At 38.5% G+C, this 61,209-nt stretch overlaps 3 protein-coding genes across 3 annotated transcripts; all 3 read left to right on the forward strand.

Moving 5' to 3' along the window:
- Positions 1-14,163: 14,163 nt before the first annotated feature.
- On the forward strand, positions 14,164-14,697 carry LOC308423260 (ADP-ribosylation factor-like protein 5A; the record flags this gene model as incomplete). Its single annotated transcript, XM_080919971.1, has 1 exon — positions 14,164-14,697. The coding sequence occupies one exon, from the start codon at positions 14,164-14,166 to the stop codon at positions 14,695-14,697; it is 534 nt and encodes a 177-aa protein (XP_080776097.1).
- A 4,947-nt stretch (positions 14,698-19,644) lies between these two features.
- On the forward strand, positions 19,645-20,685 carry LOC308423225 (protein SET-like; the record flags this gene model as incomplete). The annotated part of the gene is made up of 1 exon (XM_080919883.1): positions 19,645-20,685. One exon carries the CDS (start codon positions 19,645-19,647, stop codon positions 20,512-20,514), a length of 870 nt encoding a protein of 289 aa, XP_080776009.1. The 3' UTR covers positions 20,515-20,685.
- Positions 20,686-23,788: 3,103 nt separating this feature from the next.
- Positions 23,789-54,863, forward strand: MAP3K2 (mitogen-activated protein kinase kinase kinase 2). Its single transcript, XM_080919749.1, has 16 exons — positions 23,789-23,838; positions 27,370-27,488; positions 28,597-28,637; positions 29,826-29,925; positions 32,442-32,555; positions 33,241-33,328; positions 35,909-36,039; positions 37,323-37,402; positions 38,393-38,460; positions 38,596-38,688; positions 40,513-40,719; positions 45,556-45,704; positions 46,574-46,705; positions 48,483-48,612; positions 52,769-52,946; positions 54,258-54,863. The coding sequence occupies exons 1-16, from the start codon at positions 23,835-23,837 to the stop codon at positions 54,481-54,483; spliced, it is 1,860 nt and encodes a 619-aa protein (XP_080775875.1). The 5' UTR covers positions 23,789-23,834; the 3' UTR covers positions 54,484-54,863.
- Positions 54,864-61,209: the final 6,346 nt, after the last annotated feature.

The following is a 61,209-nucleotide window of genomic DNA, read 5'->3' on the forward strand; positions in this document are numbered from 1 at the left end:
ATCCCAACCCCTATTTGTCTGTTTTGTATACCTTGTTGTTTAGAATGCTTGGGTGTAAAGGGCTGAATAGAAAAGGTTCAAGAAGCTCTGATATAAATTATGTTTTTGTTTAGATTGAAACAGGAGACACTAGTTTCATTTTCTTATTAGATTAAAACAGCGAATAAAATGTTCTCTTTTATCTTAATGGTCACAGGCTAGGCAGGTGTTGTGTAACTTGACTTTTCATGGGGAGATGTCTTCTACTCACCTAAGATAGGGAGCCTATGACAGGCCAAAGTATGGATACTACCAAAGTCCAACTTGGTGAATCCGTAAGTTTTATTGGGTTACTTACAGGAATATGGGTGAGGGGTTATTTAAAGGAGAAGAAATGACTCAAAGACAGCTGCATCACCTAAGCCCACTCCAGCAAGTGCAACAGCTCACAAAATCTGGAAACCTTGAGCACACTGCACACACAGCCTGCAGGCAGCCCCACAAGTCGCAGTGTTCTTTCTAAGTGGCTTAGTTGGTCTAAACTTTTCGTAGGGCTTGTCTCAAAAGTCTTTTCTGCAGCATAGCTTTGGCTAAGAGTAACTCTTTAGCAGTGTGGTGCTTATTGGCAAAGAGAGGGCCTGTGAATCTGGTAAGTTTTAGGGACTTCCTGAGCTATTTTGAGTTGTTTACATTCTGTCTGAAGCTTCCTGGAGGTGAAATGTTTCAGTCCATTCGAAAATTGCAGTATAACTGCAGATGGTAAACCTGCTTGCAGCCTTAAATTTGCTGTTTATTAGAAACACACTGAGACAGAATGCTTTTCAACACAAGGGAACCAGACCCAGGCCTTGCTCTGCTTAATGCTTTACCACAGAGCTGCTTTACCCAGCCCTGACCTTAGGATTTATTAAAGTACATTTGCCTAGATGTCTTGTATGAAAGACCTGTCTAGCATATGATTATGAGACCCACAGCTTAAAAGAGGAGAGGTTGTTTGTTTTCTTTCTTGTGAAGTTGTTGAACACAATAGTAGTATGAGGTAGATTAGTTTTAGGACAGTTCTCGGAAACAGGATAAATAGCTTTATTTAATGCAATTCATTGACCTGAATTAAGTTTTTTAAGCTCATTATATACCCAGATGGCTTAGTAGTGCAAGTTTTCAGTGGATACTTGAAAGAATAAGCTGGAAGTCCTTGTCAGTTGTGAGGCAACCTGGAAGTACTGGGTCCTGGAAAATCACACAGAAGAAGTGAATTATTTTCATTTTATGACTGGAGAAACTGAACTAGTGAAATCTATTCCTGGGAATACTTTAGCCAGAGTGATCTTTTAGGGAAAGAAAAGAATATTGGACAATTATATGCAATCTTTTATGCTTCATAGAAACTTAAAATTTTAGGAGGGTACTTTATACTTTACAAAATTTAGGGAGATCCTTTACATTGCTATATAACATTACTACATAAAAAAGTGACTTTTTTTGGAAAGGCAAGACAAAGTTTTACTTTTAAATGATTACAAGCACACCAAATAACATGTAACAAGTTGAGTCCTAGTATCTAGTGATTTGGGTTAGGATACACTGACAGCAGCCTGAAGTATATTCACTGTCCTAAATTATCCAGAATAGAGTACTTTAAGCTGGTTGCTTCTTCATAGCAGTTACACATAGCTACTTACTACGTTTTCATACATAGATAATGCCCTTGACCTTTAAGGAAGTAGAAGGGAACAATTTACTTCCTTTCTTAAAAGAATTTTTCTACTAGACTAATAAAAAAGAAAAGTCAACTTTGATACCTGTAACTTGCACGAATACACAAGAAAACAGGTGACATATACTCCTTAAAGACACACAAGGTAAGAAGATGAAACTTCAGCTACATAATAAATCTGTACAAAAAGCTTTATTTGATACTCTCAAAAAGTGAAGGGTCCTACAACAGCATAGAGAAATAGTTTAATGCCTTCCAGAGCAGAACTCAAGCTCTGTGGAGGTTTCCTATTCTATGGGGGCAGATCCCATCCAACCCACAGAGCAGACACTTACAGCCCCATCCGTTTCTGCGGCCAGAAATCTATGAATTTCTGGCCAGTGTCACACACCAAGGCCAAAAGGTTATCCAGAACTTCATCCCTGTTCTGCTTGAAGTACTTCTGGAAGATGGTCATCTCCTGTGTCTCCTTTCCCACCTACAACTGCCATGGGGCCCAAGCTTCCGTGGCCCTGAATTTCTTCTCCCTCTGCATGTGGTACTGTTCAATTTCAGCCTGGGCTTCTTTGGCCTGCTTTAGCTTCCAGTACTTTCCCTTGCACGCCTCAGACAACTCAGCCTCCTGCATCTTGGCCTGCAGTAGCTGCTGGATGAACTGTGACTGACTCACCATTGCTGTGGAGATTTTCGGCCGGGAGAATGGCCTAAGTCACTAGTAGAAGCCCCTCGGGTCACCTCAAAAACAGTGACTTCTGAGACAGTTATCTATCAACTTTTTTCTTAGGATTTTTGTATTTCTTTTCTGTCTTTCTATCTTTAACCAAGATGCAAAAGTTCCCTTAAGTGAATTTTTCCTTTATTGCTAATCTTGCCTCGTTGACAGTTGTTAATCTGGTAGCTACTCTAACTGGTATTCTCACCACTAAATCCTGCCTCCCCCCTTTTTAATATGAGCAGAAAGTAGGGAGAAGTGGCTCCTTTGGAAGCAAAAATAGGTAATGCAGAAGCGATTTGACTGGAGGCTGGGAGAAGACCAAGCAACCTAAATTTAGTATGAAAAGTCTGTGAAGGGAAAATTGCAAGCAGTTCTTGGTGAGTTGATTGGGAGGAGAATTTGTGCTTGTGCCATGTGAGAGTTTTATCAAGAAACAGCTGTATGTAGACTAAGGGATTTCAGGAAGGAGTAAGAACAGATGTGGTGGGAGAGACTCAGAAGCAGATATGAGAAAAGCCGCTTAGCAACTGAAACAAGCACAGATGATAGGAGAGCTTGCGGGGCCACAGGGTGGAGCTGGTAGGACGTCCTCGAGATGACGTTTCTATCTGCACAGCCACCTCTTCATTTGCTCTGTGAAGCTTTCAGTAGTGAACCTGGACTTGGAAGAACAGCCATATGTGAGGGAGGGAGACCAGAGATAAGGTGGAATCTGTTTACAGCTCTCAATCTCTCTCTAGTCATGTTCTTTTGGCTAACAGGGATAGGATATTGGGAAATGTGGTTTGAATTAATCAAACTGGCGGAGTACCACTACCCTAACAGTCAAGGAGGGTGAAAAACTCCACAAAGGAAGATATTGAAGTTGTGGGAGTTTGCAGTCTGTGCACACACTAATCTGGTAATGCCAATTGCTTAACCTTTCCACGCCTTTTTTTTTTTTTTTTTTTTTTTAAATCTACTTTATATTGCTGTGAAAAGTGTTTAGCAGTGTCAGCATTGTGTTACAGCTCTGAGGGGAAAGTTTCCCCAAAGAAGTGTTGCAGGTCTGAAGAGAAGGTTATCTTGCCACTTTGGAGCCAAGGATTACCACAAAGTCACACTGCACACCAAACCTCTTACAAGAGATTCGTTGGGAAAGACTCAGAGGGTGGCTGCCTGTGCTCAGGTGAGAAGCAGTAGAGAACTGAGTGGGAGGCAGGCTTTATAAGGGTTTCTTGTGGGATGGAGATTTCCAGGGTAGGTATTGGTGGGATTTCAAGTCCTGTGCTTGGGGTGAGTTCAAGGACTGGTGGGTGGAAGTGAACTTGGACTTTTTACCTATAGGCCATGGTAGAGTAAGTGCCATAGCTTCATTACCAGTAGTTATCACAGTAGTCATGGCAACAAAGAGAACTAGGACACTTTTTGAAGGGAGAGGTGGAGAGAAGAGACATGAGTGGAGATGAGAATATGAAGTCCATATATTTGAGGATCTTCAGTCTAGCCTGTGAGAACACATGGAAAGATGGACAAGAGAGATAGCAAGTCATTGAGAGTGGTTAGTGTTGAGAGATGCTGCGTGAAGTTTCCAGACAACTGTCGTTTATAGAGACGGTCAAATATAGACATCATTTCTAGATACCTTGTGCATGTTGTGGCACACTGATAGAGAAATGGTTAAAGAATTATCCTTATATAACAAAAATAAACTGGAATAGCCATGAGTAAACTGGAACATATGATTTCCCTGCATGTGCAGAAATGAATGTGATGCAATGAAGTGTTTACAGTGTGTCATGGGAATCTTTAAAACATATTCTAAACGCTCACAGCAAAAAAGGTAAGCATTGAAGTACAATTAGGATGTCAGAAATAGTATTTATTTTAGGAATGAAGTATACTTAAATGTCAACATCACCTAATGGAAATGATATAAATACATAAGGACCTCAATAAAAATCAGTTCCATACTGGAAGAGCATGCTCCAGCATGAGATGCAAAAAGTGGCAGTGAGGTTGATTGAAAACTTTTTTCCTTTCTTGGGGTGGTAATAGTGTTTCATTCACAGTTTTATTCATCCATAAAGACAATTACATCGTTTGCAGTAAATGGACTGAACTGGAGACCATTGTGAAAGTGAAATAAGCTTGACTTAGACAAATAAGTAGGTTTTCTCACATGCAGAGAACCATTTCCTGTGCGTATTGTCATGTGTTTAGAAGCAGGCTTACTAAAGGAGCTGGACAGGGGCACTTGGGATGGTAGAAAGGTAGGCCCAGGAAGTTGGACCTAGCAAGTCTTTGGAAAAAGCAGGTAGTATGTTGGTAGTGAGTCACAGGTTTTTGTTGGAGATTGAGGTTTTGGTAATGGTCTTCTGAGTTTTGATGGAACAGTACAGCCGTTGGTATTATTTGGGACTTATATAAGGAGCAGAGCAGGGGTTGGACTGGTTAGGGCACATTGTTTTTGCAGAGGACCTGGGTTTGGTTCTCAGCACCTATATGATTGCTCACAATCATCATAACCTGAGTGCCAGAGCATCTGGTGACTTCAGATCTCTCAGGGTACCAGGCATACATTCAGTGCACATACATACATGCAGGCAAAGCACGTAAGATAAATATATTTAAAAAATAAATGACAGAAAGTATTAAACTTCTATTAGGCCAGTGTTAAGGTGTAAATATTATTATTGGTTTTTATTGTTTTTTTTTTTTTTTTTTTTTTTTTTTTTTTTTTGAGACAGGGTTTTCTTTTTGTAGTCTTAGATTTTCTGGACTTCACTCCAGAGGCTGTCCTTGAACTCACAGAGATCTTCCTGCCCCTGACTCCTGAGTTCTAGGATTAAAGGTGAACTCACCACTGCCTGGTGTAAATATTATTTTAAAAAGGATTTGTTAGGTTATTATTGTGTGTTGCAGTAAATATTAAGTATGGAATTACTTATCTCTTTATCGGCCCCCGAGGTCTCACTCCATGGACTCTGCTCTAACGTGGAGCTGAGCACACGGACTCTGTCACCCAGTTTACGAGCTGCATTCTCCACGGGGTTCTCTTACTAGGCTCTTCACTCCGCCCGCCCTGGTGCTTCTGCCCCGGTGTGTTCTTTACCCCACCACCCAGCACAAACATGCCTCTAAGGCCCGATACCTTTTCATACATGTTTGTATAATAAAATCTCAATCCACAAACCCTCTATACCATAAGACTACATCAAATGGACAAAGATACAAACTGTCCTTTTATAAGAGATAAAAGACCTATAGAATCCCTTAAAAATATTCAATTCTGGGGCTGGAGAGATGGCTCAGTAGTTAAGAGCACTGACTGCTCTTCCAGAGGTCCTGAGTTCAAATCCCAGCAACCACATGGTGGCTCACAACCATCTGTAATGGGATCTGATGCCCTCTGCTGGTGTCTGAAGACAGCTACAGTGTGCTCATATATAATAAATAAATCTTAAAAAAAAAAAATTCAATTCTACCTAATGCCAATTACTGCCACCAGGATCCAGGTCTGCTTCCTCTGGCTCCATCTTGATCTCTTTTTCTCAATCTCGGTTCCTGTTTTGTTTTTCTACCTTTTCTCCATCTACCTCTCTACTGTTCAATCATGTGTCAACTTAACATAAATCTACAGTTGTGTATATGTATGATGTGTCTGGAAGTGCACGTGCCATAGTGCATGTGGAGGTCCGGACAGCTGTATGGAGTTAGTTCTCTCCTTCTACCTTTATGTGGGTTATAGGGATTGAATAGAGGTCTTAAGGTAACTCTAACTACTTAGCCATCTTACTGGCCTTGTAAATACTACTTTTACATTTTGGAAATATTTTGGAAATTTTTTAGTTAAAAATGTGCTTTATAGTATGTTTGTATGTATGTGTATATGTATGTATGTATATGTGTTGGTATGTGTACTCCATGGCTTTCTCAGTGTGTGTGTACATGCTTGTGTGTATGTAGGTCAGAGGATAGATGTGGGGATTGGTTCTCTCCTTCTACCATTTGGATTCCAGAGATTGAACTCAGGTCTTAAGGCTTGGTGGTAAGCACCTCTAACTACTGAGCCATCATGCTGGCCCGGTTTTAAAAAGATTAATTTTATAATTAAAAATGTAATTAAAATTTGTAATTTAGTTTTTTAATATTTAAAATTTTTATTAGCTTTTGTTGTTTTTCTTTGGGGGCAGTTGTTTAAGACAGGGTTTCTCTATAGCCCTGGTTGTCCTAGAACTAACTCCCTCTGTGGACCAGGCTGGCCTCAAACTCAGAGATCTGCCTTCTGCCCCGAGTGCTGAGATTAAAACACCACCCAGCACTGTTAGTTTTTTTTTGGAGACAGATCTTACTATGTACCCCTGGCTGGTCTGAAACGCACTGTGCAAACCAGACTGGTCTTCAGTTCACAGAGATCCTCCAGCCTCAGTCTCCCAAGTGCTGGGATTAAAAGTGCGTGCCACCATGCCTGGCTTTATTTTTCATTTTTAAATATGGGAGAGTACTGACGGCAGTATTATGGCGCAGCAAAGACATGTATTAAATACTGTTAGAACAACTGAATGAGTAAAAGGTGATAACGTAGTGCAAGTGAGTGGGCTCTGAGAAGGATTAGATCCAAATGCTGACATAATAACTCAGGTTTTATATATGCATTATGATTTGGTATTTTAAATATTTTCTTTAATTCTTAAAACAGTCATGAAGTGGATACAATTCCTACCCTCATTTTCCATATGGGGGACACTGAGAGCCATTATTTTAATTACTGTTAGTGAACACTGGTAAAACATTTATGAATTAGTCCTTTTCTTAAAATGCCCTGAAACAATAGTCAGGGTTTATGAGTCTTTACATACGTTCAAAGTAATCGAGAGTGGTATAGCTGGGTCTTGAGGCAGCTTCCAAGGAACCACCACAGTGATTTCTGTAGTGACCGTACAAGTTTGCACTGCCACCAGCAATGGATGAGTGTTCCTCTTATTCTACATCCTTGACAGTCTGAGCTGCCATTTTTTTTTTTATTTTTTTTTTGAAATTGATCTTGGCCATTCTGACTGGTATAAAATGAAATCTCAAAGTAGTTTTGATTTATATTTCCCTGATGACTAAGGATGTTGAAAATTTCAAGTTCTTATCCATTTGTGTTTCGTCTCTGTTTAGCTCTGTACCCTACTTTTAAATTGGTTTATTTGTTTTTTATGTTCAGTTTTTTTGAGTTCTTTGCCTATTTTATATATTAGCCTTCTATTGGATGTGTAGTTGGTAAAAATCTTTTCCCATCTTGTGGCCTGCCACTATTTCTAAATGTGCAAATGTATGGAAAATACCCTTTTCTGTTCAGAAGCTTTTGGTTTCCTTATTAATTGTTGGTTTGGTGGCTGCACTATCCATGTCTGTTCAGGAAGCCCCTTTCCTGTGCCAACAGGTTCTTCCCCACTTCTTTTATTAGGTTAAGTGTATTTCATTTTATATATTTTCCCTTATGAGACCAATGATCCATTTGGCCCTTGATCCATTTGGAATTGATTTTTGTGCAGGGTAGTAAGTTTGGATCTATTTGCATACTTCTGTATGTAGCCGTCCTGTTAGACCAGCACCACTTGTTGAAAATGCTGGCTGTGTGCTGGTCTAATGTGCAGGTGGATGGCTTTTTATAATATGTATTACTAGCTTCTTACAAAACAAAACAGAACGAAACAAACAAACAGGCCAACCAGGCGTCTGTAGGTGTGTGCACTTAGGCTTGGGTCTTCAGTTTGATTACGTTGGTAAGTTTGTCTGTTTTAAAGCCAATACCGGGCCATTCTTTGTTGCCTTTGTAGCTCAGTTTGAGATCAGAGATAGTGATACCTCCAGCAGTTTTATTTATTTATTTATTTATTCAGGATTGTTTAAGCTATCCTTAGTATTTTGTGTTTCTATATGAAGCTGAAAATTGTCATTTGGAGATCTGTGAAGAATTATGTTGGAACTTTCATGGGGATTATACATTGAATCTGTAGTTTCCTTCTGGTAAGGTGGCCATTTTCACTAAATCTTACTGAACCATGGGTTTGGGAGATCTTTCTGTTTTCTGGTATCTTCTTTAATTTCTTTGTTCAATGTCTTAAAGTTTCTGTCATACTAGTCTTTGACTTGTTTGGTTAGTGTTACACCAAGATATTTTGTTTTTTGAGCCACTATGAAGGTGTCATTTCTCTGATTTCTTTCTCAGTCTGTTTTGACATTTATATGTAGCAGTGGCTCTCAACCTGTGGTTCAGGACTCACAGGGGGAGTCAAACAGCCCTTTTAGAGGTGCAGCCTAAGACTGTCTTGCACCTCAGGTGTTTTATTACAATTCATAACAGTAGCAAAATTAGTTATGAAGTAGCAATGAAAATAATTATTATGGTTGGGGGTCGCCACGGCATGAGAAGCTGTATTAAGGGGTTGAAGTATTAGGAAGGTTGAGAGCTACTGATGTATATAGTAAGGCTACTGATTTTCGTGTATTAATTTTGTATTCTGCTACTTTGATGAAATATTTATCAGCTGTAGGATTTTCCTGGTGGAGCTTTTAGGGGTCACTTCAGTATTCTGTCATATCACCTGCAAATAAGGATACTTTGATTTCCTCCCTATATATATTTCCTTGATCTTCTTCAGTTGTCTTATTGCTCTAGCTAAGACTTCAAGTACTATTTTGAATAGGCATGGAGCGAATAACCTTGTCTTGTTCCTGATTTCAATGGAATCGTTTTGAGTTTTTCCATTTATGTTGATGCCATTTATAACTTTGCTGCCAGTCACTTATGGTAAGATATGTTCTTTGTATTCCTAATCTCTTCAGGACTTTTATCATGAGGGGGTGTTGGATTTTTGTCAAAGACCTTTTCTGCATCCAGAAGATGATCATGTGGTTTTTATCTTTCAGTTTGTTTATGTAGTAGATTACATTTATGGATTTATATATGTTGAACCACATCTGGGATGAAGCTTACTTGATCATGGTGGGTGGTCTTTTGTTGTGTTCTTGGACTTGGTTTTTAGGTATTTTAGTGAGATTTTAGCACCTATGGTCAAAAGGGAAATTGGTTTGTAATTCTCTTTACATATTGGGTCTTTATACGGTTTAGGTATAAGAGTAAACGTGACCTTGATACTTTATTACTTGTGTTTTCTTGGGTTTGGTTAACTTCTTCAGGTTGAAGTTTTCCTAGAGGCTTCTGTAGGGCTGGGTTTGTAAATGGACAGAACTGCTTCAAGTTGGTTTTATTGTGGAGTACTTCTCTTTCTCCACCTACTGTAATAGAAAGTTTCCCTGGATATCGTAGCCTTTTTAGTGTAGTTTCCTGGCTTCTGTGGTCCTTTAGAGTTTGTTGGACACCTGCCTAGACCCTTCTGACTTTTAGGGTCTGTGTTGAGAACTCAGGTGTTGCTTTAATAGGTTTTCCATTATATGTTATTTGGTCTTTTTCTTTTCCAGTTTTAATGTTCTTTCTTTTTTTCTATACATTTAGTGTTTGATTATTATGTATAATGGGGATTTTTTTTTTCTGGTCCAGTCTGCTTGGTGCTCTATATGTTTCTTGTATCTTGACTGACACCTTAAGTCAGAGAAATTTTCTTCTATAATTTTGTTGAGAATAATTTCTATGCCTTTAACCAGTGTTTCTCTTCTTCTATTGCCATTATACTTACATTTCTGTCTTTCAGGGTGTGCCAGATTTTCTGGATGTTTTGTGCCTGGATTTTTTTATTTATAAAAATAATTTCTCTAACCAAGTTTTTCATTTCTGGTATTTTGTCTAAGGTTCTCTTTTACCTTTATTTTGTTGGTTACACTGAATTCCATCCAGACATCAGAAGTAAATTTGGGATTGTCAGTTAGCTTGTAGTTAACAAGGTACTGGTTGTTATTATAGGAAAGGGTGTTGCTCCTCAAAGAAGTCCGGTAGGATGAAAAGAGCAGTTGCATAAAATGGAACTTCAGATGGCATGAGGGTTTTAGAGCAATGCAGAACAGATTTTGTAGCAGACCAGGACAAGCTGTGGAGAGTGGAGCAATGCTGTTCATGTGCTAATGGATATTCTGTTTTCTGTTACTAATATCTAAACAGCATCTCTTTTTTATGTCTGAGCACTTGAACTTAGTTTTTATAAGCTGGTGAATACTGATAAATTATTTCTCTCACAGAACTATAATCATACTCCCATGAAGTGTAAATATGTGGTTGAAAAACACACAGCACTATTTTATTGATTATATAATAAAACAAGTTATCAAGTACAGTTACTAAGTTACATAGCTATTAGATGTGTGCTTATTTTATCTGTAGAACCAACTCACTCCCTCCGCCCTCTGTCCCTCCCTCTCTCCCTCCTTCCTTTCCTTTTTAAGAGAAGTTGGGGAAAGAAGGGGGAAAATTGTAATTAAAACACATAAGTTGAAAAAGCAACTTCTGATAGTATGGAAACATTTATAAGGATTTCAAATTTTTTGATTAAGAATTGTTTAGCTATAGATGCCTGTGAATCATAAAAATGACCAGCATGGTCTGATAGCCCTAAGGATGCAATAGTGGCACACATACCTTGGTGGTAACTAACAGCTCTCTAATTGGACTTAAGACCAACTCAGCAAGAGGCAACTCATGTCTAGTATTGGGACTACTACTCAATGCTAGTGAAATTCTAGATCTTGGAGGAGAACCTAAACTGCCACTCAGTTAAACCAGCACAATTCCTAACTACTTTCCAAACATTTGCCCTTATATTCACAGATAAACGTAGTCCTCAGTCTTCATCAAGGAAACTTCTCTTTTCAACGAATGGAGACGATGCTTACAGAATACCACAACCAATCAGCATGCAGAGGTGTGGAGCCCCAGTGCCAATGGGCACATCTAAAAACGAACTCCTGTACCTAAGGCTTGGAACATTGCACAGTGGAAGATCAGGGCCGAAATATTGTAAGAGCCTGAGGAACAGAGAGTTTGTACCTCCTAGAAATGCCAGAAGATACATGTGAAAGGTCTCAGCAAATAGTGGCTCAAACACCACACTAATAGACATGCTAACATGTTTAAGGGGGGATTTAGAAGGCCTTAACTTTACACAAAGAACAGGCAACTAAGGAATGCTGAGAGTAAAAGAAATAGTCTTTCTCAGGGAAGAATACAGGAATTGGTTTTCTGACATGGACCAGCAGTGGCTCTTTAGTGACCGATCCTAAACGGGATAGCCACGAGATGAGAAGATGAAGAAGATAGGAAAGCTGGGATGGAAGGATTTGCACAAACTGTGTCTTATACAAGTTTATTAAGAACTACAGCACCTTATATTTTGCAAAGGAAAATAGTCTTAGGACTGATACCACAGCCCATTAGGAAGAGGCAGGTCCCCAGAACCACAACCTTGACTCCTTTGAGGCACTGCCTCCAGCCCCAGACTGGCCTTGCCACCTTCACTCCTGGACAGGGATTCAGAGCTAACGTTCCCTTTATTCTTTCATCAGGGCTTCTGAGGAACTCTTGGGTCAGTCTCAGTCCCAATAGCTACCCAATACCAAACAGTCAGGTTGTTTTTAAGAACACACACACACACACACACACACACACACACACACACACAATTTTAGAAGGGCATGAATTTGAAAAGGTGTGTGGTATGGGTACACAGGAAGGTTTGGAGAGGGGAAAGGGAAGAGGTAAATGATGTGATTATCATCTTAAAAAATAAAATTAATTATTTAGCTGTAAATTATTTAGCTGCATTTAATTTGTACCTTTAAAGTATTTGCTAAGTTGAATATATTCTATATGATGTAACAAAAATTTCAGAATGGAGGTTTCATATGACAGCACAGAATAAGGCATAGAAAGTCATTAAATAATCATCATAGGACTTTACCTGATATGTATGTGTATGAGGATGGGGGATGTAAAGACAGTGATAGCGAGGAAAGGCCTACAGTGTTAGAAACACCACAGAAACTCTAGGGTGTTCTCAATTCCTGAAACTTGGTTCTGTATGATTCTAAAAATATACAAGCATTGTGCTGAGTATTTTGGTACCTAATCATTCTAAATTTCAGATGGATTGTTGGGGTTCTGGCACAGTAGTACACTTAAAGACATAACTCACTAGTGTATGCCTTCAGGAAAGGCCAGTTGATTAAGTAACAAGTGCATTTTAAATGTTGAACAGCAGATACCTTCTTGCTAAGTGTCCAAACAGGTGGATCATAACCTAAACATAGAGGTTGCAGTTCTGTCACATCTGTGACTGGTAGAGCTGGATCTTTGCATTCTTGTAAAAGCCTCAATGGACTTATTCACTGGGCTTACACATTGGCTAATTGTGTATAACAAATTAGGTACCTTCTGAAGTTCTACGTCAGTGCACTGGCACCTGACCCCCCAGGTTTATTGAAATAATAGCTGTTTCAGTGACCTCTGGAATCTCTGAAACAGAGCCACATTTTAGGACACTGCTTCTCCAGCTACAAAACATTGCTTGTTATTAAAACCTTCACATAGCTTTTTATGAGTCGTACTTATGAATTATATTTGTATCTACATCTTTCACTCCACCTGCAGTAAATGCTAGGCCCAAAAGCAGTGGAGCTCTCCCAAGGCCTGCAACATAATGGGCAGCACCACACCATTCAGCCTTTCACAGACCACCATCAATAAGCTTGTTGGATGGGAGTGTACTATCATCCAAAGGCCAACATGAACACGGTTGCTTTTTCTCTTCAAGAGTAGTATCGTAAATTGTTCTACATACTCTTCAATATTGTAGTGATACCATGTGTATGTCTGTGTTTGTGTGGGTGTGTGTGTATATTTATATATGTGAAATTGTTGTTTGCTTGTTTTTTGAAACAGGGTCTCTTACTATATAGCCCTGACAGTCCTGGTACTTGCTGTGTAGACTAGACTTTGAACTTGAACTCAGAGCTCTTCCTGCTTCTACCCTCCATGCTGGGACTAATGGTATGGGTTGCCATACCTCGCTTTTTTAATTTTGAAAAAGATGCTTTCATTGCTGTTTAGAAAATGAATTATATGTTGGCATATAATCCAACAGGTTAGCTAGATAAAAAGTATCTAGGTAATTCACACGTGTCTTGGAATCAAGTGATGGTAGTAAAAGACATATTTTTAAGGAAAAGCTGGCAGGATTTGCTGATGAAATGGAATGGAAGATGAAGGAATCAGAGGAATGAAAGATACTATAAAATTTTAACTTTGTGTGATTGGAAGAACAGGGAGTTTTTGATGAAATGGAGACTCTGTTGTAAAATATTTCCCCTTTAAAAAATATTAAAATTTTATTTATTATTGTTTAGGTGGCCCAGGCTGGACTTGAACTCTTGGTTTTACTGTTACCCCTCCTAAATGTTAGGATTATATGTGTTCATCACCATTCTTGGCCTTGACCCTTTGATTTGTTGATAGAACCACTGAATGACATTGATAGTGAATTATTACAATTGATAATTTCCAACTGGCGTCATGTTGATTGTATTACATTTATTGATTTTTTTAACTTGATTTTATGCTGTAAGAAAAAGCTTTGAGACAACGCGGCTTTGAGACAACGCGGCGGCGATGTCCGCGAGCCAGGCAAGCGCCACGGCGATAGCGGCGGGGCCTCGCTCGTGGCTAGGGCTGCGGCCTCCTCTCTGGTCCCTGGAAGCTGGCTCTAGGCAGAGGCGGAGGCCCCTGCACGTCCTTCTGCCCCGCAGCCTGAGCCCTGGAGGGCTCCGCTGCCCGAGAATGGGAATTCTCTTCACCCAGATCTGGAGACTGTTCAATGACCAGGAGCACCAAGTTTTTGGGCTGGACAACGCTGGGAAGACTATCATCCTTTACCAGTTTTCCACGAATGAAGTTGTACATACATCTCCTACAATAGGAAGCAATGTGGAAGAGATTGTGGTTAATAATACACGTTTCCTGATGTGGGACATTGGTGGCCAAGAATCCCTTCGTTCTTCCTGGAACACTTACTATACTAACACAGAGTTTGTAATAGTTGTTGTGGGCGGCACAGACAGAGAAAGAATTTCTGTAACTAGAGAAGAGCTCTACAAAATGCTAGCCCACGAGGACCTAAGAAAAGCTGGGCTGCTGATTTTTGCTAATAAACAAGATGTTAAAGAATGCATGACAGTAGCAGAAATCTCCCAGTTTTTGAAGCTCACTTCTCTAAAAGACCACCAATGGCATATCCAAGCATGCTGTGCTCTTACTGGCGAGGGGTTATACCAAGGACTTGAATGGATGATGTCACGGCTGAAGATCAGATGATCTCTTCTGACCCTTCTCATGGACTCTGTATAAACAAAGTGCTGGACTTTATCTGAAAGCTGTAAAAAATGGTTTAGATATATTTATAATAAACTGACTTAAGAGTTTTCTATAAGAAGAAAATTAAGACCACTTATTTGAAAACAAAGATGAAATGTCGCCACCTGGTTTACTCTCATTCCTCCCAAGCCTGTGACTGGTATTTTCTCATGGTGAATCCTCTCAGGACGTGGTAGAGCTCTGGCAAATACAAAGAGAGAGGAAGACATTTGAACTTTGGAGCTTTATTTCAGTGTGACTCTCCCACCCCTCCCCAAGTTGAATGTTCCCTTTTAATTACATTGAATCAAATACAAATCAGCACAGATACTGTTTCCAGTTTTAAAAAATGTAATATTATGGAAAGTGTTTTGCTTAAAGTTGAATATGTATTGTGTATATACCTCAAGTTCAGGTTAATGGCTTTGATTTGTGTTCTAAAGGAAAGCAAATGACACAAGTTAATGATGACTTGTTACTCTCCTGATGTCACCGGGTGCCACCTTTGGTGTTAAGTGTCACTGTTTAGTTTACCCTCTGTTCTCTGTGTTGTCCTAACAAGCCAGCCCCAACCCAGAACCGTTAAGCTGCTCCTTAAAAATGAACGGGGGTGGGGTGGGTGGGGAGGGAGCTTGACATTATATAACTATTTTTGTTGTTCAGTAATACAGATGGAAATCCGTAAAGCAAGTGGGTAGAGAATCTGCTAGACTCCTGGCTGTGGCTGGGCAGAATTACACAGTAATTTACTTTACTTTCCCTTCTATTGGTCCTGACGCCAATTCAGCTACTAATCGGTCATTCATAAATCGTGATTAAAACGATCAGGTAATTTTTAATTGAAAATCATGGTGTGAGATGTATCTACCCAAAGAGGTAACATCCTATAAACAGCAGTGATTAATTTAACTGCAGCCTTTTTAGGTATTAAATTATATGATAAACAGTTAAAATGAATTTAAGAGTAAACATAAGGCATAGTTTTCAGTGAACATTAATAATTTCTCAATTTGCAGATTAGTACCTGCAAAGGTATCTTCTTTCATTCCATAAAATGCCTTGTTTAATAGTTAACAAAGCAAATATTCTGGATGACTGCAAAAATTTGATTGAAATTTTGAGATATTACATTATTTGTAATAAGGGTTTTTTTGTGTTGCCTTGGCTGTCCTGGAACTCCTTCTGTAGACCAAGCTGGTCTTGAACTCAGCAGAGATCTACCTACTTTTGCTTCCTGAGCACTAAAGGTGTGTGCCAATGTTCAGCCTGTTTGATTTTTTTGTTTCATATTTTAATGTTTAGAAAATTCTCCTGCTTATTATTTATTTCTAGATTGAGCGAGTTATAGTCAGAACATACTTTCTGGTGATCTTAGTTCTTTTAAATATACTGAGTTTTATTTTAAGACCCATATTTATCTTGGTGTATGTTATTCTGTGGGTGTAGTATGTGTTAGGTAGAATGTCTTTTGTGTATCAAATTTGTGTGTGTGCATGTGCACTTTTTTTTCTATTTTGAGATGAGATCTCTTCCTGGTTTAGAGCTTGTCCCTTTGGTAGACTGACTAGCCAGCGAGTATCAGACCTTCTTGTCTCTGCCTCCCCAGTACTGGGGTTACAAGTGCTTGCCAGTCCTCATGCTTACAAAGTACCTTACCCCACCCTACAATTGTATGTTTTAAAGTAATTTATGGAAAAACCTGTTTTGATAGTCTTTCAGCTTACTCTTAGGTTTTCAGTGTTCCTCATCTCTGACTGATTGGACTTATTGTTTGAGTTCCTTTTTTTCCTCAGCTGGAAGAACATCTCTTCTACTTCTTTTCTTTCTTTTTATTAAGGGGTTTTTTTTTTTTCTATATATGTTTCTGTCTGTATACATCTACATACAGTTAACCATAGAAGCCAGCAGAGACTGGAGTTATGTCTTTTGGAGCTGGAGTTACAGATAGTTCTTAGCCATCATGTTGGTATTGGGGATTGAACCCAGGTCCTTGGAAAGAGCAGCCAGAGCTCTTAACCTGAGCAGTCTCTCTATCCTGTGGCTATTTCTTTTCTTACAAGGCATTCTTGCAGTGAGTTCTATTGATCTTTATGTATCTTGAAATGCCATAATTTTATTTTCATTTTGAAGAATAGTCTTGCTAACTATATAATTCTTTCTGGGCACTGAATTGTTTGCTTTATTTTTGCCATATTCTATGTCATCTCACTGCCTATATCTTTTAGTCTTTGTGATAAAAACATGTTATAGTGTTTCCCCTACAAGACCTGCTTTCAAGTTTTGTCTCTTTGAAGAGGTGTGTATGTGTGTGTGTGTGTGTGTGTGTGTGTGTGTGTGTGTGTGAGTGTGTGGTGTGTGTGTGTGTGTGTGTGTGTGTGTGTGTGTACACATTATCTTTATTGCTCTTCATCTTACTCCTTGAGACAAATACTCTCACTGAGTTTGAATCTCACCTGATTGTCTAGAGTGGCTGACTTGGCAGGAAGCCCCCAAGAACGATCTGCCTGTTTAGTCTTCCCTACAGCGCTATTATAGATGCTGTAGTGTGGTGGTCCTCAGTTTCCCTAATGCTGTTTCCCTTTAGTACCGTTCCCCTTGTCATGTCCTCTGTTATCAACTATAATATAAATATCTGACATGCAGGACATCTGTCTGCAACTCCTGTTGCAGGGCCATTCAGTCTCTAAAGGAGTTTCCACTCTGCCGTATTTGCCTACGGGTGATGGGGATCGGAACTCAGGTCCTTGATACTTGTGTGGCAAGCATTTTGTGATCCGAGCCATCTTCCCTGGTCCCTAAAATATTTAAAAAACTTACATGTGTATGTGTTTAAGTGAGTATATGTGTTTGTGTGCACATGTGTGGAAAATAGAGATCAACCTTGGATGTTCTTCCTCCTCTGTCCACTTTGATGTTGTTTCTTTCCTTTCCCCCCTCCCCCACACCACTTTCTTTCTTTGGAGACTGTTTCTCACTTGGACTTGGGCTCTTAGATTAGGCTAGGCTGGCTGGTCAGCAAACCCTAGATACCTGCTTTTCTCAGCCTCCTTAGCACCAGGTTTACAAGTGCACGGCACCATGTCTGGCTTTTCTGTGAGTTGTTGGGATTGAACTCAGGTTCTCATGCTTGTGTGGCAAGGACTATATTGATTGGACTGTCTCCCTAGCCGAGTCAACAGGCTGTTGTGTGGTTCTGCTCTCAAGTCTTTGTAAATATGTGTAAAAATGGAGTTGGTGGTTTTCTATTGTTCACATTTTCAGACTACTTGCCACTGTCTTTTTGTTTATATTTGTTCTGCTGAAGTGAAGTGGTTGGCCCTGAGGTGCTGGTATACAGTCCCCAGCTCAACTTATGACCTTGAGCATTATCCTAAATGGGGCCGCCCTTGTGTATCCTCTTTGGAAGAAGTCTCTACTGAAACCCTTTGCCCATCCTGTAATTGGATTGTCTTACTGTTGAGTTCTAATAATTTTTATATATTCTAGTCAGAAGACCATTATCAGATATGTAATTTGTATTTTCTCCCATTTTTGGAGTTATATTTCATGTCCTTCACTGTACAGCATTAAAAAACTTTGATGACAGGCAATTGTGCTAAAAACTGCATGGTCCTGGTACAGAGACAGGCACGTGGATCAATGGAATAGAATAGAAGATCCAGAAATGAGCCCTCATGTATATGGTCACCTGATTTTTGACAAAGGAGCTGTAAACATTCAATGGAAAAAGGAGAGCCTCTTCAACAAATGGTGTTGGTCCAACTGGCACTCAGCATGCAGAAGAATGAAAATAGACCCTTTCTTATCTCCTTGAACATAACTCAAGTGCAAGTGGGTCAAAGATCTCCACATTAAACCAGGTACACTGAAATTATTAGAAGAGAAAGTAGGGAAAACCTTAGAACACTTAGGCAAAGGAGAAAATTTCCTGAACAGGTCACCAGTGGCTTGTGCTCTAAGGTCAAATATTGACAAATGGGACTTAATGAGATTGCAAAGCTTCTGTAAGGCTAAGGACACTGTCAAGAAAACAAAACAGCAGCCAATGGATTGGGAAAAGATCTTTACCAACCCCACATCTGATAGAGGCCTAATATGCAAGGTATATAAAGAACTCAAGAAGTTAGACACCAGAGAATCAAACAACCCTATTAGAAAATGGGGTACAGAGCTAAACAGAAAGTTCTCAATTGAGGAATATTGAATGGCTGAGAAGCATCTAAGAAGTGCTCGACATCATTAGCCATCAGGGAAATGCAAATCAAAACAACCCCAAGATTCCACCTGACACCAACCAGAATGGCTAAGGTCAAAAATTCAGATGACAGCAGATGCTGGCGAGGATGCAGAGAAAGAGGAACACTTCTCCACTGTTGGTAGGCTTGTAAACTGGTACAACCACTCTGGAAATCAGTCTGGCGATTCCTCAGAAAATTAGACATAGTACTACCTGAAGACCCAGTTATTCCACTTCTGGGCATATACCCCAGAGAAGCTCCAACATACAACAAAGATACATGCACCACAATGTTCATAGCAGCCCTATTTATAATAACCAGAAGCTGGAAAGAACCCAGATGTTCTTCAGTAGATGAATAGATACAAAAATTGTGGTATATTTACACAATGGAATACTACTCAGCTATCAGAAACAAAGACTTTATGAAATTCTTAAGAAAATGGGTGCAACTAGAGAGTATCATCTGAGTGAGGTAACCCAGTTACAAAAGAACAGATATAATATGCAGTCACTGATAATTGGATACTAACCCCTGAAAGCTCTGAACACCCCAGAAACAACTGACAGAATATATGAAGTTCAAGAAGAACAAAGGCCGTCCTGCGACTTTCTTCCTGCTGTGAACATCGTGACTCTGGCCTCGGTCTCCCGGCCACATCCCTAACGCCATGGCCCCGAAGCGGCAATCTGCGATCCTGCCTCAGTCCAAGAAACCCAGACCCGCTGCTGCCCCGAAGCTGGAGGACAAGTCGGCCTCTCCAGGCCTGCCGAAGGGAGAAAAAGAACAGCAAGAAGCAATTGAACATATTGATGAAGTACAAAATGAAATAGACAGACTTAATGAACAAGCCAGTGAGGAAATTTTGAAAGTAGAACAAAAATATAACAAACTCCGCCAACCGTTTTTTCAGAAGAGGTCAGAATTGATCGCCAAAATCCCAAATTTTTGGGTAACAACATTTGTCAACCATCCACAAGTGTCTGCACTGCTTGGGGAGGAAGATGAGGAGGCCCTGCATTATTTGACCAGAGTCGAAGTGACAGAATTTGAAGACATTAAATCAGGTTACAGAATAGATTTTTATTTTGATGAAAATCCTTACTTCGAAAATAAGGTTCTTTCCAAAGAATTTCATCTGAATGAGAGTGGTGACCCGTCTTCAAAGTCCACCGAGATCAAATGGAAATCTGGAAAGGATCTGACAAAACGCTGGAGTCAAACGCAGAATAAAGCGAGCAGGAAGAGGCAGCACGAGGAGCCAGAGAGCTTCTTCACCTGGTTCACCGACCACTCCGACGCGGGGGCTGACGAGTTAGGGGAGGTCATCAAAGACGACATTTGGCCAAATCCCTTGCAGTACTATTTGGTTCCGGATATGGATGATGAAGAAGGAGAGGCAGAGGATGATGATGATGACGATGAAGAGGAAGAAGGGTTGGAAGATATTGATGAAGAAGGAGATGAGGATGAAGGTGAAGAAGATGATGATGAGGATGAAGGGGAGGAAGGAGAGGAGAATGAAGGCGAGGATGACTAGCACAGAAGACTGATGGATCCAACCTTCTTTTTTATTTTCTTTTTATTTTTTAAATTTCTCCAGTCCCTGGGAGCAAGTTGGCAGTCCTTTCCTCCCTGTCCCTCTGTGCTCGGTCGCCCTGTTTGTGAGGTCTCAACATCAGGGTTCTCGACTAATTTGGGGGAAAATATCTTGAGCAAAATACAACAGGAAAAGGAAAAAAAAAAAAAAAAAAAAAAAAAGAAAGAAAAACCATTATGCTTAATCTTTACACATCAAGAAAACTTTGACTATTTCCAGGTTACATTTTGTTTTACATGTAGTTTATGCTCATTGTAACTGGTAAGATTTTAATGCATACCATCAAACCTTTAAAAAAAATCAAGTACTGACAAAAATGTATTCATATACTTTTATGCAAAAATGCTTAAAATCTGTACTTTTATCTTTGTTTTTTAAAATAAAGTTGTTCAATTTAAAAAAGAAAAAGAAACAAAAGAGTTGCTGTGGTCATGGTGTCTCTTCACAACAGTAAAACTCAAAACAATGTCAAATACAATATAAAAAATATGCAATGTATTTTAAGGTTTCCTGTACTCCAGATTAAATTTAAAATCTAACTACTCAATAATATGACTGTTTTAGTAAATTTTGGGACCTTCATTAAACTAATAAGTTGACTTAAAAAAAAACTTTGATGACATATAATTTATTTTTCTTTTATTGCTTATCATTATGATATTGTATGATATTAATGATTTGTGATTATGGTATGGTATGAAACTTAAGAAACTGGCTTAATCTAAGGTTAGAAAGAAACATATGCTCACTTGTAAGATTATATTAAATCAGCTCATACATTGAATTGTATGACATCTCTGCCAAAATTCAGTGACCCTAGGTGTTGGTTTATTTTTGGACTCAATCCTACTCCACTTACTTTTATCCTGTGCTGCTTCTCTATTTTGATTACAGTAATAAGTTTTAAAGATAGCAAGTGTAAGTCCCCTACTTTTCTTCTTCATTAAATTGTTAAATTTGGCCCATTGAGAGTGCCTTATAAAGTTCAGAACCAGCGTTTCCATTTTTAGAAAAAGATTATTAGGATTTTGCTAGAGATTGCATTGAATCTATAGATGACTTTTTTGCTTGTTTGATTTGGTTTTTCAAGACAGGGTTTCTCTACGTAGTCCTGTCTGTCTTGAAACTCACTCTGTAGATCAGGCTGGATTTGAACTCAGAGATCTGGCTGCCTCTGCCTCCCAGTGCTAGAATTAGAGGTGTGTGCTCTTGACCTTAATTCACTCAGCAGTGTTTTGTAGTTTTTACTATATAAGCTTTGAGTTTATTAAGTCTATTCCTAAGCACTTTTCTTTTTATCTTATTTTAACAGTAGAATTGATTTCTTTTCCATAATGTTTATTTGTTAATGTATACAGATAGAATGGATTAAAAATGAGTTAAAACTGAAACAAAACAAAAAGCAGCCAGTGTTGATATTTTGTGCTGGAGGGGTTGAATTTGAGACCTTCATGTGATGTGAATTTTATTTTTTACTTCATTAATGGAGTCTGTTGTATTGTGTGTTGAGCCAATCCTTGTTTATATTGGATATATCTCGTGTATTTGTGGTATGAAATCTTTTAAACATTTAAAAAATATTTATTTCATATATGAGAGATGTTTTCCTGAATGTAGGTATTATGTATGTATGTGTGTATATATTATATGTACCATATATATGCCTGGTCCCTAGGGAGGTCATAAGAAGGTGACAGACCCTCTGGATCTAGAGTTATGGATGGTTATGAGCCATCATATGGCTGTTGGGAATTGAACCTGGGTTCTTCTCAAGAAAAGGAAATATTCTTCACCATTAATCCATCTGTATAGCTCCACTGCTGCTGCTGCTTTCCTCTTCTTCTTTCTTCTTTCTTCTTTCTTCTTTCTTCTTCTTCTTCTTCTTCTTCTTCTTCTTCTTCTTCTTCTTCTTCTTCTTCTTCTTCTTCTTCTTCTTCTTCTTCTTCTTCTTTCTCTTCCTCTTCCTCTTCCTCTTCATTCCCTTCCTCTTCTTCTTCATTCTCTTCCTCTTCTTCTTGTTCTTTATCCTCTTCCTTTTCCTCTCCTCTTCCTCTTCTTCTTGTTCTTGTTCTTCTTTCTCCTCCCCTTCCTCTTCTTTTCTTCTTCTTCCTCTTCCTCCTCTTCCTCTTCTCCTTCCTCTTCTTTTTCCTTTCTCTTCCTCTTCCTTCTCCTCTTCCTCCTCCTCCTCCTCTTCCTCCTCCTCTTCTTCTCCCCTCCTCCTTCTTCATTAATGTTATGGGTTAGGTTTGCTAGGATTTTATTAAAATTATTTTTTATTTTGTAGCCTTGGCTGGCCTGCCTTTGATTTTAAAGTTTGTCTCTTTACAAGTTAGAGCACGTTTTTAATTTGTTCTGGTAATCTTTGCCTTTAACTGGTTTTTATTCCATTTATATTTAGTATAATTTACATAGGCATATCTATCTACTATTTTGTTTTCTGTGTATCACATTGTTCCCTCACTTTCTCCATTATTACCTTTTGTGTGTGTTTTTTAGTGTGCTGTTTTAAGTTTTTGACTTCTTTGCTCTGTTTTAGATTTACTTTTTAGTGGTTCATCTGGGGATTATAGTGAATATCTTTATAACTCAAAACACTCTAGTTGGGTTTATAGCAACATAATAACAGGAGTATACACACTTACATACTTACATACAAATCTTTCTTCCTTCCTTACATTTATATAAATTAAATATATTTTGTGCCAAGCAACAGTTGTAGTTATTCCTGTTTTTGATCCACTCCTGCGTATTGGTATTTAGGTGATGCCTCACCAGCACCCAGTGTTAGTTATTTTTCATGTACTTTTTAAAACAATGTATTATTTTCCTTTTTGTTTTCATAGAAAAAAATTAATATGGCAAAAAGACTGTGTATTGTTAGAAAGACCTGATTACAAAATGGCATCCAGGAGCTGAGTTTTAAGGATGGCTGTGATAAGGGCTCAATTTGTCTAAGCTGTTTATAGAAACAGTATGTTTGTTGCTGATTACTTGCTTTTCTTTTTGGATATTGAGACTTTAGTGTGTTAGGGAAGAATACCTACATGCACAGCTCCTAATATTAAGTATTCTGAAAAATTTATAAATTATTTTTAGTGTACACACACATACACATATCCCTCATTTGTGTTACTTATGCCATTAATTTTCTTTTTGTGGTTGCCTAATTAATGTGTTTGTCTTCTTACCTTTTAGTGCAATAAAGAATGTTGATGGGAGAACTGCTTTCCTAATTTTCAATTATTGAGCTGGTCGCCATAATGGGTAAGTTGAAGCTAAAAGCATTTTTAAAAAAGTTATAATTAAAGAATAGGATGAAGAATAAAATACTTATCTTACAATAAACTTTACATATAGAAATTTATGATACACTTATGTCATATGTGATACAGATTTAGCTAACATTTTACTTAATGGACTTGAAGCTTTAGGTGGTAGTAGAATGCTTGAATAGTTAAGCATCTGTGAGACCTTGGGTTTAGTAACAGCTATACTCAGAACTAACACTAAACAAAGTGGTTTTGAATTGAAGTACTTTTTACATTGTTCCAGTTTTAGAATGAGCATTTACTGCGGTACCCAGTAGAGAACTTCAAAGTAAGTGCTCAGGTGTTTGTGATTTGTTTAGAAGGTAAGGTGGGAAGGGAAAAAAGTCATCAGATTTTATAATTGAGTAAATAAGCCATTGATGTGCAGAGACAATTTCTTTTATAATATTCTGTGGCATTGTAAGTTTAATTTAGAAGCAGTCTGCCCTATAGGGATGAATTTCAGCTTATATACCCATCACCTTTTCTTCTTTTTTGCCTCCTTTTCTCCTTAATATTGAGGGTTCTATCCCGAGGCAGCAATTGTACAGACACTAGAAAGAAGCAGAGCAAATGGCCTCCCTGACCCTAAAGTGAGGTACAGGGACAAAATAATTAGTTGTATGCTGTTTTTAAACTGAGATTGATCGTGATAACTCTGATATTCACTTGACAAAGTTTGTCTCACTTTTTATCCAACTGTTTAAGAAATCTCTCTCTCTCTCTCTCTCTCTCTCTCTCTCTCTCTCTCTCTCTCTCACACACACACACACACACACACACACACACACTGTAGATGGTAGAGTTAAGAAGACATTTAAATGAGTCTTGTTTTGGAAGGCTTAGCACACACTCTCACTGACTCCTGTTTGCCTCCCACCTTTCTTTTTCACTTGTGCTTCGACTTATATAGTAAGTTAATTTTTAACCATTACAGATGGCTGTGAGCCACCATGTGATTGCTGGGATTTAAACTCAGGACCTCTGGAAGAGGAGCCAGTGCTCTTAATCACTGAGCCATCTCTCCAGTCCCAAAGGACCCTAACATTTTTAAAGAGTGTCATATCAAGTGATTTTACTCTATTTGAGATCAGTCTCAGTTTACATAGGTTGAGACAATTTTTATCAACAATGGACAGTCTGGTGTGGTCATTTTTATGGTATATTATTGTGATTACATTGTAACCCAGTTGGTAACTATTTGACTAAGAAAACACCATGAAACATATTATTTTATAAAGGATGCTTTAAAGAAGGTTATAAATATTTTCTCTAAGGGCTGAAAAGATGGCTAAAGAGTACCTATTGATCTTGAAGAGGACCCAGGTTCAGTTTTCAGCATCACATCAGGCAGTTCATAGATACCTGTGTCTTCAGTTTGAGGTGATCCAAAGCCTTCTGGTTTCTGTGGTCACCTGCACACATGTGGCACACACAAACTCAGGCAGGTACACACATAATAAATAAATAAAAAAACTTCAATTGTTTTTCTTATGCAGTCTGTGAGATAGCTTTGCGGGTAAAGGTACTTGAAACTGTCTGACAAATCTGAATTTGATTCTTTGGACTCTTATGGGGAAAGGAAAGAGCCAACTCCTATAAGCACATAAAGCACTATGGTGCACACACTCACACAGATAAGTAATAAATGTACTAACCTAACCTAACCTAGAATGTATTAATAAAGGCATTACAATTTTACCTTAATTTTTAGAATACAAATACTTTGACTTGTAGACTATATTGAATATAAAAAAAATCAACGAAGTATATATTTTAGCTATTTATATACTCAAATGACTTTTGGGACAATTATTCTTTTAATGTTTTCTTTTACAGAACATTTTTTGTTATTACTCCACAAAGATAAAATATTGCCCAACATAATGGCTACATTTAAAAATGTTAATTGTAAAGACCCTTGATTCTTTTATTTATCTGTTTTTAATAGTCATTAGTAGATTGATTAACTAGCAAAAATCAGTTGTCTCATAGTCTTCCAGATAGTTTGTAATTGGCATTACATAGGGGTACATGTTTATGATTTTAAAGGAAATTTATTTGGACGACATTAAAAGTTCATGTTTTATAGTCCTCCTAGTTTTCTGGATTCTGTTTCCTATGAATGCATTTTCTTGTATTTTTACTTTTAATTAAATTTTTTTGTGTGTCAGTGGCTGTTTTGCCTGCCTGTACATCTGTGCACCACATCTGTGTCTGGTGCCTGAAGTGGATAATAGAGGCTATGGGTTCTCTGAAACTGGAGTCACCACATGGGTGCTAGGAATGGAATCCTGGTCCTCTGCAAGAAGAGCCAGTAGATTGCTATTGGCCTTTTTGAGAAATACTTTTATTTGTTTTTTAATGGTTTATTTATTTTGTATGCATTGGTGTTTTGCCTGCATGTATATACATCTGCACGGGAGTATCAGATTCCCCAGAATTGGAGTCAGACAGTTGTAAGCTGCTGTGTGGTTGCTGGCAATTGAACTCAGCATCCTTTGGAAGATCAGCCTGTGTTCTCTGGAAGAACAGCCAGTGCTCTTAACTGATCCATCTTTTCAGCCCGATAAACACATTTTTATGTCTGTAGTCTTGGGGAAGAAGTTTATTTTTTTTCTCTTTTATTTATTTTTTTATTAAGGTATTTGATATCTGGTTTGTGTTTTGTTTAGGAGTCATAGAAAAGAATTTGTTCTAGCAGGGCTATTTTAAACAGGGTGTTAAGTCACTAAATGAATTAGAATGACTTTACCTCCCTTATAAATGGGGTTGGAGGGAGAGCTCAGCTGTGAGGAGCACACAGTGCTCTTTTAGAGGCTCTAAGTTCTATCCCCAGCACCCACATTAGGTGACTCAAACCACCTTTCAGCTCCAGGGGATTTTACACCTGGCCTTCATGGGCACCTGAACATACACAGAGTTAAAAATAATATAGAAAATAAGTAGGATATTTAAGACAAAAATGTCTCATGTATACATGCCTAGTTTATGTGGAGCTTGCGTCTTAAGCAGTTTTGATGTTATTCTCAGAGATGTTGTGTGTGTGTGTGTGTGTGTGTGTGTGTGTTTTGTAACACAATTAACGTTTTGTTTGGTAAAAAGAGGCAGGTAGATTCCTAAAAAGTTCAAAGCCAGCCTGATGTACATAGTTTCAGGACTACACAGAGACCCTGTTTTTAACAGCAAAAGGTGTATTTTATCTATGAGTGTGTGTCACATGTGTGTGTGTTGCCCACAGAAGCTAGAAGAGGGTGCAGGATTCCCTGTGATTGGCATCACAGATGGTTCTAAGTTGCTCAGTGAGAATGCTAGGAACCAAACTTGGATTCTCTGAAAGCAGCAGGCACCCTTAACTGCTGAGCTATCTCTCCAGTCCAGTCAAATTCCATTATAAGTTCTGCTTGATGACTATGATAAATATGTTGACATTAGAGTTCTTTTTAAAAATGTATGTGTATGTATGTCTCTTTAAACTAATACCCAGATGATCAGCAAGCCTTGAATTCAATCATGCAAGATTTGGCTGTCCTTCATAAAGCCAGTCGGCCAGCACTATCTTTACAAGAAGCTAGAAAAGCAAAACCTTCGTCACCAAAAAAACAGGTATTTGTTTCAGTAATACTTAAAAGATTTCATTTTTATTATTTTTAAACTACCTGAATGTGTTTCTGTGTGAGTTTGTGCATGAAATTGTGGGTGCCCATGGAAACCAGCAGTACCGGATCCCATTGGAGCTGGATTTACAGGTGCTTGTGAGACACCTGACATGGGCGTTGGGAACTGAACTTTGGTCCCATTTTAATAAGTGTATTTTGTTGTTCACTTTCATTTCATAGACTTTTAGACTTTGAGTCAGATGTTGTGTTTATTAGCACATTATCAGATGAGTGCACTTTAGATTTTGTATTTATATTTAATATGCAATATGATATAAATGTTATGTGTAAGTACAGCATTGAAGAAATACATTTTTAAAGCTATACGGTAATTGCTTGCTAGAGTCACTATTTCATCCATTCTTTATGCACCAAAGACAAACCATTTCTTTTGTTTGTTTTCCCTAGAAGTATCTTCTGGGTACTCAGAGCTGGGGTGATTTGATCCTGTTAACAGGACTAGCATGAGCCGGAAGCATAGAAAGTAGGAATACTTGAGTTCCCTCTTCCCGTAGTTCTATTGTTCACAGTCCGCTTAGGTCAGAACATAACAGATGCAGTGCTGAAGTCATCACTTCATGAAGCCTCACATTGTCCTGCTTTACTCTAGGGCGTGGCTTATGCCTCTGTTTCGTATCATGCTGTATATTTAGAAGCTCTCTAAGTCATGAGCTTGACTACTGAGATAGGACAGTAAAGTAACGAGAGCGTGGATGTGCAGAAAAGCAGCTTTAAAGCACGTCGTTAGAGCTGAACAAGGAAGACAAGCAAACCAGCAAGCATGTGTTCAGAGGTCTTGAAACACATAGAAGAGGAAGGACTACAGGATAGCATTCTACATTTCCTTAGCTCAGGCCATTGGTGCTGGTTCCCGCTGTCAGATCTGACAATGTTAATTCTCAACTCAGCCTTCTGGCAAACGTTAAGTGATTGGAATTGCACCTTGAAAATGAAACCCCTTCTCTTCTGTGTTAAATTAGTAGGCTAAGGAAAAATGACTTCAAAATTTATCTGGTCTCTGCATGATTATCACTGATATCTTTATTTTATTATAGAATGATGTCCGAGTCAAATTTGAACATAGAGGAGAAAAAAGGTAAGAAGGAAATATTACACATTAATTAAATCATATAATAAAATGTATATTCAGTTAAGCTATTAGGATTCTTTACAGGTTTGAATAAAGTTTTGTGGTTTTGAAATTGAAAATGAAATAGTCTTTGGTACTGAGTAACATGCACTTAGACTGGCAAGACTGTGTTTGCTTTGCAAAATTAGGAAGTAAGTAAGATCACTTCATAACACACACTTTAAAATTTACGATTTACTTTTATGCTTACTAAGTAAAAATTTTGACTATCCTCAAGAGGCTTCAATACTGCGAAGTGAGTTGGAATGGTTGCTGCAGGTACTTTCAGCAGGAATGTAAGCTCAGCTGTCTGTGCCTGGTGTCCCCTGCTATGTCTGCCTCGGTGAAAGTGCAGTTGGTGAGAGCTGACAGAAAGACCTCATAGGAGTGCAGAAGATAATGTCTTTATTATTACTGTCTCATAGTATTAATAAAAGGCCTGTTCATCTTAAGGAATTTAAAATTCCTCACAAGTCCTGTAACTTTATATGTGACATGTTTCACTAGATATACTGAAAAAAGAAAGAAAAAAGAGTATGCCTTACATATCAATAAACTTTTGTCTAATCTGTTCCTTATTTGTGATTATTTTCTGGGTGTTTGCTAGTTTTTCTATTCCTTCAGCTCTGTACTTAATGTGATTTATAGTTAGCGCAGGAGTGACTTCATCCCTGTGACGCTAATCATCCAATGTGGTTATCTCTAGACTTAGTGCATGCTCCCTGTGCTGAAGCAAATCCCACCATTTTCTTTCACTTCAATACCTTCATGCTGTCTTAGAGATGCTTACATAACATATAGGCTAAGGTTTGGATTGATAAGGATGCAGAAATGGAAATCTTATTAGAGTTTCATTGCATTCTATTACACATATACTGCATAGTTAATTAACTCTAAGCACTTTCCTAAGTAGCACTTTATATTGAGCTTTAATATTTATGTGATTGTGAATTAAAAACTTGGAGAATTGTCTTTTTAAAATTATAATTAGAATAAAACAAATTTTAATTATAAATTTTATTGAAAATTTTTGTATTTGATCAAAATATGTTAAAATTTTTATTTAATTTGTTTTTTATCTAACAAAGTGGAACTGTTTTAAGTATATTGTTTCTGACAAACAAAATAAAATATTTAAAAATTATTTTTGTGTAGAATCCTGCAGGTTACTAGACCAGTTAAACTAGAAGATCTGAGGTCTAAGTCTAAAATTGCCTTTGGGCAGTCTATGGATCTGCACTACACCAACAATGAGGTAAACATACACCTTTTTGTGTCCTAGTGCCCTTATTTTAGAAAGTTAGTGTGTTCATGGAAGAGGCTGTGTTTTTATTTGGTGATTAGTTAGAAAGCAGTACATCAGAGGAGATTTTACTGTTCAGTGGGGGTGCTGTGCAGACAGCTGAGACTCTGTAGTGGGAAGAATAGACACCACCTTGCTGTTCCTGCTTCCCCTTTCCTCTTACTGGGTAGCCAGTGAACTTACTTTCCTGGGATATTAGAATCATTGTGCTGTTAGTTAGGATGCTTTGGATTCTTGTATTGCTCTTTGGTTTGGGTGAGTACGTGTGACCTTGAGGCATTTTCAGGAAGCCTGTTTTAATCTTGAGTAGAATTTGATTAGATGGTAACTGAAGTTTCTTACTCTTAGTGGGATTTTAAAATTTTTAGTTAATTTTTTAATTTAATCTTCAGAAAAATTTTACTGGCCTAATGTTAGGATTTATGAGTTGCAGCCTTTTATGGTGAAAGTGTTACAGGTTTATAGAAGAAGCAGATAGCAGAGGAGTTGAAGGTCTTTGAGGGAAATGCATAAAGTCTTGGGATAATGAATAAAAATCGAAGATGGGGATGGTGGTACATGCTGTAATCCCAGCTCTGGGGAGGTGGGGGCGGGGCGAGGGCAGGCATAGTGAGTCTCAAGACAGCCAAGGTTACATGGAGAGACCCTGTCTAAAAAAAAAAAAGTCACCGAGTGTCTTCTTTATGTTACTAAGGAGAAGCTAGGAACTGAAGCAGTACTCAGACTGAGACTGTGAAAAGGCAGGCTTACCAGGAGTGTCAGGGAAGAATGGAAGATGGAACAGCTAGAGAACAGGATTAATAGAAAGGCTACCAGTGGGGATATAGTGATAAGGGAAGTCAGTAAAACTTGATCTAAGAAAATGTACAAACCCCCTTGCACAAATAAAATACTCGAAAATAACACAGAGATGCAAATGCTCTTTTGAACGTGGAAGACACTTTTAACTCATCACCATAAATAGCAAAGCCTGATTGCTTACCTACAACATGAAGTACTTCTGCCAGCTCTCTGGAGAGCGGGCTTTTCATGGCCATCTTCCCCTTGACTGATTAGCTATCATAATTTTCAGGGACAAAGCTACCCTTCCTTCCAATTCTTTTATCTACCCTTTTCACTGTCCTCTTCCCTCCCAGGGTATTTTATCAGCAATAGGAAATGGGGCAAAGATGATGTGTAATAGCACAAAATTAGCTACAAATAGAAATTGGAAATAAACTTTTAAGTACAGGGTAGACAAATGTTAGCAGAGTATAAGACAATTCAAATTAATCCTGGTTTGTATTTACAGTTAGCAGCTTTTCATTTTTCTGTTTTCATTAATGTATTATATATTTTGGATTGCCATGTAACCTTGGCTGGACTTGAACTTTTGTTAGTCTTTAGGAAAAAAGACATTGCTTTCATACAGCACCACAGAGTGTGATTACATAGCACAGGCTCCTGGGTCTAGTGCTCACCCTGAGCTATGTACGGAACAGCATTTGCCAAGGCCTGCTCTTCACCGTGCTCTGCTGGAGAGGGTCTCATCTCCAGGCAGTGCTGCAGAGGACTCCTAGCCAAGTAGACTGCACATTTAAACGTTTCACATGCTTAGAGGGAGTTAAGTGTGGCCTGTGTTCATTTGTTTTTACTCTGTTTCTGTTCCAATGAAATGATGCATACTTTTCTATCACTGACAGTCTCCTTAAGCTGCAAGATTTTTTATTTAAAAAAGAAAAGATTTTGATTTTCATAAATTCATGGGAGTCATACTTTTTTCATAGACCTCTTGGTTGCTTTTGTCCTTTATAACATCTTAGCCACGAAGGGAGGACTAATGACAGTAGATTTCACAGTGAGAGTTTTCTGAGATGGTTACTCACTTAGCGTACTTGTTCTAGAGCGTAGTGGTCTAGACTACCAGGACCAGCGGTGATACAGGTGAACTGTAGGGTGCAGATGTGTGGCTGATGACACCTGCCCATGGCAGCTGTCACTGATACCCAAGGTCTGTTTCATTGTAAACACTCCAGGCAGAGTGTAAACCTGTGGTTACTACTAAAAAAAGAATTAAGAATTTTATTTGTGCAGATGAAAAGTAGTGGCTTATTTTATACAGTTTGTGAGTGTGTGCCCTTTAATGTTCTTAGGCATGAATATACTTTATCTTAATTTAACAGCACTTACTATATCTTAATTTACCAATATTACAGAAATATAGAAAATTAATTTTTAGATATATTTACTAGAAGAATGTAGTGATTAATAAGGCAAACATTTTAATTCTTTATTCATTCTGAGATTTTAGTGGTGCTGAAAGAGAAAGCAGGATGCTGGAATAGAGATTAGAGATGTGTAAGCTCCTTAGACTTTCATTGTAGTAATAAAATACAAGGTGTGATGTATAATCCCCTAGTATTGGAGTTGCTCACCGAAGAATGTGACCTGGTGTGATGTCTGCATGATTCTTGTCTCTTTCTGTTCAGCTGGTAATTCCGTTAACTACCCAAGATGACTTGGACAAGGCTGTGGAGTTGCTGGATCGCAGTATTCACATGAAGAGTCTCAAGATATTACTTGTATTAAATGGGAGTACACAGGTATCAACTGGAGCTTTATTTCCCACTGAAGATTATAAGACCACAATCAGGGTCATATTTATATTTTAGTTTATGAAATGTAAATTTATAAATTTTTATTGCTGTAGCTTAATATCTTTGCTCCTCAAAACTATAGTTAGAATTACAAATAATGTATTATACATGTGAAACTAATAGAAACTGGCAATTTGAGAAGAATTATATTAGAATTGAAATGTCTATACTGTTTTTATTTTTTACACTAATTCTGTGTAGATGAGGTGGCATATGCACATGCCACAGGCACATATATGAAGATGAGTTTTCTCATTCTCACGTTGGATTCAGGGTGTGAACTTGGGTCTCCGGGGTTGACAGCAACCACATCCCCCATGTGCTGCCACCTTACTGGTTTTGAAATGTTCATCTCCTCCCCGTTTCAGACCAACCTCCCTCCCTCCCTCCCTCCCTCCCTCCCTCCCTCCCTCCCTCCCTCCCTTTCTTCTTATTCCTGGACTCAAGTGATCTTCCATGTAGCTGGGCTGGCAGGCTTGTGCCACTCTTCTGGTAGAATAAAATTTGTAAGAGTAGATTTTAAAATGCCCAGTAAAAATAGAGAACAGCTAGGCTGTATTTCAGTAAGAGGATGGTTCTGTTGAAAGCCTCAAGTGGGAGGAATAGCATTAATTGCCCTTTTCTCTTCTAGGCTACTAATTTAGAACCATCACCGTCACCAGAAGATTTGAATAGTACACCAGTTGGTGCAGAGAGGAAAAAGCGGCTGTCTGTAGTAGGTGAGAAAGGCAGGGTTCTCATCTCTTACTGTGTGCTCACATGAAATAGATCCCTGAAACTAGCACCTTGTTTCTACGGTCTCTGCAGCTCTGTACTTTAACCACTTTGTCCTATCCGATGTTCCTGAGAAATTAGTGTCACATATTGTAGGACGAGCAATAACCAATTTAAAGTTGTTGTTTCTACACAGAATATTTTAATATTCAGGAATTCAAGTACAATCTTGAAGAGGTTTTAGTCATTTTAACAGAGGGAGGAAGTAACTATAGGACAGAGAAGCAAGTAGACTAGACCCTTAAGTATGGTGTGAATAGAGAGGATAACTGCAGGACAGTAAAGTGGGTAGACTGCACTCCTGCTCCGAACTTCTCTAGGGTCTTAGGTGTTTCCAGGATATACTATCAATATAAAATATCCAGACTATGTTTTATTATTTTTTTCTCAGTATCCCGTTGTACTTATTATCGATAATGAATTCCTTATACCTAAGCTTCTGATACAATGAAATAAAGATCCTGTGTATTATATTGTGAGGTGGCCTTGTTGAGCCTGTGCTAGGCAGAGGTGGCTTGAACCCTTCATGCTCGTTGCTATAAAAACATTGATGAGCTGAAGAGATGTGGTTAAGAGTGTTTTCTTTTTGCAAAGGACCAAAGTTTGGGTTCTAGAATCAGTGTCAGGTGGCTCACAACCGCCTGTGACTCTTAGTCTAGGGGACCCAACACTATCTTGTGGAGATAGAAGGGGACTCGGGACTGTGGTCTAGTGTAACAGTCTGTCAGTGATCCTTGGGGCAAGGTGATGTGCCACACCAGGCACATATCAAATGGGGTGGGGTTATTAGCAAGTCTCTCTTTCTGTCTGTCTTAGTCAGGGTTTCTATTTCTGCACAAACATCATGACCAAGAAGCAAGTTGGGGAGGAAAAGGTTTATTCAGCTTATACTTCCACATTGCTGTTCATCACCAGAGGAAGTCAGGACTGGAACTCAAGCAGGTCAGGAAGCAGGAGCTGATGCAGAGGCCATGGAGGATGTTACTTACTGGCTTGCTTCCCCTGGCTTGCTCAGCTTGCTTTCTTATAGAACCCAGGTCTACCAGCCCAGGGATGGCTCCACCCACAATGGACTGGGCCCTTACCCCTTGATCACTAGTTGAGAAAATGCTTGACAGCTGGATCTCATGGAGGCCTTTCCTCAACTGAGGCTCCTTTCTCTGTGAGAACTCTAGCTCGTGTCAAGTTGACACAAAACCAGCCAGTACACATGCCTATTAAATGGATATTAAGAAATATGAGTTGTCAAGTAGTTGGGTGAAGAAATTTTTATAGCTTCCTTTCTCAGTTTTCTTTTAGTTGAGTATATTGTTCTCTAATTAAAAAAAGAGTATGCAGAAAGATGAAAATATCAGGGATGCAGGACTGACTGGTTATAGGTATTACAAAACCTACATGAGCCCCCCTCAAAGCTTAGCCCACACCTCTTTGCAGACAACAGATGAAGTCTCTGCACCTCCTTGATAGGCGTTCTCTTACTCTTTCTCCCTCCTTAACAGACGACTCCTTTACATGCGCTTCTTTCTTTTCTTTTTTCTTTTTCTTTTTGATTTAAACTTAAATAGAACAACACTTATATGTTTGTTTACTTTAAAAATACTGCAAGGAAAGCAAACAACTTGGTTAATAAAGTATCATTGCTTGTGAATCCGTTAATTAAATGACTGCCAGGCTCTCCACTACTTTTTCTTAAAATACGAAGATTCTAGGGATTTATAGTATTTCTTACTATATAGGCCTAGCTAATCTGGGACTATCTATAGAGCAGATCAGCCAACCTTTGCCTCCTTGGTGCTGGATTAAGGATGTGTGCTACTACATCTGGAAAATTATGAAGAAATTTAAATGCAAAGAATGTAGCTTATCAGAAAAGCCTAGTTTTAAGTAATAAAAAACAAGATCTAGGATACTAAATAAAAAAATACAAAAATCAGCTGAATGACTAAGAAGCAGTCTTAATTCAGGTGTCCAAAGATTAAAGATTTTAATGGAAAGAATATCACGGAGCTCAATATACATAACATGCTTATGGTGAATGGTTTTACCATTAGAGCATTCTTACCAAGAAGTGATGTAGTACTGTGTTCATTGATGTGGCAACAGACCGTTGCCAAGACACTAAGATGGTAACCTGCACTGGGATTTAAACTATGCCCTGATTGCAGAGCCCTTACTCCTTTCCTATGTGGAACGAACAGTCACAGATCATGTTACGTATAGGCAGGTACAAGTTGTCTTGGAAATTAAAAACCTGTGGCATAAGCAGTGTGTCATCAGCCCATGATGTGGTTGTCAACAGTCAGAAAAACTTGAGTGTGAATTAGCACTTTCTAATGAGGTTGTAGAGTTTGAATTTAGAACGGTTTGAAAAAGATCTGAACCTGAATATTCTGATTAACTTTTGTTAACACTAGATTTTATTTGCTAAAGTTATTTTTTAATGTAGTTAGAAATGAGACCTATTTAATTGAAACAATTAATTTTCATATGGATAAGGATAAAACTTGATAATTTTTCTTTTTGAGGTCCCCCTAATAGGGATAGAAGTTCCCCTCCCCCAGGATACATTCCAGATGAACTACACCAGATTGCCAGGAATGGGTCATTCACTAGCATCAACAGTGAAGGAGAGTTCATTCCAGAAAGCATGGACCAAGTAAGCCAGAACTGGATGCTGTCTTTTTAATATATCTTAAGATATGTTATGCTCAGGTGACCAGTGTGATTTTGCAGCTACCTAGGTTGGTGTGTGTGTGTGTGTGTGTGTGTGTGTATATGTATGTATGTATGCATGTACATTTTCTCTATCTTAAGTCAAAAGGTTATTATGAACTTTTTTTGTATTGGTATATCAAAAAGTACTAGAGCAAGCTTTTTAAAAAAAATTATCATCTATGATGCATTTGGCTTATTATAATATTAAATTAACTAACTCAGATTTCTTAATAAACATTCCCTCCCTCCCTCCTCCCTTCCCCTTCCCCTTCCCTTCTCCCTCCCCTTCCCTTCCCCCTCCCCTTCCCCTTCCCTTCTCCCTCCCCTCCCTTCCCCTTCCCTTCCTTCCCCATCCCCTCCCCTCCCTTCCCCTTCCCCTTTCCCCTTTCCTTCCCCCTTCCCTTCCCCTTCCCTTCCCTTTCTTTTTTTCTTTCTTCTTGAGTTATTTAAGACAGGATTTCTCTGTGTAGCACTGACTGTCCAGGAGCTCACTTTATAGCTCAGGTTGGCCCTGAACTCTAGAGTAACCACCACTGCCAGTTTAACGAATACTTCAAAGATAGAGTAAAACTATCAATGCTTTATGAAGTGCGGTTTGTGGACTGTCTTTAATACTTGAAAGTGCTTTTGCTTTGTAGTGCTCAGTTGTTTTTGTGGAGTCACCATTAGGTCCTTCCATTGTCCTGAGTGCCCACAGTACTGTGGCATTTTCCATCTCTGTAGCACTAGTCACTGGATTGTTTGTGTCCATTGAACAGGGCCATTGCTCAGCTTTCAGTAAGCCAAATTACTTTAGCTTTGATGACTTGACTATAGAAAAGTCAATTTTTCTCTCGTGAGATTTCTGTATTCACAGCTTCTTTATATAGGATGTTTAAAAATGAGTAATTCTGGCTGGTAACTGCTATTGAAGAGTCTAAAATAATTCTAAAATTGTGGGGAAAGTTGTACACATTTCTTGATATGCTAGAAACCTTTGAATTATATACTTTAAATGTATGAAGTTTTTATATATTTATGTCTCAAACAGTTTTTTGTTTCTTTTTTGTTTTTTGTTTTTTAAATAAAGGAGAACATTTAATTGGGGCTGTTTACAGGTTCAGAGGTTCAATCCATTATCATCAAGGTGGGAACATGGCAGCATCCAGGCAGGCATGGTGCAGGAGCAGCTGAGACTTCTGGTTATTATCAGGAGGAGTCATGGTGGACTCTTTGTTTTTCTAGATGCTGGATCCATTGTCTTTAAGCAGCCCTGAAAATTCTGGCTCTGGAAGCTGCCCATCACTTGATAGTCCTTTGGATGGGTAATGATGACTGTAGTTCTGCTTTTTAGTACATGTTGGTAAAGATGCATACACATAGACTGTGGAGTTATCAATAATTCTCTTATTCTGCATTCTGAAGAGTGTCGTTAACTGATAATTGTTTACACTGACAGCAAGTCAAGTTTTCTATATTTTGAATAAATCTTTTAACATCATGGGTTCAGTATCTTTTACTTGTTTCATTATGTCTTTTCCCCTTATTTCTGCTTGTCCGAAATGTGTTTGAAGCAAGTGTAAACAGAATTTACATATGTTTATTTTATGACAGCTCTTGAAATTGTTATAAAACTTCTCATGATTGGTTTTGGCAGTTTCATTTAAAAAAATACTGTTTATTCTGTGCCTAGTGTGCATTTGTCAGAGCACCCTCTGCTGGTGTTAGAAGGACATTGCTGTTCGCAGTCTTCCTGTAGCGCAGAATTAGTATTAAATGCTTGTCTCCTCTGGGATTTTTTTTTTTTATGAAAAGAGATACACATTTAGAAATTCATGTACACGTTCCTCTTATCCACACCTGTCAGTTAGTGCCTTGGAAAATCTGCTCTGCTCCACCTCTACCAAAAAAAAGAAAAAAAAAAAAAAAGGGAAAATTTTTAGTGAACTGTCCTTAATATTTGATAAGTTAAAATTCTATGTCTTTAGTAGGGATTCAGAAACAGTTTCAGAAAAAACAATGATTTTTCCAACATTGAACTTAAGTCAGGAGTTTCAAACCTCCATGCTTCTGAATATGTCATTCTTACCCTGTACTTAATGACTAATTTAAAAGTGAGGCTTTTGTCTTTGTGTGCCAAATGAGTGTTTCAAAAGAGGTTTTTTGTTTTTTTAAGTTTATGTTAGTATTTAAGTGAACTCCTTTACACACGCACACATGCTTATGAACACATGTAAAAATATAGATTTAATTAAAATTTTTTTTGTTTTATTGTAAACCCTCCTTCAATTTAATTTTACATTTTCTATTTATAGAGAAAGCTACCCAAAATCACGGATGCCCAGGGCACAGAGCTACCCAGATAATCATCAGGAGTTTTCAGGTTAGATTATAAATTCTACATGCTTGAATGTCTTTTCCAGGAGGGGAAATTTTTTTGAAAAAAAATAAAAATGAGTATGCTTTTCATTATTAAATAGATTTGACTTGTAATGATAGAATTTTTATGACTTAACAGACTACGATAACCCCATTTTTGAGAAATTTGGAAAAGGAGGAACATATCCAAGAAGGTTTCACGTTTCACACCATCATCAAGAGTATAGTGATGGTAAGTTTTGTACTTAGAACAGGACTGTGAGAACAGATTAACATTGAGCAAACATTACAAACATGAGCATACATTTTTAAAAGATTCATTATTTATGATAACCAAATAATTTGTAAAATTAATTAACCAAATAATTTTTTAAAAAAAGAAGAAAAATCTTCTCCAGGAATGGTAGGGAGTGCACACCTTTAGTCTTAGTCCTCAGAGCCAGCCTGGTCTACAGAGTGAGTACCAAACAGCCAGCTATAAGGGTTCATACAAAACAAAAAATAAGACAACAAACCCTTTTTCTGGTAACTGACTGGTAACTCAGTTAGTAAAGTGTATGCTTTAGTGTGTGAACCTGAAGTCAGATCCTCAGAACCCACATAAAAGCTGGGCACAGCAGTGTACACCCCTTACCTGAACTTGGAGAAGAGGATGTGGAACAAGTAGATCCGTGAGGTTTCACCAGTGTAGCTGAATCAGTGAACCTCAGGTTCAGTGAGATTGTATGCCAAAAAATAAAGATAGCAGCTGGGCATGGCCCATGCCTTCAATCCTTGCACTTGGGAGGCTACTCAGGTTCACATAATGGGTTCTAGGCCAATCAGAATTACATAGTTATACCCTGTCTTAAATAAACAAATTAAAAAAATAAATAATTATGCCATAGATAGATAGATAATAAGGGTAGAGAGTGATTGAAGAAGAGACCTAGTGTTGACCTTGAACTCCACATAAATGTACATATACCAGACATATCTTAGTCAATGTTCTGTTGTTGTGAAGAGACCATGATCATGGCAACTCTCTTAAAGGAAACATTTAATTGGGGCTGACATGGCGTTTCAGAGGTTCAGTTCATTATGGTCATGGTGGGAGCATAGCAGACATGGTGCTGGAGAGATAGCTAAGAGTTCTACATTTGGATCAGAGGGCAGCAGGAAAGAGAGACACTGGGCCTGATTTGAACATTTGAGACCTCAAAGCCCATCTCCAGTGACACACTCCCTACCACAAGGCCACACCTCCTCATACTTCCCTAATGTGCATCAACCAGGGTCCAAGCTTTCAGGTATGTAAGCCTATTATGGCCATTCTTATTCAAACCGTCACAGTATTTCATTATTCATTATTTTGCTGGATGTCTAGACTGTTTCCATTTCTTTGCTGTTGTGGATAAATGTAGATGTGCCAGTGTCTTAGTTTTCTCTCTGCTACTGTGATAAACATCATGACCAAACCCAACTTGGGGATGGAAGGGCTTATTCCACCTAGCAAGTTACAGTTCGTCATGGAGAGAAGTTAAGGTAGGAACTGAAGCATACGCCATGGAAAAATGCTGCTTACTGGCTTGCTGTCATGGCCTGCTCAGCCTGCTTTCGTACACAACTCAGGATCATCTGCCCAGGGGTCGCACCACCCACAGTAATGAAAAATGTGTTCCACAGACTTGCATACAAGCCAGTCTGATGACGGTCGTTCCTCTTCCCAGATGACTTTAGCTTGTGTCAAGTTGACAAGACAATAATGACCAGAACAGGGACTATGTCTCTGCAACCTGTAACTTTCTATTTGGTTTTATGTTTATTTTAAAGCTATTATTGGAAATGAATTTTTTTTCTATGAAAGTAAAGGGTTTTTTTTTTTTTTCTGACTTTTTCATGTGCACATGAGTGTATGTGTACTTTCCTATAACAGAGTACTTGAATTTGTATTCACTACCACCTTCACGTATATTTGCAGGTCAGAGTCATATTTCATATACTATAGATATTTAAGTATCTTAAAAGTGTAGTACATGAATAAGAGGAATAGGTTAATTCTGTTTTCGCTTTGTAGGTCGGAAAACTTTTCCAAGAGCTAGAAGGACCCAGGGCACCAGTTTCCGGTCTCCTGTGAGTTTCAGCCCTACTGACCACTCCTTAAGCACTAGTAGTGGAAGCAGTATCTTTACCCCAGAGTATGATGACAGTCGGATAAGAAGACGGGGTAGTGACATAGACAATCCTACTTTGACTGTCACAGACATCAGCCCACCCAGCCGTTGTAAGTAATAGAAATGCGCAGCAGAAACTTTGCATAGCTCTGTGTAGACAGGAATAAATGGTAAGTCAGAACTCAGGGAAAACCAAGCTCTTCATGAGAGACAGTGATGTGTCTATTGAAGGTGGCTATGCGGTCAAATGAGTGTATTACTGCTAACTAGCTTAGCTAATTGCTCTTCACTTTTTAAAGGAGAACTACTAATTGTTGTCATTCATTCTACTCTACATGTCTGCTAAGCACTGAGACTTTGTATGAGATGTGTAAGAGCTAGCCTAATGAAGAGAAGAGAAGGTTTGTGTAGAAATTACAGTATAGCATTTAATCTAGATCATAAATATGTGTAGAGATTTACTGGTTGTGTGTGTTCATTACTGATTCAATATCTTTCCAAAACAACGTAAAGCAAAGATTTATTTTGGCTCAAGGGTCTGTGCTGAGGCAGAGTAGTATGGTTCTGGAAGCACTGGTAGAGGAGACATGGTAGAACATAGAGAGGACATACATACCTCATAGGAAATGACAAACAGGACTAGCGCTGTGAAACTCGGTTTCCAGATGGCTTTGGCTTTGGCTTAGGCTTAGGTGTAGGGAGTGAGGTATAACCTTCAGAGGCACCCTCCTACCCAATGATAAACTTTCCCTAGCAAGGCTCCACCTACTCAAGTTTTCAGAACTTTCCAAAATAGTTCCATCTGCACCGAGTTGCCATCTCTAGCCCTATTCTTATCTTTGAGTATATCAGTTTGTATGTATAAGTGTGTGTGTATGTATGTGCCTGTCTGTATATGCATGTGTGTGTGTGTGTGCATGTGTGGCTTGAAGGAGTTAGTGTTACACCAGTGATACTTGTTCAGGATATGCATTAGTTTGTTCTTGTTTCTGTGACAAAATACTTAAGAGTTTGACTGATGAGTTGTGGGGATAGGGTCCATCATAGAAGGAAAGGTGTGGTAGTAGAGCATAAAGAGGCTGCTCATGCTTAGTCTGCAGTCAGGAAGCATGATGGCCTTGGGTTCATTTTATTTATTTTTTATTCTTTTTGGGATTCCCAGCCCAAGGGAGAATGGCCCCGTGTTCAGGTTGGGTCTTTCCTTTTCACATAATTCTCTCTAGAAACATTCCTGTTTTTACTGATGTGAGGTGATTTTATTGAAGTAGTGGAAATAGGACTGTCTTGGTAAATAAGATCAGAGTGCAGAGTATTTGGATTTTATCACCAGCATCTTCATGCTCCAGCTTGAAGATAGATATTGTAACAAAATTAGCATGATGTGAATCCTTTTTGGTTAGTGTTGTTATTCTTTACTTTTACATCTATTACCCCATACTAACTGGCATGTACTTTATTCTTGGCCGATATCTTTAATGAGACTGAAAATAAAGAGAGAAGGTCTGGAAAGTTGGCTCAGCAGTTAGAACACTGGCTGCTTTTCCAGAGGACCTGGACTCAGTTCCCAGCTCACAAGAGTTCCAGAGGATCCAGTGCCTTCTTCTAGGCTCCGAGGGCAGTAGGCAAACATATGGTGCACAGATACACATGCAAGCAAAACATCCATACACATAAATTTTAAAAAAGGAAAGAAAATCTCTTATATGTCCTTTGTATTCAGTTTGTCTATTTCTGTAGATCTATGTTTAGAGTCAAGATTCAGTCAGGTATAACATTCATGCTTGAAGAATTGAATTTAACCTTTTTTTGTAATACAAGCCTATTGGTAATACATTCATTTAAATTTATTTGTTTGAAAGGTATTTTTTTTCTTTCATTTTTTTGAAAGATATTTTTCTGCATATACATTTTCTAAAAAAATAAAAAATAAAACCAATGCTTTCAAATTATCCCTTATTTTCTGGCCTATATATTTTTCAAAGAGGAATTGACTTTTAATCTTTGTCTTCTTCAGCAAGTAGTGTGCTTGTTCCTCTCTGGATGCTTTTCAGGCTTCCTTCCGTCCTGTGCTCTTTGCTGCTACAGCACACCTAGTCCCTCGTCTGTTCTCTCACTCTTGTTCTCCTTTGAGAAGTCCCTCTTTTGTTTTCTGAGGCAGAATCTTGACATGCACTTAGACTGGCATTAGATTCCATGGGTATTGGAAAGTGACCAAAATGACCTTGAACTGTTGATCCCCCTGTTTCTACCTCCCTAGTGCAGGGACTTGAGGATTTATTTACCTGTGTGTGTGATCTTATTGAAGGAACATATTCATTCCAGCAGTTTCACTTGACTGTACATCTGCTCTTGCATGTTGTCTGTCCAGACCTTTAATATGTTAATCATTTTTAAAATTATTTTAATTTTAGGGGTGTGCATGTGTGAGTGTGTGTGTGGTGGGTTGGGGTGGTGTGGAGCAGACAGAGAGAGAGACTGGACCACATATACACTAATTTAGTGTCAGTGAAGACCAAAAGAGAGCATCAAATTCCTTGGAGCCATGCAATGCGTGTCCTCTGTGGGAGTAGCAAGCACTCTCACTTGCTGAACCAACTCTTCAGCCACCATATATTTTGTGTTTTAACTTTAATTTTAAATTACTGTTGTGTGTGGCTGTGGAGATTAAACCTGGTGAAAGCCAGGCACTGTTGACATATGCCTTAAATCCCCACATTCAGGAAGCAGAGGCAAGTAGATCTCTGAGTTCAAGGCCAGCCTCGTCTACTGAGTGAGTTCCAGGACAGCCATGGTTATGCATAGAAACCCTGTCTCAAAAAAAAATCAACCAGCCAACCAGCCAACCAACCAACCAGATGCTCTCAGAAAACATTGTTTTGTACATTGTTCTGTTAAGCCATATCCTCAGCCTATTGAAAATTATTTTAAATTTCATGAATTATCTTGAGTCTGGTTATGTTGATTGCTTTCTTTTGTGATGTTCCTCCTCCTAGACAGGTTTTCTCTATGTGGCCTTGGATGTCCTGGAACTCCTGTAGATCTGGCTGGTCTTGAACTCATAGAGATCCTCCTGCCTCTGCCTCCTGAATGCTGGGATAAATGGTGTGCTCCACTGTGTCTGGTATGTGTGTGTTGTTTGTTTGCATTTGTGTGTGTGTGTGTGTGTGTGTGTGTGTGTTTGTTCCTTTGTGTTTAAGTTTGTTTTTTTATGTGTCTTACAGTTTTACATGGAGTGCCAGACATCATTTATAGGCTCACGAACACTGAGATAAATAAAATTCATGCCCAGGCATCTGCACAACTCTTCTGCCTTGTATTTTCGTGAGGGTTTGAGCAATCATTTTACTGGGTTGGTTATTTTGTTCTTTCCTGTACCTGTGCACCTTGGACTTCAAATTCTCCTAGAGCTTTGCAGAGATGATTTTCTAGATGGTAGTGTTCTAGTCCCAGCGTTTGGTCCTTTTGTTGTGCTTCTCACAGAAGGAAGCTCTGTCCCCCTCCTGCTCTCTCAGCAGTATAAGGCCGACAGTGTCTGCCTTCATTCCTGAGCAGACCCTATTTCTTCAGTTCCTGAGATGGGCTTTATCACAGATTCTGCCCACTTTTCTGGGGTGGAGAAACTCTTGGTGGCCAGGGCCATAGGTTTTCAGCCCTTAATCCAAGAAGTTGTTGGTTTTGTTTTATTTCCTTTTTCCACTGCTCTAACATGGTGGTAATAGGTTTTTTACTCTTCTTCAAGTAGTTTAAGACAGTTTTTGTTTTTGGGTACAGCTCTCACTTTATAGACCTGGTGCCCTGAAACTGTTATGGGAGATCCACCTGCCTCTGCCTTCTTAGTTATAGGACTAAAGGTATGTGTCACCATGGCCAGCTATTATGGGACCATTCTATTCTCTAACCTTGACCACCAAGTGAGGTTCTTGTGATCTCTGGCTTCTATGAGTCCAGGGCAGAGATTCACAGCAGAGGTATTGGGCAAGTAGAACCCGTGTGTGTGTGTGTGTGTGTGTGTGTGTGTGTGTGTGTGTGTGTGTGTGGCTTTTCCTGGGGCTCAGTGCTGTCATGGTGGTCGCACATGTTCTTGTAGAGCTTAGCTTTCCTCACTTGCTGGAATGGGCTTTTCTTTGTGCTTCCCCATTTCTCTTCCATCTTTGTTTAGAGTGCCTCCTTTTCCTTCCATTTTAGGTTATTTTGGTATTCTGTACTCTGTGATCCAAAATGATTATTTCCAGGCAGAACAGTACACATGTATAGTTTCAGTACTTGGGAGCAGGCACACCAGAAGTTCAAGGCCAACCTGAACTACACAACAAGTTACAAGGCAGTCAGGGCTGCATAATGAGACCCTGTATCAAAAAACAAACAAACAAACAAACACCCCCCCCTTAAAAAAGTTGTAGGGGCTGGAGAGATGGTTCAGTGGTTAAAAGTACTAGCTACTTTTCCAGAGGACCTAGGGTTGATTCTTGGCACTCAAGAGGCGGCTTATCTGTAATTCCAGTTCTGGGTGAGACCGTGCCTTTTCTGGCTTCAATATACACACCTGCAGGGAAAGTAGTCATATACGTAAAATAAAATTGTAATTTTATTGATTGCCTGGATTCCCCTTTAGAGAGGGGAAATGATACTTTTTCCAGATTTCTGTGTCACAGATGGGTCTGAAAAGACTATTTACAAATATTTGCAATTTGCTGTAGTAAAAACTGGAAAATAGGGTATCATAGAGTTGATGTAACTTAGATTGAGTGAAAGATAGCTGTCACATTTGCATTTGGTAAAAATGAGTCATGAGATACAAACTTCGAGTTAGAATATTTAGAATATGAGAACGTTTTGAAAGATTCGGATGGTCATCATTTTTCCTTGTATCTAGAATGGTGTTATGTTCAGGGATGTCACTGCATTGCATCTGACTGACTATGTCATTTTAATATGTTCTTTTTCAGCACCTCGAGCTCCAACCAACTGGAGATTGGGCAAACTGCTTGGCCAAGGAGCTTTTGGTAGGGTCTACCTCTGTTATGATGTTGATACCGGAAGAGAACTGGCCGTTAAACAAGTTCAGTTTAACCCTGACAGCCCAGAGACCAGCAAGGTAAAAAGTCATCATGAAGATAATTTGGCCACCGTAAAAGTTTTTTTTTTCCTTGGAGGGGAAACAAAAACAAAAGCAGGGCGAATCAGATATCTCCAAGCCTAGAGATGTCATTCATTCCCCAGAACCCACATGGCAGAAGAAGAGAGCCAACGTGTACATGTTCTCTGACGCCACAGTTGTGCTGTGGGATGTGTGCGTGCCCCTCCCCAAGACAGACTAAGTGTGTATACAAAGTTTTAAAATGCAATATAACAACATACGGTGGAATTTGGGACTTATTTCTAGGCTGACTTGCTGTTACCTTAGTGTGCAACCACGGAAGGCATTGAGGTCTAGAAATGTGGCTTGCAGTTGAGAGCATTGGCTGTTCTTAGAAAGGACCCAGGCTCAGTTTGCAGTACCACACGGAGGCTCACAACTGTCTGTAACTCTATATCTCAGGATGGTCGAGCACCCTCTTCTGACCTCTGAAGGCACTGTCCACTTGTGGTCCAGACAAACCAACGCAAATTCACATATATTAAAAAAGTAAAATTTATGTGTGTGTGTGTGTGTGTGTGTGTGTGTGTGTATTTTTGCTAGAGGCCAGAATGAACAGTGAACATTTCATAATGAGGTAACCATGATAGTCCATGAGCAGGTAAAGGTGCTTGCCGTCAAGCACGTCATCCTGCAGTTGGTACACAGAACCCACTTCCCAGGGACCCACATGGTTGAAGAAGAGAACTAAGTCCTGCAAATTGTCTGTGACCTCTACATGCTTTTCATGGTGCATGTACAAACAAACCTACATGTAGAGATAGACAGACAGAGAAATGTAGTAAAATAATTTAAAAAAAAAACTTAGCAAGAGTTCTGTCTTTCAGGAAGTAAATGCACTTGAGTGTGAAATTCAGTTGTTGAAAAACTTGCTGCATGAGCGAATTGTTCAGTATTATGGCTGTCTGAGGGATCCTCAGGAGAAAACACTTTCCATCTTTATGGAGTATATGCCAGGGGTAAGTTCACCTTCCTTTTAAAAATAAGGTGAAGAGATTTCAGTTCATCCTTTCTGATCTGCTGTGTCATAGATGAAATTTTGTACCTAATATTTCCTGCAGTCAGACTTAGGGTCTCACTGCGAACTGCTGGTTGCTCAGAAGAAGTGATCATGGTCTGACTCCTTATTGTAAAGTTTTAGTTTTTCTTGTAGACAAGAAAATATCTGATATGCAAAACTGGTACATAGGGATATTCAATTTGTTTTAAACATTATCTGATTTTTAAATATATATTATTATACATATATAATATGTATATTGTACATATATGGCCGCTCTGAGCACATCCTAAGTCCTTAGGTCTGTGTGATCTGGCTGGAATGCAGACACATAGTATTTTTAATCCCTTTGGCTGGAATACAGATAACACCCTTAGTACATACCTTTAATATCAAGCAATGAATATAAAATTAGTATATAGAAGGAAGTTAGCCATGTTTGAAAGTGATGTCTAATTGAGGAGCAGACAAAGTGACAAATCAGAGAAAGAAGTGACAGAATGAGTCAGTAATAGGATATGCGCAACTTACATGGGAACAAACAGGAAGGAGAGGCAATAAGGGGGAGGGCAGTTTCACTGGGACAGTTATTTAGAGACAGGTTGCAGATCGAGAACAAGCTAGACATAGGTAAAGACAGAACAAGTCAGAGAATGAGAGGCACCAGAAGTTTAGAACAGATCACCAAAGTTAGTATGAGGCTGAGTAGAGCACTTCAGTCAGAAGCTCAGAGGAGCTAGTTTGAATCAGTCAGCTTGGAGAGGAGTTGAACCAGCCAGCCAGAGTTCAGAAAGAATTAGAAGGGTGAGCTTATTCAGCAGTAATTTTCAGAGGCTGTAAACATTTAAACATTTAGACCTAGGTTAGATTGTCCGGAGGCTAGAATCTTACAGGAATCGGCCTAGGTAAGCAGACAAGTCTTCAGAGACAACAGTCATTACAGGAGAATGTGGAAATTACTTTATTTATAATTATAAAATGAAACTGTGACCACTCTATATTCCTTTTCTGTATATGCAGAATAAATTTTAATTCTAATAAATCTTCAAGATGGCAATTAGCCTCTTTACTCAATAAGAGATAGGTGCCTTACTCCAGTCATGGTGGCATACCTCTGTGATCCTAACATTCAGGAGGTAGAGGTAGGAGGATTAGTTGAAGACCAACTTAGACTTGACAAAATGATCTTTTAAAAACTAAAGAGGAAAAAAGTATTCTCATAACTTAGTAGAGTAAGTTAGGAAGAAGAAATTTGACTTATTGGTCTTTATGGTAGATGGCTAGAGTTACATGTTGAAGGCACAAGGTTGCCATCTGAGCTTGCAGATCAGTCCCTGGCAGTGCTGTTGTAGGAATGTCACAGCATCATAACTCTTACCATGATGTATCATTGTTATAGCGATGCCACTGCTACTCACTGAATTTATTTGCTACTATTATGTTTTCAGATATTCTGCTTCCAGGGAAAGGAAGCTTAAACATTATTTTGTTTTGGAAACAAATTGGGGTTGTATTAAAGGAAACAAATACAGAAACCTTATAATTTGTTAATCTCAAAGAAATTAGTTCAATATGAGTAATCTGAAAGAACAGAAATTGTGCAGTTATTTTCCTGAGAACTCCTGACCTTTCCACTTAGAGCCTCTTAGCCATAAACTAGGATTCTCTTAAAACTGGGGATTTAGTAGCAGTTTTTTATGTTAAACTGAAGGTTTAGTTGTTTTCTTTTATTCCAGGGTTCAATTAAGGACCAACTAAAAGCATACGGAGCTCTTACTGAGAATGTGACAAGGAAATACACTCGTCAGATTCTGGAGGGGGTCCATTATCTGCATAGTAATATGATTGTCCACAGAGATATCAAGGGTAAGTCATGATTACTTTAAATACAGTTTGGTGTGAGTTTGAATGAAAGAAATGTCGTCATGGCATTGGACATTTAAGGTAATTATCTACCTGTAAACTACCATAGGGAACACTTGTACTGCTTTCTCGTGAACGCTGTCAGTGTCCAGCCAGATTGCTCTTGAATGATAGCTTTGCCCTGAGGCCCACAGGATGACTGTTCCTCAGAAACCCTAGACTAATGAGGGTGTGCTTGCCTGTGTATTGCCTAGGCCTAGAATGGTGAGCAGAGGCTCTGCCACCACAGAGTTGATTCACATTTGCACCTTATCTGCTACTAACTGTAACCTTGGACACACTAATCTTTCTATATCCTCATTAATCTTTCTTCCCTCCCCATATTGGATCCCCTAGGGGGATATGGAACCCAGGAAATTGCATATACTAGCCCAAGTTCTCTATTCTTGAGATGTACCTATAGCCCCCTCATCATTATTGTTAAGTGAAGTCAATAGTATTTATGGGATTCTTGAAAGGATCAAATATGTTAACATGTTTCAATATTTAAAACAATTTCTGGTGCTCACTACATAAAATTTAGCTACTGTGATGCCATGCTTTGTGTTGTAGTTTATGTAAAGTCATGGAAATAGATGTCATGAAGGAATAAAGAGGAGGAAGGAAAGATCTCAAGACTGAGCTCTGATGAACTCCAGCTATGGGAAATTCACTTTTTCTCCTAAGGATCAGATACAGAAATGAGTATATGAAGTGAGTTAATGGTAGAGATGTGTAAAACTTGCGAGTGCTCAAATCTTTGTATTGTTGAACCTACCTGAGTTTCTAAAAACTAGGTATGACTCAAAATTTGAAATTAATTACTGAATTAAATCACTGAATTAAAAAAGTAAATATATCTATATAATAATTAGTCATTGATCTTTGTTGGCACTTTCATAAGTTCCAAGACTTTCGCTCTGCTATATGTGTGGTATATTCTGATTGTTCAGATGAGGCCAAGAGGAAATTGACAATCATGTCCGGTGATTGAACACTAATTTCTAGTATGAGTCTAGTATGCAGAGTTTTTGAGGCAGATGACATGCACCAGGCTGGGGCTTATTATATATAAAACCTGATAGCTTAAAAAACCTTATAAAGAAATTATTCAGTTAGGAAAATCTATTCTTAGTCAAGTTAGCTTCTCTGGCTCTCATAATGAAGAAAGGAAACAGCAAGCCATCTTCTGTACACATAGATCTAATCTTCCCAGCATTGGTGAAGTGAGGGGTATGGAAGCAAGCTGATAAATAAATACTACAAGACAAATACAGTGATAGAGGAGGAACTAGGCCCTCAAGCTTGCAGCTTTAAGCATGGCCGGAAGAAAATTAGCATGGCCAGCTAATGGTATCGTAGTGCTATTTGTTTTCTACAATAGACTTCTTAATTGTTCTGTGTCTTCTAATTTTTACGAGCAACTTGTAAGTGGAAAGGTAAAGACTACTGATTTTATATAATTTCAGACCTGTGGGATCAGTGCTATTAGGAAACTTACTCAATTCTGAAGTCTATCTCTGCCTACCCTGTCATCCTTCTCTCTCTCCCACTCCTTCGTTTTCCTTCTCCTTTATAAACCCATCACATTTTACTTACGTGTCTGTAACACACTCGTGCTGGTGCCACAGTGCATGCAGGGAGGGCAGAAAACAGCTGGAAGGAATGTGTCGCAAATCCGGCACCTTTACTCACCGAGCCATCTCTGGCCCTGTTATCTTTTTCCCTTCAGGAAACTTTACTGTTGTCAGGCATGGTGGTGCTACATGCCTTTAATCAGAAGCAGCAGAGACATGTGGATCTCTATGGGTTTAAAGTCAGCCTGGTCTGTATATTGAAAAACGCAAAGGAACTATATACTATTGAAGACCAAATAGTTAATAAAAGGACACTTTTTAAAAGATGGTTGTATTTGTATGCAAGGGTAGGTGGTGGGTAAGTGCACCCACGTGTGCACACACATATGCACAGAAGCCAGAGGAGGACGGGAAATGTCCTGCTCTGCTTCTCTCTTCTTTTCTCGGGTCAGGGTCTTTCACTGAATCTAGAGCTTACCATTTTCTAGCTAAGCTGGCTGGCTAAGACTACTATTCACCCTCCTGTCTCTGTCTAGGTACATGTAGGTACACACAGCTTGTGTGTGTGTTCTGGATCTGAATTCAGGTTGTCATGCTGGAATAACAAGTGCCCTTACGAAGTCTCTTTGGTTTTGCTTTGGTTTTGGACTTTTGTTTGTTTTGAGGCAGTATCTCTATAGTTCAGGCTGGTGATTTGGAATTCTGCCTTTTGGCTCTTGAGTACTGAGATTACAGAGGTTGCCATAAAGCCCAAGTAGGATATAAATGCACACATGCGTGCAGACACACCCCACAGTTTAGCACATATATCGCTGCCAGACAGCAGATTATAATGACTCCTTGTGATGCAATTAGCAAAATCTAAATTGTGAGAAAGGTAAAGTAAGCAACAGGGGTTTTAAAATTTTCTTTCTAATTGCAAGAATATTTGAGAAGAATATTTAAGAGACTTAGGTTAGGTAGTCTCAATACTTGATGGTTCTTTTTTGCTGTAAAAAACTGAATATAATATTTTCGATAATAATAAATACTGTTCTAAATACTGTTGGTGTTTTAGATGTGATAAGAGCCTTTGTTTTTTAAAAATACCCACTTAGTTCTTCATTAACCTCACTGTCTTGAGCTCACCTTGGATACTCCGTGAGAAGAGAGGAAGTGTGTCTTTAATCTGAGATGGTTGTCTACTTGGTTGCTGGGTCTGGGTAGTGGGAATACAAGCAGTTCTTCCTATTCTTGTATATGTTCAAAAAGTCTGATTTGTTAATTTACTAAAATATAAGTAGTTTTAAAAAATAGAAACTGTATTGGCAACCTGGCTTCTTACCTTTTTCCTCCGCTCTTCCTGTGGGTGACTATTGGTTCAGTATTGATGCCACCTTCCTAGAGATGATTCTTTGTGGGGTGTGTGTAAGTGAGAGTGGGGGTGTGGGAGCTGTGTGTGTGTGTGGTGTGTGTGTGTGTGTGTGTGTGTGTGTGTGTGTGTGTGTAGGGAAGGTGTCCTTCCCTGCTTGTAGGCACTAAAATCTGACTTATTAAGCATGTGTAGTCTCAGCTACGTAGAAAAACTGAGATGGGTTTGGGAGTGTCACCTGAGCCCAAGAGTTCAAGTTGCCAGCCTAAAGAACATGGCAAGAGCACATCTCCAGCAAACAAGTCTGTTTGCTTCTTTGTCGTTAAATATTCTAGAGATGGCTGGGTATTTTTTTAGTTCATTTTTATATACTAGATGGTAGGAGACCATAAGTAAGCAGAGCTCCATCTACACTAGAAGGTTACTTGTAGGTCAGACATTTAAGCTTAATAGGTTTTGATGAGAGGCATCCTAAACGCCCGTGAGAATTACTGCTGGTAAGGCTGGGGAATTTTCTGGGAATATAGAAGCTTATTGTGAAGATGGAGAATACGCACTCTCCATGGTTTGTAATAGATTCTCTGCACTGTCCTGCCTTCTCAGAAATCACTGAAAGGAGCAGTGAAGCATGGTGGTGTGCGCATGTCATCCAATGCTGGAGAGACTGAGTCAGGAAGTTTGAGGCAAGTCTGAGCTATAAAGACTTGGATTAAAAATGACAACAGCAACAACAACCTTAAAATACAGTTAACTAATGCATAAATAATATTAGAGTAGGTATATGATCCTAGTTTTGATTATGAAGGTACTTTTAGAAGTTCCTGAGGAGAAGCTTGGCTTATCAAGAAAATAGTCTTCAGCCATGGACTCCTTGCTTTATAGCAAACAAATGGAGCAGAGCCTTTCTTGGTGCTTTACCAAGCTTTAGCCCTTTCTTCTTTCTTTTCCCTTCACCTGCCCCTGTCTACCTTTTATAGGAGAGACTCACTAGCTTCTGAAACATACTTGGCTAAGTAATGTACAAACAGCAGATGCTTAATATTGCAAGATACAAGGATTTTCAAGGCACTAGTGAGACTGGACAAGCCTAATTTGGATGCAGATTAGGATTTACATAGTAGTTCTCTGTCACCTAGATACATTCTTGAATGCCAACAAAATCATCGAAATAACACTAGTTCTTATTTTTTAGGAGCAAATATCTTAAGGGATTCCACGGGCAATATCAAATTAGGAGACTTTGGAGCTAGCAAACGGCTTCAGACCATCTGTCTCTCAGGCACAGGAATGAAGTCTGTCACAGGAACGCCATACTGGATGAGTCCTGAGGTCATTAGTGGAGAAGGCTATGGCAGAAAAGCAGATATCTGGTAAGTTTGGACGTCAGATTTCTCTAGAAAGTTACCTCATGTGTCTCCACATTTAAGTTCCTTTGTACCTTAGAAGCAGAACCTATGGTCTTCCTGCCATTTCACTTATACCTTGTCAGGACAATCTAGACTAAATGTCTGTGTCTTTGAACATATTGTTCCTTTGGAAGGATTTTGTCTTAAGCAAACCTCAGCATTAAAAACCTCTTATTTCCCCAAATAACTTTTAAAGTACTCTTGGTTATCAGGGTCTTCAAAAAAAAAAGATTCAGTGATTCCCCCCCCCCCCAAAAAAAAAAAAACCAGATAATAGTTATCTGTATGATGATTGGGGTAAAAGTGGGTTATGAGATCACCTGAGATGAAGTCACCCACCACTCCTGACCACTCCCACCAGCCTAACACAGAGCTCCACTTTTCACCACTGATATGGGACTATCAGACTCTACCAACTTTCCGTTATGCAGGGGATTTACTTAAGAATTTAGAACCATCCAGTGAAGTGATGCAGTTCTGATAGGTCTTCATGTAATTTCTGCTTATGTGTTTGATGACAAGGTCATCTCCACTAATAGTGAATTATGTTTTGATTGCACCATAAGATTTTCCAAGGATCTTGAATGAGAGCTCATATAATTATTTACAATAAATTGGTTGCTTTGCAGAAATAAAAACTGTTGCTGTGGTGGTGATTTGATGTGGTATTTTTATAATATGCTTAGCTCTGTTGTTTTTGGAAAATACATTTTATTGGATTCAGCATGAGTTAAGGTATCTGCGAGTCTCCCAGGTAAGGAAGATGAGAAATTATGTTGGTGCCTGTACCCCTGGCAGGGCTGTGTGTTTAGTTATCAGTGCGTTAAACTTGAATTGATAAATTACATAATAATTTTTAGTTAGATTATAAAATGGCCATTTTCTACTTTCCAACTAGAAAAAAATATGCATTTTAGGAACTCAAAGGCAAATATTTTTATAATGCTTGTATTCTTTGTAGGATGGAGATAAAGTTAGTACCATGTTAGAAGATGATTTAAAACAAAAATAATAAAAGTTCTTTGCTTAACTATACATTTATGATTATAGATAATTATGACATATTTTCATTGAAATGTGTGTTCTTCCAGCCTTTCATTGATTTTCATGTTTGAATTAAGTTTTATTTAATTAACCTTTGAATGAAATATTGTGTTTGTAATAATATTGAAGTATTTGTGGACTTTATTCAAGTGTCTCATTTCTCCGGCTAACCAGCTTTCTTTCCTGAGGTTATCACTTGAGTAATGAATGCTCCCTTTAATCTTGTTTTAGGAGTGTGGCCTGCACTGTGGTGGAAATGCTGACTGAAAAGCCACCTTGGGCTGAATTTGAAGCAATGGCTGCCATCTTCAAGATCGCCACTCAGCCAACAAACCCAAAGCTGCCACCTCATGTCTCAGACTATACTCGGGACTTCCTCAAACGGATTTTTGTAGAGGCCAAACTTCGACCTTCAGCTGAGGAGCTCTTGCGGCACATGTTTGTGCATTATCACTAGCAGCCGGCGGCCTCCGTCCTCCACCAGCTCCAGCTTCACGGCCACCTTCTCTCTCACTGCACTTTCCTTTTTTATAAAAAAGAGAGATGGGGAGAAAAAGACAAGAGGGAAAATATTTCTCTTGATTCTTGGTTAAATCTGTTTAATAATAATAGTAAAGTAAATTTTTTATATTTAATCTTTTTCTTTACAAGAACTTGAAACTTTTTTTTAAAGCTTTTTATAATGTACTGATGTGGTTCAGAGCTACACAGCACTTTAGTACATAGTTGCTCCTTTAGTACAAACAAGCCGTGTGGAGTATGTAAAGATTGTAGTCTTGCCCTGTATCACCGACATGGAAGACAAAGGGAAGAAAGTGATGTACAATTCGTAGTCTTTAGTGGTAGTATTTAAATAGATCCTTATTTGTGGGGTTGAGCCCTAAACTTGAGTTTAGGGTAGGTACTCATCATAAAGAATATAGGTTTCTCCTTATATCTGTATTCTTTAGATCCTAATCTCTATCTGTCAAGCTTTTTTGCTCAGTAGGAATCTTGAATAGAAGATACGAATCTCTGAAGAGGTATGTTTGTTAATCCAAATCAGTGTACTAGGTAAATACACTATACTAGAGCCATTTACTGGGCTCTATAAACCCTGAGAGAGAGCTTTCTGCTTTAAAACATTGTATTTGGAAGCAGATATGTGAAGCCAATGAATAAACTCAGCTAAAACACAGACGACTACTCATTAAAAGTATGAGCAGTAGAAGAGACAACATTTTCCAGCCAGTAAAAAAATAGGGAAAAAAACAACTAAGTGTTATTTAGTATATTTTAAACATTATTTACTTGAGGCAAAAGTCCCAAAATGGATGGAACTGAGAAATAATAAAAATTGTGTTTATATAATAGCTTCCTACTTCTAGCCCCTGGTTTCCCATTAGATAACAATCTTAGCTCAAGTACCCACCCACCTGTTAAAGCTCCTGTCATAAAATAAAACCCTTGTTCTTGGGATCATGGAGAACTAAACCAGAGGCTCCTCAGAAAGTAAACATCAGGGAAAACAGTGAGGTTGGTGGTGGGGAGTCATTTCACCTCATGTGGCATTTAGCAATGCCTGGAGACACTTTGTTGCCATAACTTGCAAGGTACTACTAGCACCCAGTGGGCTGGGGTTTCAGGAGCTGCTAAGCAGGCTGTAGTGCACAAGGCCTCCCTATCCAAGAGTTATCCTGCCACATGACAAAAGTGCCTAGAATGGAAACCAAGCAGCCATTCACAAAGCAAACAGTTCAGAGGAACCGTGTAGGGCAAATGAGGCTTCGTAAGAGTAGAGAGGTAAATGGTCTCAGCTCATAGCAGAGAATGGTCAGTCTTTTGATAGCTGCTGGTTGCACTTGAATCACTAACTCACTTTAGAAATAATGAATCTGAATATTCAGCTGTTTGAATTTAGCATCTCTGTATAGTCTTTCTTTAAAAGTAGCTCCTCCTTCTAGGTCAAGAAAAGTACACCAAAACATAGTGTTTATTAGTAGTGGGGAGGTTAAAACTGCCAGGTACTTTCAGTGTAAGCATCGCCTTGGAGCCATGTCATTAAATGGAAGGGTTATGTTGGGAAGGATGTCTCTAGTAGAATTATGAGACTTAAAACATGAAGGTGTCAGTAATTTGGCCACTTGCAAATTTTTTAACATATTAAACCAAGTGCTAAGTATTTTATTTTTCAAAAGCCTAGAAGATAACAAGTCTTCCAGGAGACCCTGAATGTGGTGCTTCATCAGAAGGGACTAAATGAGATATTCTGCTTTTTTGTTGTTATTGCTATTACAAGGTGTGTTTACTTAGATATTTTTAAGTACTTTGCTTTTGAAGTTTCGTAGATCTGGCTTTAATATATCAAGATCCTACCTGGCAGACTCTGTAATAAGTTTTAAAATTCCAGTAGTCTGAGAGTCAAAGCACAATTAGTTAACTCTTCTCCTGCACACTATAAATCAATGAAGCCCTTTACAAAAAATACTCTTCCGGTGCTTCCACCCTGAGCAAATCAGCTGGAGACCTAATGCATAGGTATTTTGTAATTTTTTCATCATTTATGAATGAGGGCATCTTTTCTACTTGAGCAAGATCATGGTACCTGAATTTTTAGGTTCTTTTGGTTTTTTTATTTTGTTGTTTCTTTGTCTCTTAGTCTGGTTGTGATTTCTCTTCGCTCATTTTTGGTCCATCAGGATAATGTGCAGTACAGAAGAGATATGAACACTCTTGAAAAAGATACCTGCACACTGGAACTCAAAGAAAACTGCTAGCTTTTTAACAGTCTCCTCTTTTCTAAACTCACTAGTAAATAGCTCCATCAGAATACATTTGCTTTATAAAATTTTTTTAAAGACTTAGAAATAGACTAATAGTTACAGAGCTATTAGATTAAATATGATGTGAATTTATTTCAAACCAGTTGTGAAGGTACCAAAAAACACAATGAAAGTTAATATATACAAACCCTGCTAGAGCAAAAAAGCTTGAAGTAGGTAGGGGTATGGAAGGCCAATAGTAGATGTAAAAAAAGAAGAAATTTTTGAAAGGAAACAATGTTGTCAAAGGAAGTAAAATACTACACTCCATGTTTTTTTCTGCCTAATGGTATGGGTTATCAGATGAAGTTTAAATTGTAAAAAGTTACTCTAAATGTTTTGTTTGTTTTTAAATGCACAACTGATTCTTTGGTACTGCAATGTTTCTTTGTGGCTAGACAGTGGCCAGACTGCTGACTTTGTGCCTTTAAATGCATTCTGCATTGCCAGTAGCAGACTTCCGGTGCTGGAGCCGATCCACTCACAGCGGCAGAGGTGCTTTCAGGAAGCACCTTCTGCATGGGTCCTGAGAGAGGCAAGGAGGCATGACAGGATTAAGTCAGGTGGAAGACCTTTTACAGTGAAACAAAAGTAGTTGAATAAAAGAGGTGACAAATGTAACTAATACAGTTTTAACAGATTGGTATTTAAATGTTTTGAGGTTTCAGAGTGAATACCTTGAAATTTTCAGCACTTTTCCTTGTTTACAAAAATATATTTTTAACTTTAAAAACATCTATGACTATTGCCTTAGAAAGTTTAAAGAGGCACAATCTACAACGTATGAGAAGTAGAATATTGCACATGCTGGACTATAAGAGATAAAGCTTTTATCTCAGAGTAAATGTAATTGGCTTTCATTTCAGTCTTACTCCCATTAGAAGTTATATCAAAAGAGTAAAAATATGTCTTTAGAGTAACTCTCTGCTACTAAGTTCTGACATTGGTCAGGTCTGATCTCTACTATTGTGAAATAGTGCCATTAGAAGATTGTGGAATCACTAAAATCAAACCTGAATATATTGGCAGATGACCCAGTATGATGCAGACTCCTTACTCAGTGGCAGAGTTCATGCCAGTGTCTTCATTTGGGTTCTGGAAACTTTTATATGAATTCAGCTGGAGACAACCAGGTATACAAATATGTCAGTCTTATTTTAGTTTGTGGTTTTGGAGTCAGGGTTCTCACTATGTGTTTCAGGCTGGCCTGGAACTTAAATACTCCTGCCTCTGCCTCCCAGGTGCTGGGAAAACAGGCATGTGTCACCACACCCAGCTTTGCCCATTAAAAAAAAGTGTATCTTTTTCATTTTCTTACTCAACAGTTGTGATGTACTGTGTCATGTTAAATTAATATTCTTCAGGAAATTACCGTTGAGGAGGAGCACGGGCAGTCAGTTGCTTTATGGCATACCCTAACTCTGAAAGTCTGGCAGTGATGTTTAAAATGCTAGGATTTTTATATAAAAAATAAGGAAGAAAATTTGGATAATTGTTGGCAATTATGGACTCTAAGGATATTAACAAGAAGATGAGTTAAAGTATCTGTACCCCAGGTTAAACAGCCTTTGTGTCAGAACCTGCTCTTACTATACAGCGCAGTCCCAGCTTGTTCTGAGACAGTGGAACATTTATCCCTTAGCACACCGCATTGGGGCTCTCCCCGACCCCAGCTGTTGTCATGTTTTTGTTTTAAGGAAAAAAAATACCCAAAGCTTGATTTTGGTTTTAGGTGTTGAAATAGTGAAACATCTTTGCTAGAAGTTGAACTTGTCAAGTGTCACTTGTGCTGAGGTAGAGTCTTTTGATATCCATTCACTTTTAGACATGCCGTTCATATTTATTTGATTTTTCACACTGGTTAAAGTTCAATGAAAAGCAGTTTGTTAATTTTTAGTAGTGCCTTTTTCTCTGTATGCCTTAATTTTATTTTATATTTGTAATTCAGAATACCTAACAAAATGAAGAGTTTTCCAGAATCGCTAGGCTTCGAGTGTCTTTGGCCTTGGACTGTGTCGGCCCCATGTGTTTCAGTGCTTATTTTCTCCTCCTGCCCTTCTACCTCCTTTCAGAAACGCTAGGAGAGATCAGTAGCATCTATCTGACTACAACCTCCACTAGATGTCAATTCCCAGAATAAATACAGAAAGGTATTCTCATTCGAAAAGACACAGTACATTGATTTTTTGAGTTGAGTACTTGATTTTCAGTCATACTGGCACTGCCCAAGTTTTTTGTGTATTATTGTTTGGTTATGGTTCATAGAACTAGGGCAGGTGTTTTGTCCTAAAGAGCTCCTTTAAGTGTTTCATAAAGCTTGAGGCAGTGAGCAAGAAATCCAGGGACAATGAACTCTAATCCTTAGTGTGTAACATTTGACCAGTACTCTAGCTTACTGTTCTGTGAAGTATGTGTGTGTGTGTGTGTGCATGCATGCGTGTGTTGCATAGTAGGGGCAGGGGTAGGAATGAGCAGTTTTTCAGTTAGATTTGTCTCTGTTCTTGCAAGAACAACTGAAGAATGTCTGATCTACCACTGTGGGATGAGTAGGGCCATTCTCAAGTAGTCATGCCAGAACATTTTCCATAAGTAGCTAGTACAAATTATTGTTTAATAAGGGTATTTATTGTAAGTTGCCAAGCTCTTAATTGCTAAAAATAGATTAAAATTCAATTTGTTTGTATCTGTAGTAATTAGCTTATATAATTCTTCAGTAGAAAGTATGTCATGCTAGCTATTTCTTCATGAGCTTTCTGGAGTAGAAATTCTGCCAGACATTAACTAAACAAGCTTCCTTAGTTTCCCAAGTCATCAAAAGGCAGTGTTCTTGTACCTCGTGTTGGCTGCTGGGGAAGATGTGCTGTGATCCACTGTCTGCTTCACTGTCATCCTTAGTGCTGCTTCCTCCTCCGCCGTTGTCTGACAGGATGCTTGAATGATGTGGGAAGACCAGGGCCATCTTCTTCTCCACTCTGGCTTTCAGAGCTGGAGATTCGTAGCTTTCATGGGAACTTAAGACATTTCTTTTCTCAGAGGTACTAAAAGTGGTTGAGCTTCAGGAAGACAAGGGAGGAGTCATAGCTATAGTGAGGAAAAGGATAAGTTATATCCATTGCCTATATACAGTCTCATATAATTCTTTATGGTTTTGTGTTGTGCATTTTAATAGACAGTGGTAAGGTATTATGTTCCCAACAGCAAAGACATTAAACAAGAGAATACTCCTGTCCTTCTGCCTGGTGATGTTTGCTTGTACCTCAGTCTGTATTACCAGAATCACTTTAAACCAAAGCTTTTGTATTCCCTGTATACATAGCCAAAATGATTAGCCCTGAAAATCTGCTCACGTGTAAGCTAATAGTATCTCAACGGTAGTGCAGATGCTAGTAGAATTTGTTTGCCAATCTATCTTATCCTTCAAGGAAACGGACAGGTGCTCAGTGTCTGCATTCAGACATGCAGAACACTTGCTGTTATGGAGCTATACAGACACTGCAGACGTACGTTCTTATGTGTGCCAATCTTACTAACTCATTTGACCACTGTTGTGTGTAGGTTCATGACATCCAATGCCTCAGGTTGGTGGCTTATTTTCTTTCTAGTGTCTTAACATTTATGAGCTTGTGTTTGACTTAAGGGACATTTCAACAATGCTGTGAAGAAAAGTGGGTTATGAACTGGTCTGCTTTGTGCCATAGACAGTTTGGAATGTTCAGAAGGAAATGTCTGCTCTCTGTTCTTTAAAGCTTACAGAACTCGACCCCCCACTAAGGATTTAGGAAACTTGTAATGCCAGTTGAGAAAAGTTTATGACTGTTCTGAAAAGCACTTTGTATTCATTTATTTGTATGTTTTAGAACTTGACAAAAATCCTGTATATTCAATGATTTTAGCATTAGCATTACCTAGAACTTAGATAAGTAATTATATGTTAAACTCTAGTAGATGCATTGACTCCAGAATATATTTGACATGTTCTCAGTTATCCAAAGACTTTTCCTCCTTGCAGTAAGGAGAGTAGACTAGTGTGTGACTCTACAAGCCAGAGAGGCTTATGGGAAAAGGAAGTGGGCCAAACCCTTGTCAGTTAAAACCATATTGTCTGGGGATGAGAATACTTCTTTATAGACAGTTTTCTTTTTATAATTAATAAGTAAAAGGTTTACATTTCTTCCATTGCTGTTGGTTTTAAAATTTAGCCTGCATTCTGAACTATCCTAACAAAGTTAATACCAAAAAAAAAAAAAAAAAACACCTTTAATGTCTAACATCTCTTATATTTTATGTGGTTGTTTTTACTCATTGTAAATAAACTTGGATAAATTTGAAAATAAACTTTTATCTTGCAAACTATGATTATCAATTTGTAAATTTACCCTTTG

Source organism: Micromys minutus, assembly GCF_963924665.1.
Source record: "Micromys minutus genome assembly, chromosome: 8".
NCBI lineage: Eukaryota > Metazoa > Chordata > Mammalia > Rodentia > Muridae > Micromys > Micromys minutus.

What these genes read in the sequence shown, in the direction of transcription:
- MAP3K2 (XM_080919749.1), top strand. An exon ending in GAACATAGAGGAGAAAAAAG is followed by an intron (nt 28,638 to 29,825) that starts GTAAGAAGGAAA and finishes ATTTTTGTGTAG; the next exon opens with AATCCTGCAGGTTACTAGAC. An exon ending in ACAGCCCAGAGACCAGCAAG is followed by an intron (nt 45,705 to 46,573) that starts GTAAAAAGTCAT and finishes TCTGTCTTTCAG; the next exon opens with GAAGTAAATGCACTTGAGTG.